The sequence below is a fragment of the Quercus robur genome, chromosome 12 (assembly GCF_932294415.1).
Source record: "Quercus robur chromosome 12, dhQueRobu3.1, whole genome shotgun sequence".
NCBI lineage: Eukaryota > Viridiplantae > Streptophyta > Magnoliopsida > Fagales > Fagaceae > Quercus > Quercus robur.
The window spans coordinates 37,905,843-37,972,977 of record NC_065545.1 but is presented as its reverse complement, the minus strand read 5'-3'; the positions used below and the strand labels follow the sequence as shown (position 1 = coordinate 37,972,977).

The window sequence follows — 67,135 nt, the reverse complement described above, 5'->3', positions numbered from 1 at the left end:
CCAGGGCATCGGGAAATTCCTTCAAGACTCGCCAACTACAACTAATGAAGGATAATGTGCATACTTAAAAATATTCTTGTGTTAAATTGGACTACATCTGTACTGTAAATGTTTAAACCTCTAGTATAAGTACATCTAACAAGTAACACTAGAAACTATTTTTTCAACTTTCCTTCTTTTCCTTATAAGGTTCTTTAGACCAAGTTCTACGGGTCCTAACCCGAAAGCTTGTACATATGCAAGACTTGTTTGTGAATGTATTAATTTACAATTCTTTACTTAATCTATAAATTGTTCACGTTATAGAAGAAATTTTTGTCTTTCAAATCTTGAGTTTTATTTTAAAACCTAGGTCATAGATTAGACTCCCACTCCACCTTAGCTTTCCTTAAAGCTTACAAGAAAACTAATTGATGGTTCTTTAATGTTTAAGGAATAATAAAACACTGATAAAATAAATAAATAAACAAAGTGTACCTTCTGATATTTATTTTTTTCCATAGTAAGAGACAATAAAACCTTATTCATAAGTCATAGTTCATATCTTACTTTCTTGCTCTAATCTATCTTTCTTTATAAACTCTAGTGGACCCAATTACGTGATTCTATTTTGGTAAAATCGTAATAAAAAGGCTAGATGTCCACTTTTCTTTTTATAATTTAGAATTTACCCTACAATAAAAAGAGGTCAAGAGCTTGAAAATTTTTCTTTTAACGTTTTTCCATAATCTAGCTCATAGGTTAGTCACTTACCTCATCCTAACATTCCTTACAAATTCTAGTGGACCTAACATGATGGTTCTTTCTTATAAAAGGTGTATGGAAAACATTAAAAGTTTATTTCTTTGAAATTTTCCCCCTACATTAACATAGGTTAAAAGCTCTATTTAAAACCAGGGCATCAGTAAATTCCCTCTAGACTCATCGACTACAATTAATGAAGAATAATGTCAATAAACATAGTTATTCTTGTGCTAAATAGGACTTATATCTAATAAAACCTAGTATTTTAAAACGTTTAACCTTTCGTTATAAGTACATCTAAAAAAATAACACTACACACGATTCTTTTAACTTTTCTTTCTTTTCTTTATAAGGTGCTCTTGACCTTATCTTCTTTGGGTCCCAACTTGAAGGCCCATATAGATCAAGCGATGTTTGTGAAAGATTATTAATTTACAATTTTTCCCTTAATTTATAAACCATTTGCATTATTGAAATAATTTTTTTAACTTGAGATATTATTTCACAACCTAGTTCATAGATTAGTTTCCCATTCCACCTTAACTTTCCTTAAGTATTATAATGAAGCTAATTGATGGTTTTCTATTATTTGCAAAGTAATAAATCACAAAGTGTAAACTAAATAAAATGCATAAATAGAATAAAATAAAATAGAGTGTACAATCTACCTCGTAGATTAGTCACTTACCGAATCCTAACTTTCTTATTAATTAAAGTGGATCTAAAATGGTGGTTCTTAATTATAAAAAGTGTAATTGTTTAGTAGTTTCTAAGTTTCTTTTATTTGTCAACAACCAAAACCTAAGAACAAATTAAAATAAAGTGCTATCAAATGACATGCGCTGTGGGGTGCTTAGCACATTTTCCACCCGTAAGCGAATTCCTGAATTCATGATTCTTGTTTGAGACATGAATTTTGACTCCTATTTAGATAAGGAACACCTGACTTTCCTTAAATTTAGCTTGGTAATAAATTCAAATAGATATAGATGATCAATCACACTTTAAAATTCCCAATGACCATTGACCGGTGGCAAATTCGAAAGATTAGGCAAATCACTCACAATTTCCACACACAGTGCTTGCATAGGATTCACAACAGCTTGCACACATTTTTCCCGAAAGGGATGCCAGACCATTCCTTTTCTAGAACGTCGTTGTTATGGGTAGTCAATTGACAATAAAAGGCTATTAGTTTCATCTAATATTTTTCTTTTTTTTTTTTCTTTTTTTTCCTCTCTCTTTCATAAACTTCAGCTTTTCTTTTTCTAATGTTTGGGTTGCTTTTTCTAATGTTCCCAAGACCAAACAAGACTCCTCCTCCATCTGCTCATTTTGGTTTCAACAAGGGTTGGAGGTAACCAATGGTCTTATTGAATTTATGGTAAATTTGAAATTCGCTTCGTTGTTGTTGTTATTATTTTGGCTACATTTTGAAACGATTTAATGGATTTGGAAATTTATAACTATATTTTTTTGTGTGGTGGAGACTTTGATTTTTCATTTCGGCAACAGTAGTATTTAGGTTTGTTTATGTTTCACTAGACATTGTTAAAAATATTTCATGCCTATTCTAATATGATTTTTTTTTTTCCCTTTTTTGAAAAAATATTAGAATATTTTAATAAAAGGAATTGTAAAATAGAGAGTGGAATGTAGGGTAGATTGCAAAAGCGGATTTATAAAAATTGGGGATGTGAATGATCTTAAAACATTGCCATTTTATATTGAAAAGGAAAAATTTTTAAAAAAAAAAGAAAAAGAAAAAGAAAGCAAGTAAGGGTATTTATGTCATTAAACAAAACCAATAATGGGCCACAAATCCGAGACAGAAGAAGGAGGTTTGACTTTGACAGGCCCAAACCCAAAAAGCAATCACACATCTCCATCACTACCCCTCACGGATCCTGGTCGGGTATCTTTCACAGCACACGTCACTTCGACATGAACCACAGGATGAGACTTCTACCAAATATTCAACGGTCAGGATCCGAATATGCCAAGCAAGAGGAAGATATTTGTCTCTCTGCCCGACCCTATTCTAATTAGTCAAAGGGCTCGAATTCCTCTCCCCTCTTTGGTTTTGTCCTAATCTTAAAAAAAGAAAAAGACTAATAAAACTTTAATAAAATATTCCAAAATTATAATATTTCTTTTATAATTTAATAATCAAGGATTAGTTTTGGGAAGTCGTAATTTGGAGCCTTTTCCCACTTATAGTCAAAAATAAATTCCCACTTTAATTATTCAATAAAAAAAAGAAAAAAAATTAAAAAGTACTGAATTTGTTTTGCATAGTGGCAATTTAAAAAAAGAAAGAAAGAAAATTTTTATGCATGTGAAGGCGGGAAAAGGAGGTCTCTTTTTGAGCGTCACTGCAAGTCAAAGAGTTTGTTGGTTGCGCGAATTCTTGGAGCTAAACGACAAGCAGCATGTAATGTCACGCGACTCGTGTGAACGCCCACATTCTTCTTCCCTCCGCTGTTACAAAAAAGAAAGAAAGAAAAAGGAGACTTATTAGCATAAACAAATGAATAAAAACAAAACTTCTTTACTTACACCATGGCATTTTGACAGCTTTTAGTTACACTGCTTATTAGTTTAGTCTCTCATGCTTTACATGCAGGTCCTATCCGGTATTTTTTGTCATCAAATTAGATAAATATAAATTCCTTTCAATTTTTAGTTTTGAACCAATTTTGAATGATAATATTCAACTTGGTTTTTAAATTAGTTTTTATTTATATGAATTTTGTTTAGAGTGAATGCATTATAATTAGTAGGCGTGGTTTTGGGTTGAATTTGGATTTTGACTCAATCTTGTTTAGGTTACCAAAAAAAAGAGACTCATAGTAGACCAAAAAGAAACAACGGGTTAGTTGGTTATTGTGGCAATAAGTTTCGGTCAAAATCAAAAGGAATAGTGAGATTTTGGCAAATCAAGTTAGAAATCGTGAGATTTTGGACTAACATGGCTTTTTTGTCAGATTGGGTCGAGTTAAATTTTGGAAAAGAAAACCCGCCTTTGCCAGGTTTTGAAGGTAGAACATTTGTTGTTGACAACCACAACTGTCAAATCGATCGATTCTTAGTTTGGGTATGATCAAATGACTCAGCTGGGTTGGATTTGATAGGTCTATTAACAACTCTAGTAATTAGGAGTGACGATTTGTGTTAACTAGTAGAACCATGGTTTAAGCTTAGGAGGTAAGATTGAAAATAAAAATTAATACAAAAAATATTAATTGGTATTATAACAAAAAAAAAATTATATGCTAATTATTGTCATTCACAAAGTAAATTTTAATTATTTTTCATACCTAGAATAATATTTAGACTCATTATTATGATCATGTTTCGCTATAATCTCAATTAACTACAAGTGTATATTTCATATCATTTAAAACGAAAAAAAAAAAAAAATCAATTTCTCATTAATAACAATCAAATTAAGAGATTAATTAAAAACATCAATTTTAGACATATTATTTAATTACTTAAGATAAATCAAAAAAATAAATCAACATAAAAATGTTTAGAAAATAGCAATATACTTGCAAAAATGTATACGTTGCTCTTAGTTGTTAATAATTGGGTTTCTAGAGAATAAATAAAATTTGAAATTGTGAAGTTTGTAAGGAGATCAAAGAGAAAAATTTTAGTGGAGTAGCTCATTTTAGAGCTATGTAAAGTAGGAATTTAGCAAAAGGTAAGGTTTTATTATTATTATTATGCCAACATTGCTACAAATTTTACAATTAAAACTTACAAACTACGTGACAATGAATGTGATTGTTTGGCTTTAACTACCTAATAAATGAATATTTGATTTTTTTTAATTGGTGAAATATAAATTTGTAATTTTTATATAGTAAAATTTGTAACATTCTTAATATCGCCTTTCTTCTTTTTATTATTATATGGGACCCACAATTTTAATACTTCACTTGTTGTAATAATGAAATGGTAAAAACTAACTTGTAACAAGTAAATTTTTTTTTTTGAAACAGTAAGTTTTAAGTGGGACCTTAGGAAAAACCAAACAATTGTGTAGACCTATACTCGTTTTTCTCCTAGAGTAGGTTATTGGTTTGTTGAATTTTTGTGAGGGGAAAATTACTTTCTAACTATTATTATAAAAGAAATTTTGGAGAGCTAGGAAGGGGAGTGGGGCAATTGCTCTCCTCCTGCCCCCCTTGACTTTGCCATTATTAACTATGTCATGTTCATGTTATGTCGAGGCAAATGTATTTTCTATTTCACATTAGAACATTAAAAGATTATTTAAAAAGACATCATTTTATGAAAGTCAATATATATTTTTTTTTAAGACAATGTTGTTAAAGTTTACTGATTAGAATGAAAATAAATAAATAAATAAATTTAGTGGATTAAAGTGACAATTCACACTCCTATTATTATTATTATTATTATTATATGGACTCACTATTTTAATATTTCACTTACCGTGAAAATGGAATGGTGAAACTACCATGTGAAAAGTAAAGAAATTCTGCAATGGTAAGTTTTAAGTGGGACCCTTAGGAAAATCAAACAATTGTATAACCCTATACTAGTTTTTTTCTCTTAGAATAGGTTATTGATTTGTTGAATATTTGTGAGGGGAAAATTACTTTCTATACTATTATAAATGAAATTTGGGGAGTTAGGAATGGGTAGGGGTAATTGCTCCCTTCTTGCCTACTTTGGCTCTGCCATTATTAGCTAGTCGTGTTCATGTTATGTTGAGACAAATATATTTTTTGTTTTACATTTATAACATTAAGAAATTATATTGTTTTATGAGATTAAATAATTTTTTTTAATAAAAAAGGGGACAAACATAAATACTAAAATGACAATGCTCTCAAATTTTATTTATTTATTTTTTTGTTTTGTTTTGTTGAGAAACGGTGCTCTCAAAGTTAACAAACTAAAATGGAGAAAAAAAAAATCCTTAGTGTATTAAAATGACAATTCACTTATTATTATTATTATTATTATTATTCGCGGGGCTCACTATTTTAATACTTCACTTGCCGTGAAAATGGAATGGTGAACTGACGTGTGACAAGTAAAGAAATTTTGCAATGGTAAGTTTAAGTGGGACCTTTAAGAAAAGTCAAACAGTTGTATAGATTATAGACCTATACTAGTTTTTCTCTTAGAATAGGTTATTGGTTTGTTGAATATTTGTGATGGGAAAATTACTTTCTAGTTACTACTATAAACATGATTATCAAAAAAAGTTACTACTATAAACGAAATTTTGAAAAGAAAATAGGTGTAGGGGGCAATTGCTCCCCTCCCGCCCCTTTGGCTCTGCCATTATTAGCTAGTTGTGTTCATGTTATGTCAAGGCAAAGGCATTTTTTATTTTCCATTTATAACCTAAAAAGATTATCTAAAACGATGTTATTTTATGAGAGTTAATAAATTAAAAAAAAAACAGCAATATGTGAAAATACTAAAATGATAGTGCTATCAAAGTTAATAGACTAAAATGAAAAAAAAAAAAAAAAAAATCTTAGTGAATAAAAATGACAATTTACTCTTATTATTAATATTATTATATAGGACCCACTATTTTAATACTTCACTGGCCGTGAGAATGGAATGGTGAAATTTTGAAGTGGTAAGTTTTAAGTGAGACTCTTAGGAAAAGTTCTAACTACTATATATTATAAACAAAATTTTGGGGAGCTAGGAAGGGGGTCAGGGACAATTGCTCCCCTCTTAACCCCCTTGGCTCTGCTATTCTTAGTTAGTCATGTTCATGTCATATTGAGGTAAAGTTATTTTATATTTCGCGTTTATAACATTAAAAGATTGTTAAAAATGACAGTATTTTATGAGAGTTAATATATATATATATATATATTTATTTATTTATTTTAGTTCGTTAACTTTGATAGCACTATCATTTTATCATTTTCACCCATTGCCGCTTAAATAAATAAATTAATATGGTTTAAAATGACAATTCACTATATTTATCAGGGGAATTTCTCTATTTTTGCCTTATAATTGATATTTTACTCACTTTTATCATTTAAAATTATATATTACACCAAGACACTTAACAGTACAATTTGATGAACATTGAAAAAACAAATGTTAATTGGATAAAATACTACTATTTTTAGTCACTTGTATCATTTAAAATTAACAAAATGAATTTACCATATACACGTTAGAATACGCATTTTTGAGGCAACACTTGGGACTCACACTAACAAATCTTATCTATTTACCTCTTTCATCAACTTGTTTAGTCAAAAAAACAAAAAAAAAAAAAGGGGGCAAGGTTGTGAACTTTAGAAGCCAGATATCAATGTTTTCAAATCGAAACCACTAGTCTTATAAAAGGACAAAAAAATAAATAAATTAATGGCTTGACTTGTCGATTTGCATGAACAATTTCTAGAATTATCCATACAAAGCACTCTACAATCTTTATAATAATATAAAAAATGAGAATGCACACATAGAACACGGCTTTAGTATTAGTGGCTGAGGCACTTATATTAAATGCAACTGTCCCAGCAGTGACCGTTCAAAGGGGCTCAGTTGGCTTGGGGTGGCACCACTATGTTTGGTTCTGCATATACCGTCTTGCCTTTTTTTGGCATGGCATGCATCATCAACATCAAGTGCTGCTCTTTAAAAAGCGTGGCCGATTGAGTAATACAAACTTATAATTTAGCCATGTCAACAGTCTTATCAATTAGTTAGTTGTTTTCTTATTTTTATTTTTGCCTTGTAAAACTAGGCATGCCGGCTGTACATCAAAAAGGCAGATCGAATCTTTTGATTGTTTCAACTGTGTGTCAAGCTAATCCAAGTCTAGTGTTCCTATGTATTGGAATTGTCATGTGTGCCTATTAATAATTAATTGTCATGATTTCTTTGGGCTCAAGTCAAGTTCGGGTTTTTTGTCATTAGATTTTATCGTTCATATATTTATGAATTTCATTGGATCTAGAAATAATACATTAGAAGACTCTTTTGGCTGTTACAATATTAATGATTGATTGTTTCACTCCAATATCTTCCAAAAGGAAGAAAAAGATTCTTAAGAGCCGTTTCTAGAATCTAAAAGAGAGTACTTGGGCTTTTTCAATAACTAAAAAATGTATCATGTGTGAATCTAACTGAGGTTCATGGTGGTGGATGAACTGAATCTGAAAAAAAAAGAAGGATTCCATTTGTAAAATATCTAATAATGAAATCTCAATTTAGATTGATATTGTTTGATTTAACTTAACATACAAGTTTATGTGGGATTTTTATTTTTATTTTTATTATTTATAAGTTACAAGATTATTTTTACCATAGTTTAGGTAGAAAATTTTATAGTTTCAAAATTTTAAAAATATAATTATATTTTCACACTGTTAATTTTTAAAATTGAATAAACCCTCTTCTATTGAATAGACAACTGAACTTATTTTTTTATTCATTTGATCTGGTCCACATAACCATCTTTCATTTTCATGGAAGTATGACAAAAAAAAAAAAAAATTTGTCTTTGGGAGTCTATATAAGACTATTAACACTTAAATTTTTTTAAAAGTGTGGTCACTGTACTACGAAAATATATAATAATATTATTAATAATATCAAATATTGATAACGTAAAATGCAAATTTAATTTTATGAGTAATTAGAGTGAGTAGGTGAACATGGGGTCTAGTGAAAAATAGAAAAAAAGAAAAAAAGAGCATTTGTTGCTGCCACATGGTTGACTTTACTCAAGTTTACGTGCCGTCAAGGATTGGCAGTGCAACTACCACTGATAATCCTCTTTTACTATATATCCACTGAAAAATAAATACTAGATATTATGGAATAATAAATTATAATTCGGATCTTCTTGTTTATTCCAATCACAACTAGGTGAACACTTCACTGATCATAGGGTATAAGAGTTGAATTTCATTTTAGGTTGGTGGCCTAAAGTCCTCTGCCTTAGGATAATGCTTTTAAATCTTATTTCAATGCGAATAAGACATGTCCTCTAAGTCTTGGTCCTCATTGGAGCGTGTGATTATCAGAAACCAGACATCAGATACATGATCTACATCAATCAACAATTACTAATTCCTCCAAGTTGCCAACCTTTTTTTTTTTTTTTTTTTTTTTTTTTTTTTTTTTTTTTTTTTTTTTTTTTTTGTGAACATCCTCAACTAAATTTGAATCTGATGCATGAAAATGCATCTCTCATTAATTCAATAAATTATACATAATGGTGTTAGCTTATTGTGTGTGTTAAAGTAGTTGTGTAATGGTGAGTTATTGAATGATGAATGAACAAAAGCTTGAAATTAAGAGAGAGTTCGCAAAAAGATTTACTTGATTTAATTAGCTTGACAATCTATGTCTATGGTGTGAAAGCCCTTGATAGTTACATATTTTATTAAGCACTTGTGTTACAATGAATCTAATGTAGGGTTTTTATGATAGAGAGAACTTGATTAATTCTAAACTAAATTAAGATTAAGTTGCTTGTTCTACAAGTATATGAGCTTATAATTAGTTTAGGTTACTTGAGTCATAATATATCTAGCTAACAATGTGCACCACATTTTAACATGACCAATGTTACCCCATTTTCTCTTTTGATATCAACTTTGAACCATCGGTAATTTGTTTTGTTATCAATGTAGTAATGAAAAGTAGCGTAGGATTTCAAGTGATAGGCAAACGATAGTGACACTCTTTGTTGTGTCTAAATCTTGATGTCGGTGATTTGAACTCATTTCTACAAGTATATGAGCTTATAATTAGTTTGGGTTACTTGAGTCATAATATATCTAGCTGTCAGTGTGCACCACATTTTAACATGACCAATGTTATACCATTTTATCTTTTGATATCAACTTTGAACCATCGGTAATTTGTTTTGTTATCGATGTAGTAATGAAAAGTAGCGTAGGATTCAAGTGATAGACAAATGATAGTGACACTCTTTGTTGTTTCTAAATCTTGATGTTGGTGATTTGAACTCATTTCTCCCTTCTCTCACCATCCATCTTCTATAGTAATAATAATAATTAAAAAAAAAAAAAAAAAAAGAGAAAAAGAAAAAAAAAAAGTAGAGAGATCCAGCTTCGTAGTCGTTAATAGGGAGTGAGGGACTTTTTGAATGGGTTTACTGGGAAAAGTCCAATTTAAATAGCTTTGAATTATTGGTCCTTTTTGTACAACCTTACCTCACAAGACAAAGTGGTTTTCGTCTGGAAAGTGAGAGTGAGAGCTTAACCACGAAAACGAAATGGAAAAAGGAATTTTTTAAGTTCTTCCTTGCAATACAATTTTGTTTTTGGGGGGGTTCTAATTCAAAATGTTCTCATGTAATATTGTCAAACCACAAGCCTCCCCTGTCCACCTCTTTCTTCTGAAAAGAAAAACAAAAAAACAAAAGGGTTCGTCACCTAACTGACCCTTGCAATCACAATATAGATTTTGTTTGTTGGGTTTGGAGGGACCAGTGAGCAAAGTTTTGTGTTCTACTTTTAAGGTAATTTTGATAGGTCTCTTTGAGATTTAACCTTCAAAAAAAAAACTATATAAGAAAACTGGCCCACTCTCTATTCATTGGGGTTGACTATGGGCCCAAGACCACAAAGTGAGGGTAGGTTCAATAGGCAGCACCCATAAAAGAGTTAAATACAGTACAACACGAGGGAAATCAATCTATGTATGAATAAAATTAAATTCTAATAAGACCTTGATGCCCATGTGACCTGATGGACATATTCTGACTCGTGCAAGTGTTTGATCAATCAGAAAAGCTAGCCTTACTATAGTTGAAAGATACTCGACTTGCCGACTACCATTGCCCTATGTCATATGTTGGATCAATTAGACAGGAGTGAATGACTGAGGACCATTGATTATCACCAATTTCTGCTCTTTTGGTGGGTGAAATTTTCCACTTGTGGAATTTTCGTCCAGTGCTTTTGTGCATAAGGAGAGTCACTAGGTCATTATGTGACCTTTTTCGGACACATGTTATATTTGTCTCTTCCAATGCTTTCGTACAAATTATTTTCTATTGGGATACTAGAACCAAGTTACACTAACCAGAAGATGTGCTCCAAATTGTTTACAATAAAATCTTTTTGCAATTACTGGAATAATATATACAAATTCCCCCTTCTCTCTCTCCCTTTTTTTTTTTTTTTGGGGGTGGGGTGTATTTTTTAAACCACTAAAAGCACAGCAACTTGTAATGGACCAGCTTGGCAAGACTGCAGATAAAGTGAAATATTTGTCTTATAAATTTCCCCTAACCATTGAGAGAAAAAGACAAAATATCCTCATTCGTAAACATGCATTATTGATAGGAAGGCAACTTTGTGAGCTTTGTTTTGGTCTATGGAGAAGAGATGGTGAATATTTGAAGGCTTTCCACTTTAGGAATTTTAGGGCTCGCAAAATGCTGATATTAATTTATTAATGTAATAGCTCTCCTAGAATTCCTCATTCCATCTTTTGCTTTCAATGTTTAGAAGCACACCAAAATTAACAACAAATTTCACACCTATCTAAAGTAGTAAATTGTTAATGGTTGATAATAAAGTAGTGTCAGTAGTGGACCTATATGAGAATCAACATATGAGAATTAATAATAGTATGCTAACTTAGCAAGTGTGAAATATATTATGACTGTAGGCAAGATCCAACACAGTTTCATGGGCTATTCGTCTGCCCACAACATTTACCAACAAGACCAACCCAAAAAAGAGCATAGATTGAAAGGAAATAGATAGTGAAGTGTATAGGCAATTTAGGTTAAATGATTTCTAATGGGAAAAGACCAAAGAGAGCACAAAACAGAGTATAAAGTGGTTTCTTATTCTCTCTAGAAAATTTTAAACCACACAATGAGCACATTTTTAAAAATAATGTCCAGTATGTGTAAGAATCTCTTAAGGCCTCCATCCAAGGGGAAAAATCTTTAGGTAATCACATTGTCTACTAAAGAAAGAAAATTCCCCCAACGATGTACTACAAGTTTCTGTACTACCGTCACACAAACAACCGAACATGGGAGATTATAAATAAGCTCTGAATACTAGTTAACCCATTTTGATGTCTTCAAGCTTTAGAAGACATTATTCTGAGAGGTTTGAACAAGCCAAAACATGTTTGCCATAAAACACAGTTTTAGCTGCAGCAACTGCATTTCAATTACTCTAATTACACACAAGGTCAAATTCGCCTTAAACATTCATCCTTGGATAATACAACACTCAAAATTTCATTACTGCTGATAGTAGGGGTTTAAAGTAAACTGTTGCTAGTGGTTGATGAGGAGATACTTGGGAAAAATTAGAAACTTTCATGATATACTTAAGTTTGCAATTTGTCAGCTTGAATTCAATACTTCTGTGCAGTTCTGTTGATACACATCATTACAATATGTCCTTAATACATTGGGACGATCATATGTGGTGTGAAAGGCTCAAAATTGACCTGCTCGTATGTCTCTATCAAGACGATCTGCATTAAGTGTCCCAGGCAGTTCTCTAAAATCTTCATTAAAAACCGAGTATGCACTGCAAATATTAAACCAGCAAATTATATGATATCCTTGACATATTAACTGAGTATTGGACAAATAAAAAAATAAGATGTCCCTGAAATATTAAATTAGTGATAATGATGTTCAACAAGATGCTCATATTTCTTCTTGGAAAAGTATTAAAAAATTAGAAAAAGTAAAAAGATGATAAAAGAATTTATTTGTATGGACATACACACACATGAGAGAGAGAGAGAGAGAGAGAGAGAGAGAGGACTAGTAACTAACACAACCATCAAAAAACACCATGAGAAATTAGAAATGGACTGGAGAGAGGAGAATCTCAAAGCATTGGACAAAGGTTTAGGACAAACATGGTGGTCAGAATTTATATTTTGAGTGTAATAGGTCAATTGAACAAAGATTTTCACTATTTTTATTTCTTTTTTGAGTACATATCTTAAAAGGAAATAAATAAAGAGGCACACTTTATTTACATTACTCTTTGAAGTTATGGTGAATGTCATTCAAATGAATAATTTATAATTTATATTATTTTTATAGTTTAAATTTCATTATTACCAGAGACTTTAAAATCAAGAGCAGATGATTGCCAGTATCAGTGTATACCTTACGTCACCAGGTTGCCTCTGTCCAAGATTCAGGATAATGATACCAAAACCTGTTCCAAGTATCTGAATGCATAGCAAAAAACAAGGGGTAGAAAAAGATATAAGAATTTTTCATATGAAGTCTTTAAAAGAACATGTCAATGACCTAGTTTAGGTCATCTGTGTTTTTATTATCATCTGGCCTTGATTACTAACATGTGCCTGGCTATTTCTTCCATTATAAAAACAACATTGATGCCAATGTGGAGATCTCTTTATACTCATTTCTAAAGATGTCATATCACATAACATGGATGAGAAAATGATTTCCATAGATGCTCTCCATGTAGTAAGATTGTCACCCCTTTTGTGCTTAACCATAAATTTCTTTAGCTTTTTTTTTTTTTTTTAATTTTTTTATGGTAAAAAAGAAAAAAAGAAAAAAAAAGAAAAACTTTCACAGAAGCTAATGGCTACATCCCCTCAAATGCACTTGAGACAAGCTTTCTCTACACAATTTAAGCTTTCAAAGGTCACATGAAAAAGGTATTTACTAAAAAATTGCAAGATACTATGAATTAAAAAAATCTGGTACCAACTGAAAGGAGGAAACTTACATATAGGGGTCCAAGATCCCATCTATGGGCAACTGGTGCCAAGATAAACCACAAGATAATAATAACCCACATCTTTAGACTGAGAGTGAAAATTGCCATCAAAAGGATATCTATCACAAAAGATCAAACAAAGCTCAATCAGCAAATAAATTATTTTGAAGAGTGGACGTAAGTCAACTAGATGATTACCCGGAAGCTTCAACTTATTGTGTAGAAAAGAGTATAGTCTTCTTTTCCACCGGCTTGATGATTGTGGGAGCTGAAACTTCTATAAAAATGAAAAGTAAGAGAAAAGGCAAACACTGAGAAACACTGTATATAAAAGTGGCCTTAAATTCATTTTTAAGGAAGCACTAGCAATAAAAAAAGAAGAAGTGCATTTTAAAGTTAACACTAATTTAGGGGTACCAGATCTTCTTCTTCATCCTCATCATCAAATCCATCACGAACATGTTTCACTGGTGGCTTAGGTTTGACAGCAACAATCAGGGAATCTAGAAAATGAATGAAAAAAATGCTCATGTATCAAAAGCTATTCACCAAACAAGCCTAAAACTGAAAACTTCAAGAACCTAACAAAAAAATGATTTTCAACTATCATTGATCATATTCATATATGACTCCACTTCTAGTTCCAGCTTACAAGTTATGTCAAGATGATGAATTTCGCTTAAAAGAATTAACAATGAGCCGGACCTAGATTCTGTGAAACCTAAAGTTTTGAATATTTTCATTTTACAAGAAAATTAACATTATTAACTTTTGTCCATCAAAAATGATGATTTTGTTATTAAATGAACAAGGCTAGCGAAATGACTTTTTTCACAATTTTCTGAGGTAACAAGTTGTGATTGGGAACATCACTTTCACATGGGATATCATTGACACCACTTTTATTGTGCATCAATCACAATATCCCACCTCAGCAAATTATCAAAGAAATTGTCTCTTCTATTGTATCAGATAGATAACGGCTCAGCACTTATTTATTTTCTTATGAATGGACATGGTCACATTTCTACTGCTAATGAGAATCCTAGCTAATACTGAACATCTATAATACAAATTTCAAACCATCAATGCCAATTCATATTTAACAGGTTTCATACAAGTGAAAAGATATGACACATTGTAACTTCTTTATATTTGCAGGTATGCTAATCTCAATTACCTTTTCCACCTATATCGGGAAGCTAATCACGTGTTGCCTATAAAAATATAATGTGATGAGATATTGACATTATTATGTCTTGTTTAGTTGACCAACTTTAGATAAATATTAACACAATTTCCATAATTTACTCTACTTTCTCCAAAGCAGTAAAATGATCAACAAAAATACTGTGAAAATTCCAAAAGATTTTTGCACACAAAAGGATCCAAAGAATCTAAGGCAGTTTACATTTTATTTCAAAAAGGAAAAAATTATAGGGTATTAAATTATTAGGAAAGGTAACAATATTAAGACAAAGACCTATACCACCACTATTGAGTTGTAGGTTGACATCATCCCCATTTTGGCGGTCATGCAATACATTCCCTCGCAAAATAAGCCTCAAATTCTCAATTGGTAGATGATCATTCTCAGCAATCAATTTTCTCAAATGACATACCTAATAATGATAAACAATACAACACATTATAAGAATTTCCAATGACTAACATCTTCAAGATCTTTTCAACAGAAATCCAGGCAAACAAAGTTTGTCTTTCTGCAACTGTGTAGATGGAGTTAGATGATATACACAACATTTAACAGAAAAAACTCAGATATCATTTGACTCAATTTTTTTAAAGTAATAAACTTCATTGAAAAAAGATGTAAGAAAATACAGAGGAAATAAGGCACACAGGCAGTGTGCTAAAAGGCAACAAAGAAATAAAAACTGACAATGAAAGTACAAAAATCAAGTATATCTAAAGAAATGAAAGTAAAAACACCCGAAGCATTTGCCCAATCAAGCAAAATTTGAAAAAAGAGAAGCTTCAACTCATGAATCAATCTTCCATTCCCTTCAAAGGTATGTGCATTCCTTTCCCACCAAATGACCCACACAAGACAATGAAGGATCATTCTCCAAAGCACCTTAGTTCTGAGTTTGTTAAACTTGCCTGACCAACTTGCTATAAGTTCCACAACACCCTGCACATGACCCAATGAACCCCAAATAGTGAACACATCATATCCCACAACTCTTGAGCTACTGGGCAGTGTAGGAGCAAGTGATCAATGGTCTCCCCACTCCTCTTGCACATGCAACACCAATCCACCACCACCACTTTTCACCTCCTCAAATTATTAGTGGTTAATATTTTCCCCAATGCCACACTGTCCAAATAAAGAAACTAACCTATGTAGGCACTTTTGGTTTCCACAAAGGTTTCCATGGAAAAGAAACGGAGTTTGGAGGTTGTAAGGCCCTATAATAAGAATGAACATTGAAAACACCCCAAGGAGAGTTTCCAACACATTTTATCCGCCCCATTCCTTCTACAAGATCCAGAATATATATAAGATCCCTAAAGGAGGCAACCGATTCTAACTCCCAATCTTGAACAAGTCGAATAAAATTGATATTCCAATGGTAGTTTGCCTCTGAGGATGATAACAATTCAGCCATTGAGGTGTCCTTGTTACTAGCAATGTTGTATACTTTTGGGAAGTTATTTTCCAAAGGAAGTCCCTCACACCAAGGATCACACCAAAATTTAATACAAGAACTGTCCCCCACCTTAAAGATGATAAAAGGATAAAACTTATCCCACCCCTTCTTGATACATTTCCATAGACCAACCCCATAAGGCCCCTGCACACTAGAAGAACACCAACCCCCTACATGCTGCCATATTTAGCATCTATTCGCCTTCTCCACAAGGCTCTTTTCCATAGCATATCTCCACAACCATTTCTCCAACAAAGAATTATTAAATAGAACCAGATTACGCACACCCAAAGCCCCCATATTGAACTGGTATACAGACAGTCTTCCACTTGACCAAGTGATACTTAAACTCATCTCTTAATCCACCCCATAGAAAATCCCTTTGTAATTTTTCAACATGTGTAGCAACACTCACCAGGACAGGAAATAGATATAAGTAGAAAGTAGGCACACTGGATAAGGTGCTCTTTAGTAAAGTGATTTGGCCCCCCTTTGAAAGATACAATCTTTCCACCCAGCCAACCACTGCTCCATTTTCTGCAGCACACTAGCCATATAGCTTTTGCCTTGAAAGTAGCACCTAAGGGAAGACCTAGATAAGTCATGGGTAAAATTGCCACTCTACATCTTTAAATACCAGCCAAAGCTTTCAACATTGGGTACATCTTCAAACAGAACTAGTTCAGATTTCCCCAAATTTATTTTTGAACCAGATATAATCTGAAACTAGACAAAAACTGCTTTCAAATGCCAAATTTGCTCTAGATCCTCTCCACAAAAAAAAACAAAGTATCATCTGTGAAGAGGAGACGAGAGATCTCTTACTGACCCACAGAATTTCCACCCACCGAAAACCTGAAACAAAGTTGCCAGTTTTAGCTCTCTCAAGCATCTAGCTAAAGGCCTCCATAACAATAATGAACAAGGGAGGGGATAAAGATTCTCTGTCTCATACCCTGTGAACTATTAAAGAAACCACTCACACTACCATTCACACTCAAATGTGGTCTTCAACAGTCTGGATGTATTAATTCCATAGCAACAAAGTAAAAGTATTTCTTTGCATAATCTTATGTCCACTACAAATTTTGCAGAAGATGTTAAATCACTTATTCCAAACACCCTATGTCAACTATAAAGATATATGTGGAAGTTTAATAAAATTATACAAGCACAGTAAAGGTTTTAAGAGAAGAACCTATCTAAATGAAGCTCTAAGATGATCATATAACTTATATGCCACATCCATCCCTACACTACAACCCACTTTTTATTAATCCAAGGCACAGTGAAACATAGAAAAACTATGGGTGCTACCTATAATCATACCACAGTCAAATAAACTAATAAAGATGAATTATCATGGAAAATGCGAATGCATGTTAGAAACAACCCCCCCCCCCCCCCCCCCACCCCAAACAAACCCCCTCAAAGAAAAAAAGAAAAAATACAGAAGCAGCTCTTTAACTTTTGCGACAAATTAAGTTCTTATAATTTGGAAAGACCTGCTGATTGTTAAAAAAAAAAAAAAAATCTCATTGAGATACAAGTTGAAATGAGTTACAAATAACTCATACAACTGCGACTCTATGCATCATTTTCTAATCTTTCAGGCTGCAGCCCCATGTACTCATCATATTCAATGGAGATTGGTATATGCAATAGAATTTAGTTCACCAAAGAGTGTATTGAACCAACACTACTCATAGAAAAACAATGACACTAAGTATGGAGGTAGGCATTGGAAAGGTATCCCTCAAGGATAAGGGTGGTAGACATTAAGTATGGCAGTATGTGGGGGAGATGGTACTCTAACAGTGTGCAGGGGTCATATAGGGTGTGCCTTTGGAAGAGTATCAGGAAGGGATGCGACACTTTTTATCAATTTGTTAGCTTTAAGGTGGGGGATGGCTCTTCTGTTATGCTCTGGCATGATCCGTGGTGTGGAGGACTTCCTCTGAAAGATAATTTCCTAGAACTTATGGTTTTACTCGTAATCAGGGTGCTTCAATAGTGGAGCTGCTATCATTTTAAGGGGAAAGTTACCAATGGAATGTCAGTTTTAATAGATTGGTGCAAGATTGGGAATTAGAGTCGGTTCCCTCCTTTATGAACCTGATTTATTTGACTTTATTGAATCTAGGTGGAGTGGACTAGCTATATTGGAAACCTCCCTCATGGGGGATTTTTGAAGTTAACTCCTATTATAAGGTGTGCATTCTACAACTCAGCTGTCTTTTGCTTGGAAGTCTTTGTGGAAACCCAAAGTTCCAACAAAGGTCAGCTTTTTCCTTTGGACCACAGCATTGAGGAAAATTTTAACTGAAAATTTGTGAAAGCACTGAGTTGTTGTGATTGATTAGCACTGCATGTGTAAGAGGGATGGGGAGACTATTTATCATTTAATTTTACATTGCCCCGTTGCTAGAGAGTTGTGGCACATGGTGCTCTCACTTTTTGAGGTTCATTGGGTTATGCCCAGCAGTGTTAAGGAGCTTGTTGCTACTTCGTAGCTGGATGGGCAAATTCAGCAGGCATTAGTTTTTAGTGATTTGGAGTATGATCCCTTATTGCATTATGTGGAGTCTGGCAGGAGAGGAATGCTCAGACCTTTGAAGGGAGTAAGAGATTATTTCAGGACTTGAAATTTTCTTTACTCCAGGCTCTTTTTTAGTGGAAAAATGCTTTGGAAGTATTTTCCTTTTCTTCTTTGTCTGAATTGCTAGATAGTTGTACTTTCCATGCATCTTAGTTTGTCTTTTTGATGGATCCTTAGCACACATAGCACACTGCCTGTGTGCTTTGTTTCATTGTATTGCTTTTTCTGTCTTTTGAATGAAGCATTATTACTTATCAAAAAGAAAAGCAATGACACTTACAATCATGTAAGGAAAAATTAAAAATGATTCTACAAGATGAGAACTAAGTTGCTATCACAGGAAGGCTACAAAGTTTGTCATAACCAAGGGAATTTATCTCTAGCTATAGCTTATCATACCATACCACCTTCAAAGCCCTAGAGGTTTGTCATTAGGAAGAAGAGAAAGGTGGTGTCAATGGCAATGAATCTAGGCTTGAACAAAGCCAACAGCAAATTCATTGGATCTTAACTGAAGTTGTGAAAGGCTCTCACCGCAGCTTGTTCAAGCCTATCATGTCTTTTCTATCTAGCTTCTTCAAGCCATCTTCAGGTCTTTAACAAGGAGATCCACTCTTTCCTACCTGTTCAATGTTTCAATGGTGGTTCTTAAAAGTCCACGGATAAGGTTGTAACTTGTGAGAGCAAGGTTGTGCTTCTACCTGTTCAATGTTTATTGAGTCTCTATTGTTTTGTACATAATCTTTTTTATTCTTTGTAATTATTTAGGCCACTTCATGCCTTTCTTTGCACGAAGTAGTCTTTGTTCAATAAAAGCTTTATTACTTATAAAAAAAAAAAGTTGGGGGGGGGGGGGGGGGTGGTTGTGAGAGCTAATTACAGACCCCTTCAAGGTCTCTTGACATGGCCAAACAATCATCCCATACTTGCCAGCATTCATCAAAGAAAGAGTCCACTAAGAGAGAACTCATTCATCAAGAGATTCAAAACCTCTAAATAAGTTTGTAACCCTGCCCCAATCTCACACGAGTAACTTCATTCCTAGAACATATGTACAAAATAAACTGAATAGACACCAATGATGTCAGACCAGGGGAACTAAGACAGATGCTCAGGGCAAAAAAACTTGGAGGATTGGCTCTAGCACATTGATCACAAAACATATTCATAATAGATCCAGTGTACATGGGTGGCACTCCTTTTGTGTTTAATTAATGCAATATTTATTTATCAAAAAAAAAATAATGCGTGTAAGTCCACAAAATGGACACCAAACTTGCAAGAGCTTTTGTTACATGCCAGTCCTAATTCAGGGTGAATGTCATTCATTCTTAAGCATATCCTTTTTTAGCTTAAATAAATTGACAATACGAAGCTGATTCCTAGAATGTTGGCAAGGATGCTTCCATCATCATAGGGTTGCTAAAGTTTGGCAAACTGTTTGATTATGTGTTATGTGGAATCTTTGGCGTGAAAGAAATAGGACATTAATTTTGTTCTAAAAGGGTATCACCGCAGCTTGTGCAAGCCGCCATCTCCAGGTCTCTGACATGGCACACAATCATCAATCAAAAACTATAAACAAGTTGATAACCCCACGAATTTCGCACAACTAACTTCATCAATTCCTAGAAGATTTGTACAAATGAAATAGAATAGACACCAATGACAAATACAAATTGGATTATCAAGGAAAACCTAATTGGGGGATTGGGTCTCTAGCAAAATCATGATAGAACAAACTTATAGTAATACACATAAATAATTCAACAAAATGGGCACCCAAAAAAAGAAAAAAAAAGAAAAACTTGCAACAACTATTTGTTATATAATACAATACAAGTCCTAATATGTATAAAAAGTTTGAAAATTTGAGATTGAAAAACTTGAAACTGTGAAAGTTAATAAATAGAGATGGGAAATAAAAAGTGGGGGATGAAGCGTACTTTGATGGGAGAAGGGACGCGGAGGCGAGAGGGGCGAGCGGGGCCAATGGTTCGGAGAATGATTTCGACTGTATTGTTATTGTTGTTAATGTTAATGCTATTGTGCAGTTCCACTACTCCTCCTTTGCTGACATTGACCTCTTCTTCTTCTACGATCTCTTCCATGCTACCAAGCTATGATTATATATATATATATATTACACTTTCTTTCTTGATAATTTTTATATCACATCATATGAATCAACTACCCAATTCAATTCCTACTACTCTCACAAATACAATTCCACAGATTGATTTCCAGACTCTCTCTCTCTGCTTATTTATAGGTTTTTTTTTTTTTTTTTTTCCAAGAAGAAAAAAATTCTTGAGTCTCGACTCTTGACGCTTTGCAGCGTGTAATGGATGAATAGTAGACAAAATGGATTATATTTTTAGACGTGTCAAACAGGTCGGGTCGGGTCACGAGTCAGGTGGGTCAGGTCAGATTGACCCGTACAAAAAGGGTCGGATTTTGGGTCAACTTTTTTTTCTTTTTTTCTAAAAAAAAAAAAAAATTTAATTTCAGGTGAAAATTTTCAGGTTTAGTCAGGTTCCTTTGGGTTATTGAGTCGGGTCTAACCATGTCTAATTTTTACGATTTGATATTTTTTATATTTTTATTTGGACTAGATTGTAATTTAAATGCACTTAAAAGTTTAGGATAATTTTGCTTTTATTTCTTAAGGTTTCAAAATTTGGTACCTTACATTTTAATTGAGATCCCACCCATCCATGCTCATTCTTTCTAATGTGTTCATTAAGAAATACCTAAGCTTAAAATGATGTCGTTTGATATTCAAAACTATGTCATTTTGAGTTTCATTGAGCAACGCCAATATACTTTTTATTCAAAAAAGAAAATCAATATACATTTTATTAATCAATATAAGTATTTTAAAAAAAAAATTCTCCTTTTATTTTATTTTTGTAATTTTTCATTAGTCTCTCACTCTCATTTTTAAATACTTTTCCCCTATAATATCACGATCTCTAACTTCTCATAATTTTTGTAGATTTAATTTGAGTGTTTGGTAATTCATAGCTAAATTTTCAAGCTCCAATTATATTACGTGATTGTTCTCATTTTGGAATCTTGATCTACGTTTGGTTCCCTTGCAGACGTAAAAAACACACTAAATGAAAGATCAGGATTATATCAAAATGTCTCGAAGTCACATAGGAAGCACATTACTAGCACTAGCACTAAAGTTTACCTAAGTTAAGACTCTTAAACCCCATCTTTATCAATATATTATATGTGCAACCTGTTCTTCTTTTATATATATATATATACACTACTCTTTTTTTTTTTTTTTTTTTTTTTGTGTGTACTATTATTACTTTCCTTTCTATTTCAACCACTTCAATCTTCTAAATCTATTTCCAACATTTTGCTATAAGTCTTTTATGTTACTTTCCTTACATTGCTTAAGTTTGCTATTACAAATCATATTTTCTCTAAGGAATAAAATTGTAACCTTCTCGAAACACTTGACAACTAAAGAATTCCAAATTAAACTTCCTCTCAAAACTTGATGCATGGTAAGACGATAGAAAAGGACTCAACACGGAGATAGACTATTTCATGGTAGAGATTTACTACTTTATGAATCTAATGATGTACATACTAATACATAGTTTAAAATCTCATCCAATCCAATAAGTGATGATAGCTTATTTTAAATGATATAACAGTATATTAAGTCATTTGTGAACTACTTATCCTTATTTAAATTCATGCAATAAATAACTTATTAACAAAATCTAACTTATAACGAGTAGATCTGGGATCCGTTGAACTAATAGTTTATGCATAAGTATGTAGCCACAAAATCACCGACTTTCCTCTGCATGTGTTATGGTGGAGTGACTTGGTTTGGTTAGGGATAGGAAAGTGGAGGGAGAGAAAAGTGGGGGAATAGAAAAAAATTGGTTTTTTCCTTATATGTGTTTGATTGGGAGGATGGAAAAGTAGCTAGAGGGATGAAGAATTCATTTGTTTAATTGAGAAGAAAAATGAAATGATGAAAAATATAGTTTGTATAAATTTATTCTCATACCCCTATGACGTAATTTTTTTTTTTTAATAATAGTTTATAAGAAGTAATTTTTTTCTAATTATTATAAACTTGTAAACTAACACAACTATATATATATATATATATATATGATGGTGAATTGAAAATTCAACTCCCATTCGTCCATGAGGGTTGTCCGAGCCAAGAAGGCAAGAATGGTTGTACCTAGCAAAACGGTCGTCCAAGGGCATATGGGTCGTCCATAAGGCAAGTGCTTGGACGACCCCCAACACTTGGAAAATTTCATGGAGATTTATCTACAAGAACCAATAAAATTGAATCACATGTTATTATTTCAAGGCATGAGTAAAATCTTGATTTATCGCTATAACTTTCTACTTAGTACTTAACTTCCAATGACAGTTATAGAAAAAATATTCTAACTCCTATAGGGGATGTGTAAGTTAACCTTAAACCCCCTGGCCTCCTTAAATATAGGGGAAGTTACAAGACAAGTAACCACTTTAAGAGCACACTATATAAACACTCATTCACAATAAATGAAGGTAAGTTTGAGATAATTCCCAAAACATTGGAACTCCAGAATTTAAGAGAAAAACTAACTTAAGCATCGAAAGGTTCTTGGTCAGTTAGTCCCGGTCTCCTTTGATCGTTGGTTTATCTTTTCAGGTCTTTCAAGCAATTACTAGATTATTGAAGTTTGGGACATTCAGCCTATTGATTTTCTGTGCATCATCAATTGGTGCCATCTGTGGGGAAGATTATTTTTGTATTTTGCAGTTTATCTTTCTCCGATAAAAGGCTGCATGGTTCGAACAAGATCAAGAGCCACCAGGAGAGTAGGGATGCCTCTAGTAATCCCCACCGTGATCGACAGTCAGCGCTTGTCACGCAACCGCCTTCCATCCAGCATGTACAGTCCATGGCAGCCGCCATGGCAAAATTAACTCGTCAGAATCAAGAGTTGACTAAGGAGATTAATCTAAGGAGGTAGCGCCATGAAAGATATGCGGAAAGACAAGCCCAGAGTTAAGAAGATAGAGGAGGAAATGCTGAGCTCGAAAACTAGTCAAGGGGTACTATGTCGCGAAGGGTGCCACACTTGGAGAGGGAGATGGATCAGATGAGGAAGGTCATCGACGAAATGAAGGAGAACATAAGAAGGGTGAATCCCGTAGATGATTTAGTTCATTGAACAGACTCCCTTTTCACGGCTTCCATCAACAGTTATCCCTTGCCTCCTAAGTTCAAGATGCCTTCCTTGGACTTATATGATGGAATGCGTAACCCTTTTAATCATATTGCTACTTTTAAGACTACAATGTACCTTCAAGGGATTTCAGATGAGATTATGTGTAGGGTCTTCCCTACTACCCTCAAAGGGCCAACACGAGTATGGTTCAGTAAGATACCTTCAAATATTGTGAATTCTTTCGAAGAATTGAGTAAGCTGTTTGTCCACAATTTTATCGGAGGACAAAGGCATAAACGTTCCTCGTCTAGCCTGTTAACCATAGAGCAAGGGGAAAATGAAAGCTTGCGGTCTTTCATTACTCGTTTTAACAGGGAAGCCCTAACAGTGGATGAGATGGACGACAAGTTGTTATTGGCGGCCTTCCATAATGAAGTTAACTCTGATTTATTCATCTATAAGCTTTATGAGTAAGAATCTCAAACCATGGCTGAACTAGTCCATTCGGCCCTAAACTTCATGAATGCAGAAGAGGCAATTATAGCTAAGAAAAGGAAAAGAGCTGAGCGAATGGAAGCAGATCTCTTGCGCTATCCTGAGAAGGGTCCTCGTCCAAAGAAGGCACGGACAGGAGAGAAGAAAGATCAAGACAATAAAAAGGCAAGCTCTTCAGCACGAAGTTAGCAATACACACCCTTGAACATGCTGCTTGTACAAATGCTTATGCAAATCAAGGATGATCCTTTCATGAAGTGGCCAGAAAAAATGAAGGGAGATCCCAACAAGCGCAATAGGAACAAGTATTGCCACTTCCACAGAAACCATGGGCATGACATGGACGAGTGTTTTGATTTGAAGCAGCAAATAGAAAATCTCATCAGGCAAGGAAAATTGAGAAATTTCTTTGGACGAGATCACAAAGACGAGAAGTTAAAGGGAAAGCTAGAAGAGCTGTCACAGCCCCCACTTGGAGAAATAAGAGTCCTCATAGGAGGGACCTTGACACGACAATCTTCCAAGTCAAGGAAGACGTACCTGAAGGTAGTGCAAAATGTCTAACTTTCAGGACGATCCCCAAGGACGAGGGTAACGGACAAGTAAGCCATTACGTTCGCAAATAAGGATGTTGAAAGGGTTCACCACCCACATGATGATGCGATCGTCATTACTTTGCTTATTGTTGATTATATGACCAAAAGGGTGTTGGTGGACAATGAGAGTTTGGCAAACATCTTATATTACTCCGTTTTCTAGCAAATGAGGCTTGGACGAAATCAACTTCGTCCAATGAATTCACCCTTGGTAGGATTTAGAGGGATGAAAGTGCAGGCCGTGGGTACCATTACGTTACTTGTGGTGGTAGGAGCATATCCACAATAGATAACCAAAGAAGTAAACTTTCTTGTTGTGGACTATTCGTTGTCATACAACGCTATCATTGGAAGACCAACTTTAAACAGTTGGAAGGTGGTAACATCCGCTTATCACCTATCAGTCAAATTCCCTATAGGGTATGGGATAGGGCAAGTGTAAGGAGATTAGTTAGTAGTAAGAGAGTGTTATTTGGCCATATTGGCTATGGACGAGCACGTTCACACAATGAGCATTGAGGAGAGGAGAGTTGTTGTAGAGCCCACTGAAGTGCTGGAAGACATTCATTTGGACGAGAATAACCCTGAGACGTATACAAGGGTTGGAGCAAGTATGGAAAGGAAGATGAAGCAAGACCTTGTCCAGTTCTTAAAGAAGAGCGTTGATGTATTTGCATGGAGTCATGAAAACATGTCAGGTATCGACCCTAGTGTTATCACTCATCGTCTAAACATATATCCTTCCTTCAAGCCCGTGCATCAAAAGAAAAGAGCGTTTGCCCCTGAATGAGATAATGCCATTAAAGAAGAAGTTCAAAAGCTAACTATAGTAAAATTTATCTAGGAAGTTTATTACACGAACTGGTTGGCTAATGTGTTGATGGTCAAGAAGGCTAATGGAAAATGGAGGATGTACGTGGACTTCACCGATTTGAATAAGGCTTGCCCTAAGGATAGCTATTCATTGCCGCATATTGATTAGTTGGTGGACTTAACAGCGGGTCATAAGTTGCTAAGTTTCATGGATGCCTTCTCAGGTTATAACCAGATAAGGATGGACGAGGCGAATTAAGAGAAGACATCATTCATCACTAGTCAAGGCCTGTTTTGTTACAAGGTGATGCCATTCAGGTTAAAAAATGCGGGGGCAACTTATCAAAGGTTGGTGAATCATATGTTTTGTCCATAGATTGGGTGGAATGTGGAAGTTTATGTAGATGATATGTTGGTAAAGAGTTTGGATGAAGAAAATCATTTGGACAACCTTCAAGAGACTTTTGATACGCTTAGATGATATAACATGAAGTTGAATCCAAGCAAGTGTGCTTTCGGAGTCTCGTTTAGTAAGTTTCTCGGGTTCATGGTTTCTCATAGGGGAATTGAGGTGAACCCCATTAAATCTAGGCAATACTAAATATGGAACCACTAAGGAACATCAAGGAAGTTAAATCCCTCACCGGACAAGTTGCTGCCTTTAACGGGTTTGTCTCTAAAGCTACTGATAAGTGCTTGCCATTTTTTAAGATTTTTAAGAAGGCATTTGAATGGACGGGCGAGTGTTAAAAAGCCTTTCAAGACCTCAAGGCCTACCACATAGCAACTCCTCTATTGAGCTCGTCTATACCAGGTGAAGAATTATATTTGTATTTAGCAGTGTCCCCGCATGCAGTGAGCTCAATGTTAATTAAAGAAGAAGGGAAGATACAAAAGCTGGTTTATTACATAAGCCAAGCGCTAAGAGGGGCAGAAGGATGATACCTAATGATGGAAAAACTAGCATTTGCTTTGGTCAGGGCTTTTAAAAAGTTAAGGCATTACTTTCAAGCTCATGTCATAAATATCTTGATAGACCATCCACTAAAGAAGACAATGAACAAATTGGAAGCCGCATGACGACTAATCCAATCGCCCATAGAACTCAGCGAGTTTGATGTCAGGTATCAACCAAGGAATGTGATAAAATCTCAAGTATTGGCGGATTTCATTGCAAAGTTCACTCCCAACCAAGGTGAGCAAAACGGGGTGGATGAAGCTTAGAGGTGGATTGTTAATGTGGATTGCTCGTCCACGTTATAAGTTGAAATATGCAGCCCATCTACAATATCAAATCACCAATAATGAAGCAGAATATGAAGCTCTCCTTAAAGGATTGGAATTGGCTAAGTCTTTAGGGGCGGAATCAGTAGTCGTCCAAGAGGATTCATAGTTGATTATCAATCAAGTGGGTGGAATGTGTGAAGCTAAGGAAGATTAGATGAAGAAGTACCTAAGCAGGGTGAGGCAGCTTGTCAAAAAATTTAAAGAAACCAGTTTTGTTTAGCTCCCAAGGGAGGAAAACATGGAAGCGGATGTTTTGGCGAAAGCAGTTTCGACAGGAGGGGCCATGGACGAGTATGACAAAGTCCAATACATGCAGAGCATAGATCTTCCAGAGATACAACAGGTTGAAAGTGAAGAAAATTAGATGACTCCAATATTAATTTATCTCAAAGATGGTAGGCTCTCGAGGCTAGAAGATTGAGGATAAAAACTACCAAGTGTGTCCTTATAGACGAAGTACTATATAAAGGGGCTTCTCTCAGCCTTACTTAAGGTGCTTAGCTCCGGACGAATCAAACTATATGTTGAGGGAAGTTCATGAAGGAGCATGTGAAAACCACTCAGGAGCAAGAGCACTAGTCCATAAAGTCGTCCGTGCAGGTTACTACTGGCCAACTATTCAAGCAGATGCAAAGGCTTATGTCAAGGTGTGTGACCAATGTTAACGCTTCAGCAACGTCCCCAGGTAGCCATCGAAATATCTTACTCCGATGATGACCCCATGGCCCTTTGCGCAATGGGGATTGGATATCTTGGGCCCTTTTCCACTTGGAACTAGGCAGATGAAGTTTTTAGTAGTAGGGATTGATTACTTCACTAAGTGGGTGGAAGCAGAACCCCTAGCAAAGTTCACACAGTAAAATGTTAAGAACTTCGTCTGGAAGAACATTATATGTAGGTTTAGTGTGCTTAAGGTATTGATATCAGACAATGGACTGCAATTTGATAACACATTTTTCAGGGACTTCTGCAAGAACTTTGGAATCAAGAATCATTATTCCTCACCCTCCCACCTGCAAGCAAATGTTCAAGCAGAAGTGGCAAATCGATCCTTATTGAAAATCATTAAGACTCGGCTTAAAAGGGCAAAAGGAATATGGCCAGACGAGCTACCAGGAGTTTTATGGGCTTATAGGACGACTATGAGGACATCCACAGGGGAAACTCCCTTCAAATTAGCTTATGGAAGTGAAGCAGTGATACCTGCAAAAATACACATGGCAAACCATAGAGTGATGAAGTATTAGGATGAGGATAACGAGGAGCAACTTCTCCTCAACCTTGATTTGATAGATGAAGTAAGGATGAAAACAGAGCAAAGGACTGCGAGGTATAAAAACCTCATGACTCGACAATATGATGCAATGGTCAAACCTAAGCTCTTCAACATTAGAGACCTCGTTCTAAAAAAGGTTTCCTTGACAACCAGAAATCCAGCCCATGGGAAGCTAAGACCTAATTGGGAAGGACCCTATAGGGTTATTAATTGCAAAAGGTAAGGGTCGTATTACTTGGAAGTCCTAGATAGGAGAAAGCTAGAGCACTCCTGAAATGTTGAGCATTTAAGAAGATATTATCAGTAAAGAGTTAGCCTGGACGAGCATCATGGACGAAATCATCCTAGACGTTGTCACTTTGGACGAAATAAAGTTTGTTGCTTTTTGTTACATGTGTTTGCTTTTTGTTACATGTGTTCTTTATTAGCACTATGTGTTGTATTTTAATCTCCTAAAGGTGTACTAGTTTTTAAACTATGTGCTATGGACAAAGTCCTAGACGATCTATATGTATTCTTAATTCCCTAAGGTATTGGCTTCTAAAGCATGTGCCATGCTTGTGGACGATGTTTATGTTACATATATACAATTTGATTTCCAATATATGTGATGTATGAATTTCTACCTTAAATTGGGATAAAGCAAAGAATAAAGGCACATTCGTTTAAACAATGGATGAGGTAAAACCTGAATCATATTTGTCCAACTAATGGACGTGGAAATGTCTGCACGTAAGAATATTTAGAGTCTAGGGATAAGTATAACTAGCCAAAACAATCCAATCTTTGGAGGCATAAAAAGCTGGAGATGTCTTGCCTAAAAGGTGAGTCTTATGGACAAAAATAGAACCAGCTATTAAGTCTTTGGATGATTAAAGCTGGCAGAACCAATGCCATTCGTAGGCGAGTTATACTTGCAAAAATTTAAAGAATGGTGAAGATGTTAAACGTGAGGAAATTTTTGTCATGGACGAGACAAATGCCTTCATAAGTAGACAGACCACACTTGAAACCAATATAATGAATGATATGAAGAATAATAATAAAAAAAAAGTTCGGCCATACAATAATATGTTCAATAGTAAATAAAAGAGTGATGGAAATAAACATTCATTCATCAAAGTTTAAAAAAGGGTAGACGACCACTGTCCAGAAACCCTTATAAAATAAAAGCCTGAAAGGCAATTGTTTGGAAGCTCGTCCTATGTATTATGAACAAGTGAAATGTACTTGAATGATTTCAAATGGTCCTAAACAAAGGACCTCATAAAAAAAGAAAAAGAAAAGACAAGACAAAGGGAAACTAAGACTAAAATTTTATATCTTCACTGTGGGGGGTCATCTCCAACGTCCTGGGTAGGCTGAGTGGTGGCATCATCTTGAATGATAATATCTTCAAAGCTCGTCTAGAAGAAAGAACTTATAGCAGCACCAAGGTTGAGCTTAATGGAGCTAAAGTCAACTTCAAGGAAGTTTTCCATAGCGTCCATGCGAAAATCTTCAAAGCCTGCAGCATAGTTGGTGTTTAGCAAATCAGTGAATTGTTTAGATGCTCTGAACTCCACTACTGCGTCTTCTTTTGCCTTATTAAGAAGGGTACTCAACTCGTCATTCCTCTTTTGAAGGTGGTCAAAATGAGTATCTTTCTCAACAATATCAACTCTTAGCTCTTCAACCAAGTTCTGCAGCTCCTTGGCCTTGTCTTTAGTCTTAGCTACCACCTCAGCCTAGCCTTTGCAGTCATCCTTGACCTCCTAGATCCTCGTCTCAAGTAGGATCCTCGTCTTGTCCATCTCCGTGGCCTGCTTGGACATAGTTATGAACTTTGACATGGCCTACACAAGTGATTAAAAAATTCTATTAAAAAATATATATACATATACATATTACTATGACAAGATGAGGTAAAAGTGATTACCTTGAAAAGATCATGAACATCAGAATGCTTAAATTCTTTCAAGGACATGTCATAGCATGCTGCATGTCCTCACTAGTTACAACCTTCTCAAACCTCTCCCAAGCCAAGTCCTCATTTTCCAGAAGGTTCATAGGAACCCTCTAGGAAGGTTGAGACGAGGTGGGAGCAGTGGTCTTGGCCGGAGTGACTTCAATGGGAATGGACGAGTCAACATCAAAAATTGGGACAAACAGTTGAGAGGTGGGAAGACTAGGCCTGACAACCCTAGCCTTGGACGACCCATACTTCACCTTCTTCCCTCAACGACTGGGAAGGTTTCCCAAGTCCAGCGTCTTGGGTAAAGTTTTTCTTTTGTCACCAACAGAAGGATGAGGCTGGGATTGAGCCTCAAGCCTAGTTGCATTATCCACCACCTCCTTTCCCTTATTCTCCTTCATGGTTGCCATCCCTAAAAGAAAAGCATAAAGTATTAGCTAAATAGTATAACTCAAATAGTACTCAGGTAGTTTCTAAATAAAAAGAAAACTCACATCTACGGACAGTGAGCTCATGAGCAAAAGCTTCAACAGATGGCTCAGGACCAAGTTCCCACGTAGCAAGATGTTGAAAGGTCACCAACGAATGGAAACTCCTATCAGTGTGTAGACGAGCTCTATGGACGCGGTCACAGTGGAATTTGCTTAAAGAGGGTTGTTCAACAGTTATAAAAAGAAAGAGAGAGAAAGGTTAGACGATTATAAGCAAAAGATAAAAACACTTAAAAAAAAAAACAAAAACAAAAACAAAGCAAAACAAAACAAAACATATCTTCAGGACGAAGGTTCCCTAATTCTCCAGTATAAGGGGCAAATGGATCCCTGCGACCTCAATAAGGTGCCCAAACTAGAAACCAGAGACGAAGAAAAACTTTGTCTTCCAGTTTCCATCAAACGTTACCAAGGACTTGATTAATCTACAATCTTTACTCTTAGCTGTGAATTGATAAAAGCCAAGAGATTGGTTAATTTTTGAGGGTTTGTAGCAGAAGAGGAACTCGTCTACAGTGAGAGGACGATCCCCTTCAAACACCTCCCTTCACAAAACTTGCATAGAGACGATTAATCTCCATACGTTGGGGTTAAGTTGACACACTCCTAAATCTAGTCTAGTGAGTAATTCTCTAGCAAAAGCATTAAAGGGTAACTTAAGTCCCTTCAAAAGATAAGCTTCATAGACGCCTATCCCAAAATGAGGGTTGCAACACTACTTTCCACGGATGGCTAACCTGGGGTTAAGATCGTCTGAGATTTGGTACTAACTCCTAAATGCTGCAAGCCTTTTTTCATCTGTTTTGGAAGGGATGCCTACAGCATAACCATACATAGCCTCTACTTCATCTAAAGGGGGAGACGAAGGAATACTCGACGAGGTGCCAGCTCGAGACCTAGAAGCTGCCCTTGTCCTAAAATGTTCCTGGAAAACCTCTAGAGGAACCCTAAGAACACCAGAGATGTATTCCTCGTCCGTGGTATTTCCACTACTACTACTACTACTTCTACTGGAACCACTATAACCGGTTGAGTCATGGTACTCGTCTATAGCTTTATCTACACTATTACTAGACAAAGAGACGACAACTTCATACATGTTGAAATTTGAAGGAAAACCTAAGAATGAGGATGAGGAGAGTACCTGGCTCTAGACGAAGGAAGACTAAGGACGCAGGAATACTTCTAGATGAGGCATTGGACGAGGAATGTCAAGGGAGAGAATTTGAGAAATGTTAAGGGTAGGAGAGGAATTCTGCTATTTATAGGCAGTAAATTTTGGCATCTGAAATGACACATCAACTAGAAAATGACATGTGGCATATTCCTTGAAAAGGTAAATCGATGCGACCAATCACCAATGAGGTTATGACACGTGGCACGATGTTTAACTACCAATGTAAAGGAATGTCCAAAGAACAGTTGTAAATTTTACAGTGCTTTGGACGACCCTTGGATAAGGGGGCAACTGACGGTGAATTGAAAATTCAACTCCCATTTGTCCATGAGGGTCGTCCGAGCTGAGAAGGCAAGAATGGTTGTACCTAGCAAAATGGTCGTCCAAAGGCATATGGGTTGTCCATGAGGCAAGCACCTGGACAACCCCCAACACTTGGAAAATTCCATGGAGATTTATCTACAAGAGCCAGTAAAATTGAACCACATGTTATTATTTTAAGGCATGAGTAAAATTATGGTTCATTGCTATAACTTCCTACTTAATACTTAATTTCCAACGATAGTTATAGAAAAAAATATTCTAACTCCTATGGCGGCTGTGGAAGTTAACCTTGAACCTTCAAACCTCCTTAAATATAGGGGAAGTTACAAGATAAGAAACCACTTCAAGAGCACACTATATAAACACTAATTCATAATAAATGAAGGTAAGTTTAAGACAATTCCCAAAAATTTGGAACTCCAAAATTTAAGAGAGAAACTAACTTAAGCACCAAAGGGTTCTTGGCCGATTAGCCCCCGTCTCCTTTGGTAGTTTGTTTTTCTTTTCAGGTATTTCAAGCAATTACTAGATCATTGAAGCCTAGAGCATTCAGCCTACTGATTTTCTATGAATCATCAATATATATATATATATATATATATATATATATATATATAAAATATGCTTACGCTGTAAAGATGGAAAGTATGTAAATGGGTCAATTTCCATCTACCATTCTTTACTCCCATTTTTTTTTTCTCCAAATTTGAGAAATTGATTTTTGGTGGGTCCAGAGAGAAAATAGTCTAAACCCATCAAAACCTCTTCCATTTTTCCCTCTCAACCAAATAGTTATTTTCCTCTCCCCTTTTCCATATCCCTAAATCACACCAACCAAACATACATTACGTGAGATGAAATACATGAATGGGTGTAAAAAGTTCTATGAATTTTTCAATAACATCCTCTTTTATGAGGGAAGGGATAGTAACACTATAGGAGTGGACCAAAAAAATAAAAATAAAGTTTGCCTATAGACATACCCAAACTCACACTTAATTTCACACACCAAATTTTATAATATGCTTGAGTGTCACTTACACACAAGACCACAATATGTACTTGCTAGAGAAAAATTTTGGTGCTCAAAATACAAGCTTATACTTAAGTATGTTATTAATTTAGGTGTGCAATTGGGTGTGTCCTTGTATTATAGCAAAAAATCATACAAATGAAATGTAATTTTGTTTCATCTATGGGTACAAAGTTTAGGGCCTGTTTGGTTTTTTATTTTTTTTTATTTTTTATTTATCACTCATCACTCTTCACTCAATTTTTGTCACTCTTCACTCATCACTTAAAATACCCCAACTCCCTACACCCTACACCCTACCTGTTTGGCACACGTTTTCAACTTTTCATCACTCAATTTTTCTACTTTTTTTGGGACCCATATCTAAGCACCATGTCAGGCATTCCTGTTAGCCTACCCGCCTCACACCATTTCCTCCCAAAACCACAAACCCACAACAACCAATTTGTTGCCCTAATAGTTGATTTATTTATTTATTATTTATTATTATTATTTTTTATGGGTCTGAGATGAGAAAGGCAAAAAGGAAGAAAAAAAGAAAGAAAGAAAGATGGGACCTACGACGATCTCCACCGTCACCAGCGGCGACACTATTTATGGGTTCTGTGATGAAGAACAAAAAAAAGAAAAAAAAAAAAAAGAAAGAAAGATTTGTAGCGAAGAGTTCATGGGTTCTGTGATGAAGAACAAAAAAAAGAAAAAAAAAAAAAGAAAGAAAGAAGAAAGAAAGATTTGTAGCGAAGAGTTCATGGGTTCTGTGATGAAAAAAAAAAAAAAAAAAACCTAGAAACCCAAACTCACTTAACCCAGTGAAAGAAGAAGAAAAAAAAAAAAAGGAAAGAAAGAATTGCAGCGAAGAGTTCATGGGTTTTGTGATGAAGAACCAAAAAAAAAAAAAAAAAAAAAGCCTAGAAACCCAAACTCATCGAACCCAGTGAAAGAAGAAAAAAAAAAGAAGAAGAAAGAAAGAACTGAATGGAGTGCAGCGTAGACCAGAGAAAGAAGAGAGAAAAAAGAAAATGTTTGCGGAGAAGAAAGATGTTGAAAGACCATCAAAAGCAGCGCCTCATGTGTGTGGCACTGACAGTGGGTCCATGCATGTGGGTTTAATTACGAAAATGCCATTGAAAACTGAGTTTTGGACAATGAGAACACCTAAAATATGTTTTCAGTTTCATAACTTATCACTCAAAAATTAAAGAATTGAATGATGAAAACAAAAATAGAAAACAAATCCAAACAGACCTTTTTTTTCATGGGACCCACATATTTTGAGTTACGAGTGATAGAAACAGAGTTATGAGTTATGAAAACAATAAATCCAAGCACCCTCTTATTTTTTCTGGTGGGCGTGAGAAAGGTAATCCAAGCACCCCCTTAATTTCCTTGACCATAATCACAAAAAAAATTAAGAAAGGGAAAAAAAATAAAAAAATAAAAAAGAAAAAGAAAGAAAGAAAAGCACTGGCTCTCTGTATTCAGGTCTTAGGTTAGGATGAGGCTTTCGTTGCCCACCATTCATCCAAGATAACAAAACCAGGAAATATATGAACTTAACTCCTTCATTCTTTGTTATCTACCTCTGCGCTTGAGATAACCACAAACACAGATAATATAGAAGATAACATGGCTCTGAGAATGTGGGCTTCTTCCACAGCCAATGCACTCAGAATTTCTTGTGCCTCCAAAGCCCATCTCTCTCCTGCATTTTCGCTCTCCCGCTGCTTCTCTTCTGGTATTCTTTTCCTTCAACTTTAATGGGTTCTCTCTCTCTCTCTCTGGGATTGTAAGGAAAGTTTGGTTGTTCTGCTTTAAGCTTTCTTCAACCAACATATATAAGAAATGCTTCATTCTTTAGCTTGAATAGTTGTTGTTTGTATATAATTGTAAAGCTGATTTCTGGAGGTTATATTGTGCAGTTTTGGATGGGTTGAAGTATGCTTCTTCACATGAGTGGGTGAAGCATGAAGGCCCGGTGGCTACAATTGGTATCACCGATCATGCTCAGGTATGAAACCCAAAAAAAAAAAGAGTCATGTTGTTCAGGTTATTTATACCAATCTCATATTGATTTTGTGATTTGTCCTTTGTCTTCAGATTTATTGAGCCACAATAACTTTATGCTTGCTCTTATTAGGGTACTAGTAGAAGATTTGTTTTTTGATAGGAACTAGTAGAAGATTTATATATTAAGTACGAGCTTAAGTACAAACTTTTAGCTTGTTAAAGTTACTCATTTGCCTAAATTATGTTGGATTTTTCTTCTTGTTTCTTTATCACTTAAATTTTAGACATTGAACTCTTCAAAAAAAAAAAAAAAAAATTTAGACATTGAAATTGTAATAAGGAATTATAAGGGGCGATTTTTTTTTTTTGTTTGTTTGTTAAAGAAACAGAGATTACAATGAAAGAGATTTTGTGCCTTCTTCTAATATTATTGCTGTTCTTTTTTCTTTCTCTCCGTAAATTTAAAAAAGCGAGCAAAGAAAAAGACATAAAAAATTAAAAAAAGATAAACGATAAAAATTTATTCTGTCTTTTTTTGTAAGTTGGAGACTTTTTTATTTTAAAAGGTTAAGAACAGATCTTTTACTTATAGTTTCTTAATTAAATTCAAACAAATAATTGTATAAAATTTAACTATTTTTACAAAATATCATATTGTTTGTGTTGCATTGTACAATGTAACCATGAGTTTGAATTTAATTGAAAAAATTAACATACAACACCAAAGAAGTTTAGTATTTAATTTTCTTACTTTTTTATTTTTTAGGCTTTTATTTTTTTTTTGAAAGTTTTTAGACTTTTATTTTGTGGCATAGACGAATTCAATCTCAAATATATTAATTATATACTGTATATGGTAAGGTGCTTCGCATTTATGACTGTTGCACACATATTCACGTCCTTCTCTTAGCCCATATTTCTCTAACTTTGAGTCTAATTTGAAGAAAAATGCCGGCCCCCATTCTTTAGGTCTAATTCCGGTTGATCATCTTCTTCTGCTAGGGAACCATGTTTCTCTAACCTTCTAATTTGATTGAAGTCTATTTATGGTTATGGTTTATTTTGTTCTTATAGTGGGAGACATTTTTCATTACTTTAAACCCTTTTTTTTTTTTAAAGAAACATACAAATTGGGCTTATCAGAGCTCTCTAGTAGAGTTCCAAAGAATCTGGTATATTTGCAGCAGATTAACAAGCCCCATATGTAAGAATCCTTAAGTTTTTTGTGCCTTAACTAACATGCCAGGATTGGTTGGGGTCAAACTGTAGCGGGCCTATGTCAGCCTTGAAGTTGGACTTGGCCTTAATCAAGAACAGAACATTCACAATAAAGCCCAACACATATAACACCCCACCCAAAGCCCTTTCCTCCTAATGCTATGTTTGGTTTGGGATGAAAAAGTGAGAGGCTAAAAATATGGGAGGATAAAAAACTCTTTTGTGTAGTTGATAAAAAAGAAGAAGAAGAGAGTAAAGAATAAATTTGTATAAATTTATTCTTATTCCTATTATATAAAAATACAAGATTTTTTTAGTTAGAAGAAGTATTTTTTATTCTTTTTAATTATTATAAACTTACAAACTAACAAAACTAATAAAACATATAGCAGAAAAAGGACCTCACCAAAATCTCCCCCATTTTCACCTCCCAACCAAACAACCTAAAAAACCATTACCTCCCCTATTTTCTCCTCCCCTTTTCCATCCTCCCTTAAAAAAAAACCCAAAAAGCCATTTATCTTTCCCCTCCTAAAAAAAATCATACTTTGACAGCATGAAAAGTTCATTTTTTCCCGCCTCCCCCTAAGCAAATTAAATTATATGAAATATTTATTTTGGAAGTAATTCTATCCACACAATAACTTTCATAATAATTCAGTTGACAAATATTTATAAGTTCTCGTTTGAAAATGAGTGCCATAAGGCCCATAATGCACCCTAGGGGGAAAACAAATGCCACTCTAGAAGATAACTCATCTAGAGAATTTCATGTTGGACTTGTAAGGGATAGCATTGTATCCCTCTAGGCTCTAGTGAACACTTGTGTGCTTGCATTGTTTTTCCCTCCATGTTATCACCTTGTTGCATTTTTAATGATACAAATAACGACACTTATAGACATAATAAATTATACAATTTTTTTTCAGAACTTGTTAATAATATAGATTATATAATTAGTGCAACATCATTTTTACATGAAATTACAAGTAACATCACTTTTATATATACTAATCACAACATGTGACCTTGACAATCATAAAAAATGGAAAAATTGTATTGTCATTAGGCTTATTGATCATCTAGTTGATAAACCTCTCCAGACTAATCTATAATCGGTGGTAGTTAGTTCTAATCATACTTAGGTTAATTACTATATTTCAAAAACTCCTGGCCACATGCTAAGTCAATGGGGACATGAGCAGAATATATATATATATATATATATATATATATATATATAAATAAAGTAGTCTGATCATGAGCAAAATCAATGGGGATGTCATCAGGATATGTATTTTAATTGAGTGTGATTAGATGATAATCAGTTAATCACTACTATGAAGTTTTTTTTTTTTTTTTTTTTTTTTTGAGAAAGCACTGTGAATAAAGAGAAAGAAAGTAAAAGAAATATATAAGAACAAAAAGGTTTATTTGGATGAAAGGATTAATTTAAGAAATGTACATTCTGACAAAAAACACCAGGTGGTGTTAATTTTATTAATGAAATATATCTACATTTTCTAACAGTTTAATTCTTGTGCACTGCATTAATTTTTGTTTTTTTTAATCATCTATTTCTTGGGCAGTTGGGCCTGATGATACGTAATTGATACATATAGAAAAAGATTATATAGAAAATATAGACTATTCAATGGATTTTTTAAAATTGAAATATGGAGCCTCAAATTCAATCATTTACAGGACCATCTTGGAGAGGTAGTGTTTGTGGAACTGCCAGAGCCTGGTGGCTCGGTTTCACAAGGTAGCAGCTTTGGAGCCGTGGAAAGTGTCAAAGCAACCAGTGATATCAATTCTCCAATCTCGGGTGAGGTTGTTGAGGTTAATTCAAAGCTGACTGAATCACCTGGCTTGGTAATTCTTTCCCTTTATTTCACTTACTTCATCCTTCATGATTTATTTATTTTTGATTGCTAACAAGACAATAAATTTTTGCAATCATTGCAATATATTATATGGGTTTGGCTTGCGTCCAACGTTCCAATACATTATATGGGACGCAATATAGACACGTGTTCAATAACTACTTGACTTTCTTTTCTTTTCCGCTGCAATCATGATTCCGTGGTTTGTTTATTCCCTACTTTCTTTGGTACCAAATAATGTTGAATTCCATTTGCCTGATTGTGTTTTTTTTTTTGTTTGACACATTTTATTATGAAGATTAATAAAAGTCCATATGAAGACGGATGGATGATCAAGCTGAAGCCAAGCAATCCATCAGAATTAGAATCCTTGATGGGTTCAAAGGAATACACAAAATTCTGTGAGGAGGAAGATGCTGCACATTAGAATTTGTTGCCGCAACCATCTTAGATTAACTGATCCTCAGCTGTTTAAGATCACTGTTATTTTTTATCCTTTGTCAATAATCCCTGCTTTCCATTGGACCTTTTAGGTATCATATATTAAAAAAAAAAAAAAAGTTACTTGTCATCGATTTTGAAGTTGCTGGCTCCAAGTCAATGTAATATGCCTACTATTCCCTCTCCCTCCCACTTTTGTAATTCGGTATCTTCCTGTGGATTCCTTCCTATTTTAATTTATTTCATTTGCGTTTGTTGAAATTTTCTCATCAGCGACGAGTTGTATGATGTATCTAAGTATCTAATAAGTGTAACTTCTCATTCACAATATGCAAGTCTTATAGGTTATCAAAAAAATATGTAAGTCTTATAAGTGGGACCCACACATTATGGGTGAGATGTTACATATATAAAAAAACATGGTACACTTTTTTTCTCTAAGTCCCTGGCCCACTGTTACCAATCTAGTAGCCAAAAAAAAAAAAAAAAAAAAAAAAAAAAAAAAAAGAAAAGAAAAGAAAAGAAAAAAGAATATAGTAATGCCTGAGGGCATGTAAAAATAGAAGTAAAAAAGAGGTTAAATTGGAGGTAAAAGATAAGCAATTTCAGACACTTTATATATTCTTTGGAATGACACCTCATTCTAATAACTTTACCAAATAAAAAATTTCTTTTGTAAGCTTCTTGATTTTTAGAGAAAAAATTTTCATTCAATAAATTAAAGGGTAAAACTTAAGTATAGTATTAGGTTTTTCAAATAAATTCAAACATATAATTGCATTGAAGTTATTTGTCTTTAAAAAAGATAATACTATTTGTATCTTATTAGTTAATGCAATCATATGTTTGAATTTAATTGTTGAATGTAATGTAAAACATGTAAAGGACTGCACCTAAGTTTTACTCTAAATTAAAAGATTTTTTTTTTTTTTCCTTTTGATTTTGAAGTCTTGTCTTTCCATTAGTAAACATTGATTTGTGAATTATGATCAAAATCAAAAATATATATATATTTTTTTAATTGGGTGGATACAAGTTACATAAAGCTATCACTTAGGTATTTTTTAAATTGTGCTTTTTAAAAATTAAATTTAAATTGTACATAAATATTAAAAAGCACAAAAAATACACTTATCCACACAATTAATTGTAGTAAATTTTTTTTATTTATTTATAAATTTCACTGAAATTTGTGAGAACCGGGGGGTGACTTTGGAAAATCGACTTAGGAGATTATACTTCTTGACTAGAAAGATTGTAAAATGGAGTCATCACTTTACTTTCTATAAGGGAAGTGTGGGGGTAACAAACCCAGGAGCCCATACCAATATATCCATTGGGCCAAAGGGCCAAGGGCCCAGTCCAAGGAAGAACCCCTCCTCGGCCACACCTGGCCGAGGACAAAAGGAACGGTCTATTACTGAGATTGACATTCCGGGTCATTTCATGGAATAGGATAAGTACTAAAATGGAAAAGGACAACGGAAAGAATAGAAATATCTAAGGGAAAACTGCCACTATTGCATTAAGTGCTTTATACCTAATAGAGCCATGCTTTTCAACCTTTACAACCACTCTCAATGACTTTAGGGAGAGGTTGATGCGACAATTATCAGCACGATGAATCTAAATCTACATGTGGACGTTGGGTGGAGGAAGGAAGCTAGTATAAAATGAGGGGTAGGAGGCAATCTGGGGGGGACTCCGGGAACCACTACCGCTCAACATGTACGAGAAAAAGCTCGAATTGTGCCGAGGATCAGTCTTCTTTGATAAATTCAGTTCATTTCTACTTGATTGTCATGAACACCATATTAACTGTTATCCATGTACTAAAACCTAGCTCTTTGACTCACTCTTTACAAATTTATTGTACTAGGTTCACTGGTCCAAGATCCCATACATCTTGGACTTGGGCTACAAAACATGTCCCTACAATTGGAGCCGTCTGTGGGAAGAGCTTGTGTGTTAGTGAGTGCAACGGTTAATCATGGTAGGATCAAGCTCCTATCAATAAGAGTCCTTTGAGAAGACCATTTTGGCGGTGATGCATGCTGCACGAAAACTTCTCCATTATTTCCAAGAACACACAGTTGTTGTCATAACTCAGCTTCCGCTCAGGTCTACGCTTCGAAGTACTGATTACACGGGGAGGATTGCTAAATGGGGCGCAGTTCTAGGGGCTTCTGACATTAAGTATATGCCCCGTACACTTGTCAAGGGGCTAGTTCTCGCGGGTCTAGTAACTCGGTTCGCTGAATTCCCATTGGAGAAAGAAGCCGAGAATCAAAGCATGGATGGAAAATCGGTTGGCACAATTTCCCTACAAAAACTTCTATTTTGGAAGGAATATACTAGCATCTTTTGAAGCGGTTAAACAGAACCTTAGCTATGTCGGGTCCTCGGACCTCCTGCTTTGGGGAAATTAGCACGCACTGGAATCTTTTGAAGCGGTTAAACAGAACCTTAGCTATGTCGGGTCCTCGGACCTCCTGCTTTAGGGAAATTAACACGCACTGGCATCTTTTGAAGCGGTTAAACAGAACCTCAGCTATGTCGGGTCCTCGGACCTCCTGCTTTGGGGAAATTAACACGCACTGACATCTTTTGATGCGGTTAAACAGAATCTTAGCTATGTCGGGTCCTCAGACCTCCTGCTTTGGGGAAATTAACACGCATTAGAATCTTTTGAAGTGGTTAAATAGAACCTTAGCTATGTCGGGTCCTCGGACCTCCTGCTTTAGGGAAATTAACACGTATTGGAATCTTTTGAAGCGGTTAAACAGAACCTTAGCTATGTCGGGTCCTCGGACCTCCTGTTTTGGGGAAATTAACACGCACTGGCATCTTTTGAAGCGATTAAACAGAACCTTAGCTATGTCGGGTCCTCGGACCTCCTGCTTTGGGGAAATTAATACGCACTGGCATCTTTTGAAGCGGTTAAACAGAACCTTAGCTATGTCGGGTCCTTGGACCTCCTGCTTTGGAGAAATTAACACGCACTGACATCTTTTGAAGCGGTTAAACAGAACCTTAACTATGTCGGGTCCTCGGACCTCCTACCTTGTGGAAATTAACATGCACTGGCCACTTTCTAAGTGTTTAAGCTGAACTCAATCATGCCTCGATTCTCGGACCAGATGATGTGGGAAGGTTAACACTTCGTGCCAACTTTTAAAGTTCTTAAACAGAACCTGATGCATACCTGAGTCCTCGGACCAGATGCTTGGGAGAAATCAACACCAGGGCACCTCTATAAAGTGCTTAAACAGTATAAAGTGCTTAAACAGAACCTAGTGCATGCCTGAGTCCTCGGACCAAACGCTTAAGGAAAGTTAACGCTATAACATCATCGTAAATGTTGAAAAGAACCTTAGTACCTGGTGGTCCCCTCGGACCGCTTACTTTAAATTACCTGTTCTTTGATGGTTGCATTGTTCGCAGTATAGAGCACACAATTATTTTCCTGATTAGTCCTACATAGTTAACTTATTTAAAGTTAGCGGTTGGGTGCCCGTCAGTTTTGATAAACTCAGGGTGAAAACTTTTCATTACCATCAACAGCATCAATTCTAAGTACCATTTGAAAGAAAAATACCAACACACCCATTCATGAAACAATTATTGCAAAAAAAGAAAGGTTCGTAGAGTAAAATGCGTCTATCTTTTTATTAAATAAAGGGAAAGTACATCGTATACAAAAGGGCTTAGGTAAGCCTGTTTCAAAAGCTAACTCTAAAAAGCAGTCCATAGGAGCGGTAAATCCACAACCTTGTTCTAACAGCAATCGAGCCAATATAGATGGTATCGGCGATGAGAAAGAAGAAGAAGCGGAGACGCCAAATCCAAAATCTTGTTTTAGCAGCAATCGAGCCAGTATAGATGGTAACGGCGACGAGAAAGAAGAAGAAGCAGAGGCGCCAGATCCATAACCTTGTTCTAGCAGCAATCGAGCCAGTATGGACGGTACTGGTGATGAGAAAGAGGAAGAGGTAGGAGCATTTGATGGGCCCCTCTTCTCCTAACTACGAGATGTTCTGCTATCAAGGCTGGGAGACAGAACACTTGCCTACCCACGTTCTTGTTGGTTTGCTTGATCAACCTTAATCCGTCTCCACATCTACGCACACGTGACACACGACGCTTAGTGAAACCCAAATTTTGTCGCACCAAAAATCTGATTCGATCTACACCTGCTTCGGGTTTTGGCTGAAGGAAGAAAGACTTCTTTCTTGCTTGGTTGAAAGGAAGAAATTTCTTTGGTCTTTGCTTCCCTTACCTTAACTGTGTCATCCTGAATCTTGGCGACGTCCAAGGCTTCTGAAGAAGGCTTGGTTCCCTCACCCTCACCTTTATCCTTGGCCACTTCATTCCCTAAACCTCAATCACCATCTTGGTAGGGCCCTTGGGAACGTCTGAAGTGTTAAGACCTTAAAACTCCCGCAGAACTCAGGGATCTGTAAACGAGGAAGAACAACTCCCCCATGTGTCTTATATAGGAGGCAAACCGAGTGGTAATTAATTCGCTCGAATCTCAAAGAAGGAATTACAAGCGAGATAAATCTCGCTCAATTTCCAAAGCAGTCTTCAACCATTGGATATGCGTCACCTCGTAAAAGACCTTAATGAAAGCGCGCCTCGTGTACCGAAATGATAGAAACGCGACTTGGATAAACTAAAATAATATCTTACAATCAGACGTAGTGTAAAATGGGCACAAAATAACTATCATCACATCGAGATCCTCATAGAAAAGAAGAATCTCGAGGGGCTATTATGGGGGTAACAAACCGGGGAGCCCATACCAGTATATTCGTTGGGCCAAGAGCCCAGTTCAAGGAAGAACCCCTCCTCGGCCAGATGTGGCCTAGGACAAAAGGAACGGCCTATTACTAAGATTGATATTTCGGGTCATTCCATGGAATAGGATAAGTACTAAAACAGAAAATGACAACGGAAAGAATGGAAATATCTAAGGGAAAGCTGCCATTATTGCATTAAGTACTCTATACCTAACAAAGCCATGCTTTTCAGCCTTTACAACCACTCCCAACGACTCTGGGGAGAGGCTGATGGGACAAGTATCAGTATGATGAATCTAAATCTACACGTGGATGTTGGGTGGAGGAAGGAAGCCAGTATAAAATGGGGGGTAGGAGGCAATCTGGAGGGGACTTCGGGAACCACTGCCGCTCAACATGTACTAGAAAAAGCTCCTCGGATCGTGCCGAGGACCAGTCTTCTTTGATAAATTCAGTTCATTTCTGCTTGATTGTCATGAACACCATATTAATTGTTATCCATGCACTAAAGCCTAGCTCTTTGACCCACTATCTACAAATTTATTGTACTGGGTTCACTGGTCCAAGATCCCATACATCTTGAGTTTGGGCTGCAAAACGTGTCCCTACAGGAAGTTAAAGAGAATATAAAATTTAGAACATAAATATTATGAGGATTTCCTATTATATACAATGAAAACGACTAATTTATATTCCTTTATTCAAATTCAAAGATTACGTTATGAGATAAGAAGGTGTCAGACATTTGCTACAGTCAATTATAAGATTAGTTTCTTGACATCTAATGACCAATAAATTTTACATTATTTCCATCATGCCACACATTAATAAATAAAATGAAAATTCATCATCTAATAAAGTGAACATGTCATACTTTTTTTAAGAAAATAATTGGCAATGCTTATATGTGGAAAATAAGAAGTTAAATGAAGAGACCATGCAAGGGAGCTTGAGGGTCTAGGGGGCAACGACAACAGGTGAAGCCAAGTTGGCCCCTGATATTCTTGATCACAGGCTGCCCTATCAGAATTAGAATTCCATTGGATCGTTCACTTATAATAATAATAATAATAATAATAAAAAGGTTCTTGTCTAGCTACTTACAATTACAATATTGTAGACTTCAAGTTAATTAGTCAAATATTCCTATTGTTCTATCTCCCAATCCTGTAATTCTGCATCTGATGCAATTAAGAATTTAAGATCTCTTCCCCTTATTAATTTATATACTATTAATAACAGGATTTTTTGTTTGGGTCTTAACATTTTACGTACTAAAATACCCTCACACAAATTCTTAAACTCTCTAAAATACCCATATTTTTTAGTTAAATATTTCTTTTTGAGAAAATAGTTAAATAATTTTAATTTAAATTAAAAAAAAATACAAGCTAGCTAAAAGAATAATTTACTATTCCTAAGCTTTAGGCTTTTTCTTTTAACTTCTCCATTCACCCTAATACTTAGGACACTATCTCTATCTCATTTTTAAATATTATTCCATGTTACTTTTCTTTTTCTTCTTAAAAAAAAATACAATGGTTATTTATATTACTTCTAAACATTATAACACTAAAAAAGAAAAGAAAAAAGAGAGCATTATTGCATGTGTAAAGCGCGTGTGATGTATCTAGTAGTAAAGTTCTATTGTTGAAAAGATTTGTTTCCTTTACTTTTGTTGAATTTTCAAAGATTTTGTTCATATAAAGCTCTAGTGTTGAAAAGATCAAGAATATCGACAGCAAGCTTTTCGTAAAATGTATATTGTATTCCTTTATAAGCTTTCTCGGTTTCTTGTCTCAAAATATCGAGAACAAGAGTGACAATCAGGCCAAGCACAAACACAAAGAGAATCGAGTCAACAGCAAGATAAAGAAGAAGACTGACAAAAGCTACAGTCGTTTATGTAAACAGCTCTTAAGCTGTATGTAGTTTTTCTGTAACCTGTTATTATTCTTATAATGAGCATGTGGTGTGCACTTTGCTTGCTAATACAGGTGTCTTAGTGTGATTAGTTGTTAATTAATAGATGGTCATTTATTTCTGTTAGTTTGTAAAGCTCCCTCTGTTGCTCTGTTTTAATACGACGCCGTTTTGGACTGATTTTAAATTTTATTTAATTATTCATTTCTTAATTTTAAAAACGCTAATTCCAAACACAAATGATGTTGTCCCTCCAGCGATGTTCCAGTTTGCTTAGGAACGAAAGCACAAGAATCTTGAAATGGTGTGGGTATTGCTTAGGAACGAAAGCACAAGAATCTTGAAATTAGAATGAAGTAGAGGAAACCAAATAAGAATATGGAAATGAAATGGTAATTGATGAAGACAAAGAATTTGGATGACCCATGATTCCTTTTCTTGTACTTCTTGTTGTTAACAGTGTTTGTGTTTGTGTTGGCGGGCGGAGGCCTTCTTGTGGTCAAGTAGGGATAGCAATGGGGCTGGGCAGGGCCGAAGGATGGGGTCTTTGTTCCTGCCCCGCATGGTTTTGTCTTACCCCATCCCCACCCCGCCCCGTATGATGGAGAAAATTTTCTCACCCCATCCCCACCCCTTAGGGCCTTGCGAAGCCCCATCCCACCCCGTAAAACTCCACTTTTTGTTAATTTGCCCTACAAATAGAACAATTTTTTTAATGAAACCTATTTCATTAATAAAAATATACTTGAAATTACAACTAAATTTATCTCATCAAATCAAATCAATTTTTAGAAAAAATTGAATAATATATCTAAGTGTTTAACAAGACAACGATAAAAAATAAAAAACCTCATAGTATAACACATAACAAAATAAAGGTAGAGAACCACATCGGATAAAATAAAATAAGTTAATATTGATATGTTTGTTTAAATAGTAGAGTATTAGATTATGAAAAAATTACAATTATAATCCTTATCAACACGGGGCGGGGCGGGGCAGGGTGGGTCAAAAAAGTTTAAACCCATCCCCGCCCCTCCCCGTGGTGCGGGGCTAAAATCTTGCCCTATCCCCATCCCAACACCTTTGCGGGGCGGGAAAAACCCGTGCGGGGCGAAGCGGGGAGGGGCGGGTTAAGCAGGGCGGGGAAAAATTGCCATCCCTATGATCAAGTTCATCCAGCTATTCCAATTTCGTGAAATTTTAATTACTTGAAATAGGTTGGAACTTTCTCGGTTGGATTTAATTCGTTGCAGAAGAGCACTTCACATTCAACCTTTCCTCTTGACACATTGGTGGGCATGCGGAAGGCATGAGTTTGTGCTTGTGGAGCCATGGTCTTCCCAATCATGCCCAATCATGCGTGGTATTGGTAAGGAACTGTTGAGTATTAGATTTGGAACCTCTTTCTTTCTTTATTTATTTATTTTTAATTTCTAGTTTTTTTAATTAACATTTTTTAAAATTAAGAAATAAATAATTAAAAATAAAATAAAATAAGTAAAAAAAGGGTGTTGTTTTGGAGTGTTAACACTTAACAGTAGAATTGAATGACTATTTAATAGAGGTTTAAATTGAGGACTTTTGAAATTTAAAGAACTAAATGACTTAATATAAATTTAGAGGGCTGAAATGAAAAAGTAGTAAAATTTAGAAAGTATTTTTTGCATTTTGGCCCAAATTTAAATAGTTACAAGCGAAATCAAACATCAATGCTGGGGTTCACTGAAGCAAATTCTAGAAGCTCCTCATGTTGTTCAAACATGGACATCTCTTCCTCATCCAAGGTTATTAGAACTTCAACTGCACCGTCAGTCGTATCCTGCAAAGAAATGGTATTACTCACAAGCTTGTTTATACTTGTGTTCCATACCGGCTTGCCCCACCCGAAATCGGTTTCATACAATGGAAATTTGCACCAACTTGAGCATTTGTATACCACCAATTCCTTCCTATTCCTGAAGATCTCTGCCCTCTCCTTGAGAGCATCCATTAGAGCCTCGAAACCTCCCTCCCCTCTGAACTTGTTTGCCTTGTTGTTGAGGAAGTCATTCTTTGTCTCCCTCATGCTTTGCACTAGCTTGTGTAGTTCCAGGTCGCTCTCTTCTTCAACAATCACCGCAAAAGGCCACACGAAGTTTCCAAACAGCGTGTCAGGCAAAGGCGGGTCCATTCTACCGCGGAGGTTCGCTCCTTGAAACAACACGGTGGGCTTGAAAGACCCGGTTTTTGATTTGACAACCGCTGCTGCACAATTCCAGAGTTTTGCTAGTACTAGTTCCCCACGTGAAGGATAGTATTGCTCTCGTCCAATCAAGCTTATAACTTTTTCTTTAAGCTCCGCAATTTTAGAGGCAATGATCACGAACCTCCCTGTTTTGAACTTATTGCCGGAAATTTTCACAGACGCTGACATTCCCGGAATCTCCTTTAGGCCGCAAGAGAGAATATCCGGTTAAATTGGGGAGAATAGGTTCACTCAAACCTCGACATGTCTTGGTCCAGCTCTTTAACAGCGTTAGTAGCGAAGCGGTATCGATAATCTTGTGTGAAAGGGAAACACTAACAGTGGTGCCACCGCAGCTGAACTTGGTGAACTTGATGAGCCACAGGGAACCCTAGGACAATTCCAGGGTTTCAGGGTCAGTGGTGGGAAGGAATTGATCAAGTGTCTCAAAGTTTGGTTTGCTAAGGAAGTCGGAAAGCGTACTATCACATCGGGCTTCGACGAAGAACCCACCATCGTCATTGCAGCCGATTGTGGAGGCATCAAGGAGGCGGCCAGCAAGGGGGTAGAAGCGGGTGAGGGTATCGAATATAGATTGCTGGAGGAGTTGGGATTTACGTGAGAATTCCACATTGGGGTCGGAGGTGGCTGCATCGGCGGGGAAGAAGAAGGTGGTGTTGCCATGGATGGGCGGAGAGAGCTGGTCAAGAAGAGAGAGTTTAAAAGTTTTGAGGTTGTGAGGAGTAGGTGAAGAAGGTTTGATGCAAGTTCTGGAAACGATCTGAGTCATGTTTGCTTGCTTTTGATTTTGTTGTTCTAACAGCTAATTGAATTTGGAACGAGTATGACTGATGCAGTTCTTTCTTCCTTTATAGATAGAGGAAGCAATGCTTTTGGATTTTAGTATATGGGAAGATAGTTAGAATGGGAATATTTTGCTTGTTCAATTCCTCATTTTCTTCAAATGCCCTAGTCTTGACTCTTGTTTCAGTTTCAGACGGGCATAAGGTACAAGAACTACATGTTATAATATTACGTACAAAAACTAGTCAACAAAAACAAAACCATATTTCTAAGTTTGATTTTTCTCCCAAGTTATAGGGCATAACATTAAGTATTTTGTATCGCCACCAACAGAACAATATATAGTTGTTGGAATATGCATAGGAACATATATAAAACATATATATCTATATATATATATATATATATATATATATATATATATATATTTAGGCAAATTAGATTGCATTAAAAACTAAAGACTTCGGAACAAGCCGGTACAAGCTAGACACTGCCGAATTATCCATTACATCAGCATATTACCAATCAATTTATCACCTAAAATAACTACGGATGTTACTTTTACTATTTTTTATATTAATGAAAATATGAGAAAACTATGCTAGGTTAGCACTTCATCAAAGATACCACCACACACCCTTAGTGAGATGATCACTTTATAAATATAAATGTTTGTGAGGTGTGAGGAATAAGGGTTGGGGTTCAAATTTTCAAGAGGGAGTTTCATACACATATACACTTAGATTAGGATAAAGTAGAATTTTAATCTTTAATAATTAAAAAAAAAAAAAAAAAAAACTCATCAAAGATGGGTAAGACATCCGATCAAAAAAAAAAAAGGTAAGACATTTCCAAGAGCCTTCTCAATAATTAATTCACATTATATTATTCATTTCATAGGGAGAATTGGGGTCTGAATACTCCTATCTCATCCCTCTTATATTGTAGTAACGTTATATATTTGTTTTATTAAGAAAATAGTGAGAAATATTCTCTATTTTTTTAGGCCAAAATGTAAAACCTACTATTTAAATTTCACAAATTTTCATTTCAATTCTCCTCAATTTAGTCATCTATTAGCATTCCATCCATTCTTGTTGTTAACTTGCCCTTAATTTAATATTTAATATTTATTTTATTATTTATTTCTTAATATTAAAAAAATTAATTAAAAAAACCAAAAATTAAAATAACTAACGACTCGTCCCTCTCCATCTGAAGAACAAGAATAGAAACCCCACCCGCCCATTGCCTAACCCATTGAAAACTGAGAATAAAGAGGGAGAAAGAGAGAAAGAGAGATCTGGGTTAAGGAAAAAAGAAAAAAGAAAAAAGAAAAAGGTATATATATATATATATTTGTATTGTAAAATTAATTATATATTTGTTTTATTAAGAAAATAGTGAGAAACCTTTTTTTTTTTTTTTTAAATTATAATAATTTGAATTCATCAAAAGATATTAATCCCAAATTCATAAAATTCCCAATTAAATTTTAGACCCCCTATCCTAAATTCATCCCACTTATCTTAAAAAAAAAAAAAAAAAAAAATCAAAAACAATATTTTTAATAAAAGGGTCAACTTTTTTTTTTTTTTTTGGTGAGAGAAAAATAATATTTCTCGTATTGTGCATCTGACTTCAGCAGGTTCGACTCATTTTTAAATCTAAAGTCTTCATCTGAGTCATGTTTCTTGCTTTTGTTGCTGTTGTTCTTACAGCTAGAATGAGTATGAATTATGCAGGCCTTTCTTCTTTCATAGATGCAGAAAGCAATGCTTTTGGATTCTAGTACATGGGAAGATAGGTAGAGGGGGAGTATTTGTATTTTACTTGTTCCTTATTTTCTTCAAATTCCAGTATTGTTCCATACTTCCATTTGGTAGAAGAGCTACATATTATAAACTTATAATATTACCTACAAACTAGTCAATAAAAAAAAAATGATATTTCTAAATATGCTCTCACATTATAAGGCATAAAATTAATTATTTTAATTCGCCAAAATAACAATAGTTGTTGGAATACATTGGCATATTGCCAATCAATTTATCCTATTACAAAAAAATCAACCTTTTTGTGGTGTATTAAAATGCCGCAAAAAGAGAAAAAAAAAAAAAAGCGTTGTTATCTCTCTTCTCTCTATACTCTCTTTCTCTCTCCACTCTCATAAAATCTAACATTAATATTGTGTTTTGAGAGAGAAATCGCAGGGATTTGCCCGATGTCTCTTTCTCTCTCTGTGGTCGGCTAAGTCTTTGTTGTTTTATTTTATTTTATTTTCCTTCTTTCAAAATTTCCATCCATCTTGATCCTGCATATCTGAATATGATACACAGACATTTGAGCATAACACCGTTTTGATCTTCAATGGGCAAGCTTAACCTGCCAAGTTTAAGGGTAGACTCAATGGCGGCTCTAGAATTTTTTTTGGGGTGTTAGCAGTGGTGGAGTTAGGAATTTGTCATTGGAGGTAAGTAAAAAAATGAAATAATTATTTTTTTTATATGTACAACTTCCATATTATATACATTATACAATAATCTAAAATAGGATTCTAAATATAATTTAATATAAATATTGGTAAGACAACAACTAGTTTTTTTTTAGAGAGTTTCAACCTATGGCGTTCGCTCCAAATGATAGCTCTTTATTATTAGATCAAGATATCAATCAGTTTTTGGTATAGGCGAGGATTGAACTCCAGATCTCTCATCAACCATCAGAGACTTAAGTGTACTTTTTATTTTCAGACAATTTTATAATGAAGATGAATTCAACTCCATGTAAAAAGAGATGATTGATCACGGGCAAGAAGTCAATCAAAATTAGAATTCTTAGTAGGGTCCAAAGAAATATATATATATATATATATATATACACGTCTTATCTTCGTGAGAACAACTATTCAAGAGTGTCCGCCATTTACGGTTTCTTAAGAATACTTTTTCCTTTCAGACACAATTTTATAATGAAGATGAATTCAACTCCATATGAAAAGAGATGATTGATCACATGCAACAAGTATATTAGAATTAGAATTCTTTATATATATATATATATATAGGGATTTTGCTAATGTGTATCCTAAGGGCACACAATAATTAATCATTTTTGGAAAAAACTTTCTCAAAAATTGAAAAAGTATTGACAACTTTTTTAATTCTCGAGAAAATGTTTCCAAAATTAGATGGCTTAATGTGTGCCCTAAGGACATACATTAACCGGATCCATATATATATATAGACACACACGTCTTATCTTCGTGAGAACAACTATTTAAGAGTGTCTATTTACTGTTTCTTAAGGGCACCTTTCGTTTTCAGACACATTTTATAAAATGAAGATCAATTCACTCCATATAAAAAGTGATGATTGATCACAGGCAAGAGCCAAGAAGTTTCTTAGAATAAGAATGCAATGGAATACACAAAATTCGGCACGAAGGATTAAAAATTTCTGCCGCCATTAAATGATTTATATATCAGTTTTTTGAGTAATGGTCTTTCCAAGTAAGTCTGCTTTTCGTAGAATCTTTCACTTATTATAATTAAAAAATAATTTGCGAGGTCAGAAAATGTTCATCGCTACCTACGATTATAATATTGAAGACTCCAACTCAGTCAAATATTCCTATTGTTCCGTCTTCGGAAAGATCAACTAAACAAATATATATAGTGACTACTATCGGAGATAATGCTGCACCTTTGTACATTGTATACAATACTCACTTTATAAGCTTCACCGTTTCTTGCGGACTACATGTCATTTAATAAGAATGAAGTAAAAATTAATTCAAAAGTAGGAATTAAGAATTAGATCCAGGTGGTGGTTGTGGTTCTAAAGAATCTAAGCCCTGTCAATTTTGATGTAATCATTCAAACAGCTACAGTTCACCTAAAACCATCACAACTTTTATTTTACTGAATAAATTCAACCATTACAAATATTATATTCAACATAAAAATACATATACAAGGCTTTATGCGTTACACGAAATATATATATTAAATTTGTCCCACGTAGCTTAGGGTGGTTTCCAACTTAAACTAGAGAGTACTTATATATGCCGGTGAAGTTTATGACCAGTATTCAGTTGCACTGAACTCGTTGAGATTATAACACATGTCTATTTTTGAACATATGTAACCATTTTAACGGATCTAGTACATCTGGACTTAAATCTCACCCTATACATGCACTTTATTGGTAATAATGTAAATAATTATGTGACTTTGATGATTTTTGCAAGGCACATGTCAGTAGGCCTTGCTACTGGTAAATACTTCACTGGGCAACCTGGATTAAGTCGCTCCACACTGTACCAATTAAAAAAAAAAAAAAACTTTGTAAACATATACAGAGAGAAAAAAGTTAATTTTATTTGACATGAACTAGTTGACGTTTAAAGGTTGCAAAAAGAAAGCATGTAATCTCACTTGTAGTTAAGGATATAATGATGAAGGAAAATGGCGATCTCAAGCTTGGCCAGCTCACTTCCAGGGCATATCCTACTTCCTGCTCCAAATGGAAGGAAACTTCCAGCTCTGGGTTTATGATTCTAGACAAAAGTTGAGCAAACATGATTATCAATTTTTTAGACTCGTTATTAAATAGGAATAATATAACTTCTTTAAAAAACCTTTTTTTTTGGACAAAGACTTCTTTAAAAGTCTTATCGAAAGAAACTTCTCAACCAAATTAACTTTTTTCAGAAATGTAAGATACCAACAGAAGGGAATAAGAAAAGAATTGTAAGATACTAAAACTTTGTTCAACTTACATCCCATCTTGAAGGATCAAATTCCTTTGGGTTTGCATAGGTTTCAGGATCCATATGAACACCCCTATTCCAGACTAAAACTTTCCATCCTTTTGGAACTAGATAACCTACAAGTAAATAAATTTCTTTAAGAAGACATAATATAAAAGAGGGATGATAGAGTTTGAAAATATATAGGTGATTGAAGAACTAACCATTGATATTAACATCCTCTTTCGCCTCTCTGAAAACTGAAAATGAGATGCTAGTTCTGCGCAGCATCTCATCAATTACCTAGTTCATAAAAATTTGCAGCTTGTTAATTTTTGTTTAGCTCGTTCATCATTTTCCCTAAGGGAATTTGACATAAACTTGTTTCACATGTGTCTAATCATTTTCTACTCCTTAGATTGTCCCATCATTAGTACTAGTTTTCTCATAAGAACAGTAATGCCTCACATGCTTTTTAAAACAATCTTGAATAATTTCTGTTCCCTAGATAGAAATTGCATGCTTCTTCAATGTGTACATACCTTAGAAAGATATTCCATTTGTCTAATCTCTTTAAGGTTAAGCCCTTTTTGTGTAGATGGTCTTCTCTTCATGATCTCCTCTTGCTCTTCCTGAGAAGTGGAATCCAAGTTTAGTGAAAAAATCTTTTTTATTTTTATTTTTTATGTTATCTAATTGGCCACAAGCCAAGGTTAAGTGAGAAGTAATTCTAATTCAACAGTGCCTTTAAACTATGTTATCTCGTAAGATAAGATTTATTCCAATCTAGGCATCTAGTTCTGCTGGGTATCACGTTACACAATCTAGTATACTATTTCAATACATACTACAAACCAACCTTTGCTATTTTGAAGACCTCTGGATTTTCTGATAGATAAATGACTGACCATAATGCACCATGAGCTGAGCTTTCATGACCAGCTAACATGAACACGATTAATAAATCTATAATATCCAAATCCTCCAATTGTTTACCATCTTCGTCTTTGACTCCCATAAGTAAATCCATCATATCTTTTTTCGCATCTGTTTCATTGGTGTTGTCTTTCATCGTGACCCTCTTTTTGTCTAGTACAGATTGGAATATCTTCACCAACTTCTTTCGTGCCTGAATAAAGAAAACCACCTTGAAGTCTCATTTGTTTTACAAATACAACAAAGTTGGAAACCAACAATTTCCATCTATTGCTAGACGACTACTGCATAAAATAGAGATAGTAAGATATTATTATTATAATTGTTATTATTATTATTATTTGTTCCAAATGAGGTTACATAACAAAATAGTTTCATTTGAGGCCATATAACAAAATTATTTGTGAAAACAGTATAATGGGCAAAAAGGAGCCCTAAGTAAGTTAAAAAAAGAAAGTAGCAATCCATACATTAGGTCTTTCTTTTTTATTGTTTTCTTTGCTGATGAGACTTTACCTTGAGTGCTCTGCGGAATACAAATCCCGGAAGATTAATGGCCTGAGACTTTATTCCTGCATTTAAGTCTGTGTACAAGTTCTCTACTGATGATATAACTGATTCACTATATGTACTGATGAAAATGTTTGTAATCACTTTAAAGGCAACCCCTCTCAACTCTGCCAAGAGCTTGACTGGCTGATTCATGCTAGCCCACTCATCCAAAGAATTAACCACTATGCCCTCTATAAGATCTATATATCCAGACAGTGCCTCATGGCCATTGATGGGAGCTGTGGTTAGCCGGCGCAATCGTTTGTGCTCAGCATTTGTAATGCCATGGAATGATTTACCTGTAAGGATTGTTGTTGCTTTAGGATAACCTAGTTTGAATTGGTCATCATTTGTCAAAACTTTCCTGCATGTTTCTGGGGTACAAACAATCACACTTGGCTTCCCAAACATGTAGGTTTTGTAGATACCTGTCCGGCCATATCTGTAATTCCATAAGAAGAAGAAAAAAACGTGTAAGTATGTGCTTAAAAAATATTTGGTTGACAATAAAATTCCATTTGCTTGGCATCTTGAAAGTTAAGAAGTATTTTGTTATTTATGAAATCATAAATATCGTAACAAATTTCACATTTTTTATAATTATTGAGGTTGTAGGTTGTTATTAATGTACAATAAAAATGATCTAGTAGTGATCCAACAAGAAAGTAATGTTGTACTAATCAGAACAAATCCTCTAACCTGCTTTTTGTGCTTCATATTATGCTACACTAATCATGCTACCAAATGCTAATCATAATTTAGAGGCCAATAAACAAAGAATGCCTTTAAAGTTTACATGCATGTAAAATACTGTGTCTGTGATGCGTGTTTGAGAGAGAGAGAGAGAGAGATTTGGAAACAAGAGTGTGGATGTAGGAATGAGGATCATCAGATTTGAAAGCTTTGAGGAAGGTCCAATAGCACCTTTACATGCACGTGAAATAGTGAGAGAGAGAGAGAGAGAGAGAGAGAAAAGAGAGAGAGAAAGAGACTTGGAAACAAGGTTGTATATGTAGGAATCAGGGTCATCAGATTTGAAAGCTTTGAGGAAAGTTGGAAGACCCCCAAGGTAAGGCCATCCCATATCCCCAGGAGGGAGAGGATATCGTGTTTTCCCCAGCCTTCTAACATAATACCACTCATTGAATCTCCTGAGAAACCCAAACACAAAGACATAGCCACCCAACAGAACTGAAAGTATCAACCACAACAGCTCCAACTCCATTTTAACTATAGTTCCTCTCTTTCTTGGGGCTTGAGGAAACACTTACAATAAGTTCAAGTTCCCACAGGGGGAGTTTTTATAACCGTGACTGCTCAATGCCCATTACTTAGTCCATGATTCTTTTTTATTTTTTATTTTTTTTAAGAAGACTTAGTCCATGTTTCTTATTATATTTGTATTGTTGTTCTTGTTTTTATTATTAACATAAATTATTAGTTTCACTTATTCCACGGAAGTAGAACTTGCCGGCATGATTTTGAAACCCGGAACCGGGTACGCGTTCAACACCAAAAAAAAAACAAAAAATAAAACCCAGTGTACAAGGATTAAAAACCATGAAATATGATGACGTGAACATGGATTGAAAATAGAAGTGTACTGTCGTTTTGCTGCGGAGTAGACCCCTTGCTGGCTGTTTAATGGCTACCATGTGACTGGCAAAAACTAATAATGTTTGATGGCTACCGTGCCCCTGGCAAAAACTGAAAAATTTGATTTGTACTGGCCTGACTATGGTGTTTCCAGAGAAGAGGACGTCTGACGAGAGAAGAGATTAAAGTGAGATTGGAAGCTCTTCACGTGGTACCAGACAGAGGCTATAGAATACTCGTAAAGTACTATTCGGTTAATGTATACATTAATCATCAAATTTTTAAAATATTTTATAAAAAATTTAAAAAATTGTAAAAAATGTTAACATTTTTTTTTTCTTAATTTTTTAAAAATTGTTCATTAATGCATGCTTTAATAGCACACGTTAGTAAAACTCATAAATGTATATTTATTTTTCTCACATAATTATGAATTTTACTAATTAAATTCATGATAAAATCTATAATTCATGTGAGAAAATAAAATACACATTTATGTTACTCTTGAAATTTTCAATAATTTTCCAATAGAGACAGTAGACTCTTCACAGTGAATTTTTGGAATTTTGTTTGTTATTTTATTTACCATGTTTTTTGAAAGTGTTTTAACTTATGGCGTTCGCTTTTAATGATAGCTCTTTATTATCAAATTAAGACACTAATTAATTTTTAGTGTAAACAGGGATTGAATTTCAGATCTCTTATATAACCATCAGAAATTTTATCAGTTAAGCTAACTGAAACCCATTTTACTTTATTTACTTAAAAACTTGCACGCCACACGGGATTGAGATTGAAAAAGAGTTTTGGACCTCCTGCGTGTTGTTGACTTGTTTCTTGGTTAATTTATTTATTTATTTTTTATTTTGGGTAGGTGTTTCTTGGTTAATTTATTTAGTGATTAATCTAATTCTTAATTCTACAAAGTACAAACCCACCAATTCGTTCATTAATTTATTGCTTTACATTGCCCTATTAGTATAAGATTTACACTATAGATTAAACAAATATGCATAATATTATATACATTTACAACAAAAATCTTAAACCTCTTTCTTTTATGGTTCATTGAACGGTTTGGGTCTGAAAATCATGCTTGTTGGAGCATGTGATCTAGTTCATTGGTTAAATTAATATTGATCAAACAATAGTATCCCAAAATAATCAATAAAAAAATAAAATAAAATAAAGAGAAGTGTAAGAAAAATATCATAATACTGTTGAATCAAACCAAAATGTCGCCCTTAAATATTGATTTGTGCCCCTTCGAGTAAAATTCAACGCTTATGGTTCTTTTGGCTAAAAAACACTTCAAGATTAAATATGAGATTATTCAAGAAGATAATTTGGAATTTCTAGATTATTAAAAATAATTATTTATTTTTTCAAGAATGATAATAGTTTATATAGATAATTTAATGAAACCAATTATGATTAGGGTTAATCCAATAAAGAAAAGATTCTATCTTAATCATAAAATCTAAATCGTAAACCATTATTTATCTTTTTTATATATATATAGTAGCAGATAAAAACAAAGAAGCTATATAAAAACCATGCTCAAAAGTATCAATTGACACTCTGACCATATGGTAGAGTGTTGATTTAGACATTATGAGTTTTGATCATCACTCTACCATTAGGTTGACATATTTTCTCTGATTTTTCTCATAGAATTTTTTAGGCCCTTTTTGCGATTAAAGATAAATTCTTATCATCTAAAATTCACGTATTTAAGCCTTTTGAACTCAGAATTTTTGTCTATAAATAAGCGAACTCATTTAGAATAAAGGAGACCCTTTTGCATACTATTTCTCTTTTGAATTGGGGAAGAGCCTAAAGACAATGTTTTTGAACTCAAAGTTTTTGTCTATAAATAAGGGGACTCATTTAGAATAAAGGGAGACTCTTTTGCATATTATGAACTCGTTTGATAATGTTGTTCTAATAATATTATTTATATTTTTTAAAAATAAGTAAAATATTATTTAAATTAAAAAATATTACTTAATACCAGTATCATACCAAACGCGCCTGTTACTCTTTTGAATTTGGGAAAGAGCCTAAAGACAATGTTGAGAAATTTACCAAAGCTTAGAAATATAGGACCTAGTGGAAGAAGACCACTGGTTCGTGCACATCAGGGTTCATTTCATTGATGAGACGTGCACAATGCCTATTGATGGGCATTCTAGCATCTAGACTTGGACTAGGTTTGCTAGGATCATTAGGAACATGAGTGTCGTTGTACTTTTTCAATCCTTTTCAATAAAATGGACTTTGATTTGACTTACTGTAATGTGCTCAATGACAATGTACTTCTGTATATGGATTATGGTCCAGTAAACGTTTGCTTTAAGCAAGGACACACGTTAACAAATATGTTTTAAAAAAAGTTTTATTGGAAACTAAAAAAGTTTAATGTAATACTATTGTGTGCTTAGTAAAATTCATGGATTATTATCTTGAACTTAAAAATGAAATTAATAAGGGGTGTTTGATAGAGTGGTTTGAGAATTGTTGTTTGGAGTTTTTTGAAATAGTGTGGATGAAAAAATGTGTAATATTGTTTAAAATGTAAAAATGTGAATTTAAACTCACTTACCAAACAGGCTGTGAATAATTCGGAAGAAAAATAGAACCTGTAAAACAAAAAAAAAATGTCATTATTAATTTGAGAGATGATGAGAAACCATGCTTGATTTAAATCGGATTTATCCTGTCCCTAAAAGAAAGGGATGATCTCGAGGCCTTCTTATGGAGATTCCAAGAGGCGTGCATCTAGTCCCACGAGGATATACCTAATATTATCCCTATTCCAAAGATGTATGGAATAGTCCGATGCATATTTAATTTAGGGATTTTAATAAAGCATATTCCAAAGATGACTTTTTAGTTTTCATTACCCACATAAATGTACATGTTGACATCACTGTAGAGAGTGCACTAATATATATATATATATATATATATGTGCGTGCGTGCCTAAAGTTAAGAAAAAATCTAATTAAATTTTAAAGTAAAATCTAATACGTGTTTGAATTAATTTTTAAATTTGTGTATCAAGTTATTTTTAGAGATTTTAATAAAGTATATTCAAAAGATGACTATTTAGTTTTTACTACCCCACATAAATTTACATGTTGACATCATTGTTTAGAGTATATATATATATATATATATATATACAAAACTAAAAGAAAATCTAATTAAATTTTAAATTTGAGTATAATTTTGTGTCATGTGTCTCATCTAATTTTTAAATTTGTGTAACAAATGAATTATTGGATGCAAAAATCAAAGAGTCTAAATTCAATTAGATTCTAAATTAAAGTTAAATTTTGCACCCAAAAAAAAAAAAAATCAATTAGATTCTAAATTGAAGTTCAATTTTGCACCAAGTGTCCCATTTAATTTTTTAATTTTTGTGGCTAGTAAATTATTGGGCGCAAAAGCTGAAGAGTCTAGGTCCGGTTAGATCATATATATATACTAGTTAAAAGTCCCGTGCATTGCATGGTTTTATGATAAAATTTATAGAATATATGTAAAAATAATTATTATATTTTAATCATTATTATAACAAAATAAATAATTCTTATTAGTTGTGTTATAATATTATTTTTAGTTACATGTATCAAACTATTTGCATATGAGTTTTGCATTTAATGAATCTACATATGATTACAAACCTTTCTTAGGATATGGTTGAAATCCTTTATAACAAACTTGAAAAAAAATCAAGAAGAAAATTAAATTGAATTAAAAAAAAAATTAGAACCATATAGATTGTAAAGTTGCATATGAGTCTATGACCGCTTTAAAATAAATTTTTTTTAAAATAGCTATCATTTCAACTTTGATTTTACTATTTCAGTCAAATAAGTTTAGTCAAATAAATTTGATAATTGCAAAGGAAAAAACCCCTATTTTATAGTGATGGCTCAAGAGTAAAAATGATCAATGCACAAAAAAATTGATATTGGAAGAATGATGACTTTTTAAAGATTATTAAAATTCAGGAATTAAAGTTCCAAAATTTTGCAATTAAAAACCAGAAAAAAAAAGGATTAATGAAAATTTGTTGGGAATAAAAAATTATACTAATAATTAGCAAAAAATATTAATTAATGTTGCAAACCAATACATAATACTATGCATACTTTACGTAAATAAGTATTAAATGATAATATTCAAAATATAAATATAAAAAGAAAAGAAAAGAAAAAGGTAATATGAATAAATCCAATTTGAAAAAATAAATTTCATTTAAAAAAAATTTATATAAAAAATCCTATTAACTTAATAGTGGTGTATTTAAATGATCCAAAAAAATAATAAAGCATATACTTTTGTGCCTAATCACATCTAGCAAATAATAAAGCATTCAAAATATTGAAAGGCAATTTAAATTCATGTATGCTTGCCTGAGATACATACTTGTCCACCATTGCTGGAAAAAAACACAAAAACAAAGAAGATAAATACATACCTGTAATACTTTGGATGGTAGGTTTGATAAAAACTTTTACTATGGATTTCACAGACATAAAATTGCCTAAGTAATAAGAAGAAGAAAAAACAAAAAAAAAAAAACAAAAAAAAAAAAAAACAAAGGAGAGTTAGATATCTAAACAACATAGAAATTATAAAAGAATGAGAATTATTAATAATAATGGGGGGGAGAAAAGAAGAAGAAATTGTTATGCCTAAGAATATAAAAGAATACACGGAAAAATAGAATATATATATATATATATATATATATATATATATATATATATATATATAAATTCAATTGTAAGGAAGTTAGATTTCTAATCACTCTAGGAATTATAAGAGAAGAATTATTAATTTAGGATATATGTTTTATCCACAAAATAAAAATGTCATATAGATTGAATGAAAAAAAAAAAATATATATATATATATATATTGACAACAATGACATGAACGTAAGTAATGATAAAAAATAAAAAAGAAGAAGAAGAAGTAGTAATAATAAAAAATGAAAAAATATTTTGATAATATAATTAAATTTAATAACAAATAAAATGAAAAAAGAATTAATTCAAAGAAATTTAATTTTTACTTCTTATTTTGATATTTAAATAATTTGTTTTAATATTGATTTCATTCAAATGGTTATAAGTTATATCAACCCTAAACGAGCATATGTATCCATATGTAACATTCTAAATTAATAATAAATAAAAACATAATACTCTAACTTAATGTAACTGTAGGGACACGAATCGCGTTGGACCACAGTAGGGTTGGGTTCGCACGTAAATGGACCCGTACAATATCATTTGTAGAGAGTGGGGTCGAAAGGCTCAGTCATGTTTACTCAGCCGTGGTTTTGTTAAGTAGTTCATGCATGATCTAGAGGTGTTCACCCCTTTAGGTCCTTTTCTTTCCGGAAGAACCCCCCTTCCTTTAGGTTGCAAATTTTCCTTTTATATTAGCATGCATTCAATTTCCTTCGTCCACGTGTAGGGTTGAACTTTCCTAGCCTGACACTTGTCCCATCAGTTTAAGACCTGAGCTGTTGGGAGTGGTTGAGTAGGCTAAAGAGACACGACTCTGTGAGAGGCAAAGCTCCGTCTAGGGCAGGTAGTTTGGGCAGCCTGTCCTAGATATTTTATATTTCTTACAAGATTATCCCTTTGCCGCTTTTACCCCTTTCCTTAGTGTAGCTCTGGGCTAACCGAGGGCTTTACCTTCCTCGGCGGCTTCTATGGCCCATTAGTGCTCTGTGTTTATTGGGCTGGGACTACTATCCTCCCCGGCCTGGGCCTTAAGTATCCCTGTGAATAGGTGGATCTGGCCCATCTGTTGTCGGGCCCCACAATAGCCCCTCAAAACCCTGCTATCCAACTCCTCGGTTGGAAATGTGGGTTTTGATAATACCGAGACTTTATTGCGGCTCATTAAGTTCGGCCCTTGACCAACGTCAGCGACTTTTCACCTCCCCAAGTAATGCGCCGGTCTACGTGATAATTCCCTTGACTTACGCGTGAGGCGTTTATTCCGTTTGGTTAGCCGTAGTGCGCTTTTAATGTCTTCTTTTTACGAGGCCTCTTAACTCTATCGGTTAAGGATAGCTTGGAGAAACGAAACGGTTTTGCATTTACTAGCAGATTTCTTAGAGGATCGGAACGTGTCACGTACCCTCGTCTTTTTCCCCTATATAAAGAGAGAAGATAAGAAGGTGATTCTCTCATATGCGAATCCCTTAGACTTTTCTTAGAATCCGCCTCTTCCCTCTGGTTATTCCTCATTTGACAACACGTCCCCCATAGTGATCAACCATGAATGAATCTTTCCTTTCCCAGAAATACCCTACCTTAATGAAACTTGAGATGGCTCGGTCGGGGCAAGGGTGGTGGAGACTCAAGGTTTGTCTCCCCATTCTTTTAGCCAAAATCCGAAGCAGGGGCTCGTCACATCCTATTTCCGGTGTGACTGAGTCAAAAACCTCCCTTGTCATCTCCATCTGCTCTCTCATGAGCATACCTAATAAGGCTCCCCTTCTCCCTCTTTTGCTCCTTTTATTTTCTTTTCATTGCTTCTCTCTTCTTCTCCTCCTTCCCGCTCATGTCCTCCATCTTCTTTTTCCCTTACTTTCTTCAGCAACAAGAGCTTGTTGAAGTGCTTCCATGTCTTCTAATTCTTCTTCCTTCTCCTTCATTATTTTTGTATAAGGATCTTCTCCTGACATGAACAGCACTGAGGTATAGATTTCAGAGAGACTTTGAAGGCGAGTTCAGAAGGCACCTAATGGTTTATCTATTTGTATTACGAATGTTGTTACTGTTTTAGCAGTTCATTTTTTGTATAGGCTTGTGTAAGCCCTTCCTTGTACGTTGTAATAATAATTTTTCATATCAATAAAAGTTACTGTTACTCTATTTCGTATGTCTTATTTATATATTCTAGCAAATGCGAAAGCGCTGCTCGGCATAATAGTATAGCATTTGAATCAATAATAACTAAGAACGAAGTAATCGTTGACAATAAGATGCCACGATAATTTTAACAAAATTATTATTCAATATAACAGTCCGACCAGTAAGGAATGAGACTTATCTTAAAATTAGCAGTGATGGGTGTCAAATGTCCGATTAGGTGTGAGAAGTATTTATCCGAGGACATGTTACCCCTCGGATGAATGGCCTCCTTAGGTTGACGATCATTAGGTTGCTCTGCCATCTCCAAGAGGCGTGAGCATTAACCTTTTCCATTATTTAAGCCGAAAAAAATCCCTTCATTAGGGCAGCTGACTTCCAAAGAAGCTTGAGTCCGAGGACTTTGCAAAACCTGGGCTTTGTTCAGGACTTATACGTTTTATCTTATGCACTTGATTTTTCCCCGGAGGCTTGAGTCCGAGACTTGGGTTTTGTCGGTATTGGGTTTTACCTTTTAGCATGGGTCCGAGGACCATGCGAGCCTTAGGTTCTGTCCGAGACCAATGTCTGCACTAGTACTTGGTTCCCCTTTTAGCCTGAGTCCGAGGACCATGCAAGCCTTAGGTTCTGTCCAAGACCAATGTCTGCATCAGTACTTGGTTTCCCCTATCTTTGAGCATTTCCCGAGGTGCCCAAAAGTGACTGTCCTCGGCCATGGCCGCTGCTCAGCGTCGGCCAAGGTACCTGGGTCCTTACACCAAGCGGCCCCAGGTCCACGAATCCACCTAGCCTATGAATTAAGAGATATTTCTGCAACTTCTGGCCACGTGGTACTCTCTGATGTCACGATGACCGAAGTGCGCCTTTACGAGGCTCTTTAATCTTGTGGTTGCAGTTGATGTTGGAAGTTGAGCCAAGACCACTTTGTCTGTAGTGCTCCTTGGGACGCTGCATGAGTTGACTACCATCATCTTGTCTTTTCAAATAAATAGGAGGGAGAGATGGTTGCTTTATATATAACACCCCTTCTTTCAGTTTTCTCTCACATCACGCTTCCCACATCCGGAGCTCTCCTTTCTTGGCATAACATGTTGAAAACGAAGGTTGGGAATAAAGAACTTCCTCCGCCGCAGAAGCGCCGTGTCTTCATGAGGCTTATAACAATAAGGCATGGGCACAGGAAGCACAAATTCAGGAGAGTACTCCCTCTCCGCCGAGAGGGAAAGGAATCTTCCCCTCTTTTAGTCAAAATCCGAAGCAGGTTCTGTTCATGCCAGAGTTTTGGTACTGCAGAAGAAGGGTTTTCCTCCATCAGCGCCTCCGCTTTGCGGTAGGCGTATATTTAGAGAAAGCCCCATCACCTTCAACTCCCTACACCTTTTCTTCAATGGTGTCAGGTTCAAGTTGGATCTCTTTCGCTGTTTGAGTTGTGGGCAAGTGAGAGCTTTGAAGAAGAGCAAGGTCTTGGAGCTGTAGCCAACTTCTCCTCTGACCTACTTCCTCGGCTTTTACTTATTCTCTTGTATCTTCCTTTCTTTTGGTCATGTAGTGAACTTTGACACAGACCGGTTCTAGCTTTTCATTGTACATTGTACTGTCTTTTTGCTTTAGTAAGAAATGACGATTTCTTTATTTATTCTGAATGTTGTTCCTTTGATAAAACTACTTTGTGAGTTGGTGTACTCCATGTGTGTGTTTCTCCTTGGCAGTATTCAGAGCAAGGACTCTTGAAACCCGATTCAACTAATTCTAATCTATGGACACTAACAGACATGATAATAACTCGTAGTAAGTTAAACTTAGGAAACTAACCGAGATGTCGATTGAATGCTCCGTAATAAGCGTGGGAATATCGTCTGAGGGTGACGAACTTTGAATAATTCATCCGAGGGCACGACCAAGCGTTGCGTGACTTTGGTGGTGCTTTTGAAAACTCGTTAATCCATTCCATACTGGTCCCTTTAGTGTTAAGGGTTCAAAAGCAGACTAGAGAGTCCATGTAACACAGCTTTTCCATTTAAGTAGTTGGTTTCCCCAGAGGCTTGGATCCGAAAACCATGCAAGGCCTTGGTTCTGTCCAAAACTTGTCTTTGGTTTCCCCAGAGGCTTGGGTCCGAGGACCATGCAAGGCCTTGGTTCTGTCCAAAACTTGTGTGATGCTTTTTAAGTAGTTGGTTTCCCCAGAGGCTTGGGTCCGAGGACCATGCAAGGCCTTGGTTCTGTCCAAAACTTGTCTTTGGTTTCCCCAGAGGCTTGGGTCCGAGGACCATGCAAGGCCTTGGTTCTGTCCAAAACTTGTCTTTGGTTTCCCCAGAGGCTTGGGTCCGAGGACCATGCAAGGCCTTGGTTCTGTCCAAAACTTGTGTGATGCTTTTTAAGTAGTTGGTTTCCCCAGAGGCTTGGGTCCGAGGACCATGCAAGGCCTTGGTTCTGTCCAAAACTTGTCTTTGGTTTCCCCAGAGGCTTGGGTCCGAGGACCATGCAAGGCCTTGGTTCTGTCCAAAACTTGTGTGATGCTTTTTAAGTAGTTGGTTTCCCCAGAGGCTTGGGTCCGAGGACCATGCAAGGCCTTGGTTCTGTCCAAAACTTGTCTTTGGTTTCCCCAGAGGCTTGGGTCCGAGGACCATGCAAGGCCTTGGTTCTGTCCAAAACTTGTCTTTGGTTTCCCCAGAGGCTTGAGTCCGAGGACCATGCAAGGCCTTGGTTCTGTCCAAAACTTGTGTGATGCTTTTTATTTGCTTGTTTTCTGAAGGCTTGGCTCCTCGAACAAGGTGGGGGGAGCTGGCCTGGTGTTTGAAGCCCCTAGGCTTGTCTATGTCGTCAACAACGTGGAACGTAGCCCCTGGTAAGAGCTTATGTTGGAACATCAGCAATATGTCGCCGGTGATATAGGCACCTTCATAGCCCCTTGTTCGACAGAAGCTCAACTTCACCATCGCTCGAGCTAACATGCAAGCCTTCCCACAGACGGCGCCAATTGTAGGGACACGAATCGCGTTGGACCACAGTAGGGTTGGGTTCGCACGTAAATGGACCCGTACAATATCATTTGTAGAGAGTGGGGTCAAAAGGCTCAGTCATGTTTACTCAGCCGTGGTTTTGTTAAGTAGTTCATGCATGATCTAGAGGTGTTCACCCCTTTAGGTCCTTTTCTTTCCGGAAGAACCCCCCTTCCTTTAGGTTGCAAATTTTCCTTTTATATTAGCATGCATTCAATTTCCTTCGTCCACGTGTAGGGTTGAACTTTCCTAGCCTGACACTTGTCCCATCAGTTTAAGACCTGAGCTGTTGGGAGTGGTTGAGTAGGCTAAAGAGACACGACTCTGTGAGAGGCAAAGCTCCGTCTAGGGCAGGTAGTTTGGGCAGCCTGTCCTAGATATTTTATATTTCTTACAAGATTATCCCTTTGCCGCTTTTACCCATTTCCTTAGTGTAGCTCTGGGCTAACCGAGGGCTTTACCTTCCTCGGCGGCTTCTATGGCCCATTAGTGCTCTGTGTTTATTGGGCTGGGACTACTATCCTCCCCGGCCTGGGCCTTAAGTATCCCTGTGAATAGGTGGATCTGGCCCATCTGTTGTCGGGCCCCACAGTAACATTCTAACTTACTAATAAATAAGAACACATATATTATTGTGTAAGTATTGTGTTT

At 35.0% G+C, this 67,135-nt stretch overlaps 3 protein-coding genes and 1 pseudogene across 5 annotated transcripts; 1 reads left to right on the top strand and 3 right to left on the bottom strand.

The window, feature by feature from the left end:
• Positions 1–12,074: 12,074 nt before the first annotated feature.
• LOC126709327 (uncharacterized) lies at positions 12,075–21,039 on the bottom strand. 3 transcript variants are annotated; one of them, XM_050409527.1, is made up of 8 exons: positions 20,962–21,039; positions 20,714–20,887; positions 14,980–15,118; positions 13,914–13,999; positions 13,695–13,773; positions 13,506–13,615; positions 12,908–12,972; positions 12,075–12,311 (listed from the first exon to the last, which is right to left on the bottom strand). In XM_050409527.1, the coding sequence occupies exons 2-8, from the start codon at positions 20,876–20,878 to the stop codon at positions 12,218–12,220; spliced, it is 738 nt and encodes a 245-aa protein (XP_050265484.1). In that variant the 5' UTR covers positions 20,879–20,887; positions 20,962–21,039; the 3' UTR covers positions 12,075–12,217. The 3 variants fall into 3 exon arrangements, with proteins under 3 accessions (XP_050265484.1, XP_050265483.1, XP_050265485.1); XM_050409526.1 differs by lacking the exon at positions 20,962–21,039 and having other exon boundaries at positions 20,714–20,955; XM_050409528.1 differs by lacking the exon at positions 20,962–21,039 and having other exon boundaries at positions 14,986–15,118; positions 20,714–20,955.
• Positions 21,040–34,928: 13,889 nt separating this feature from the next.
• On the top strand, positions 34,929–39,242 carry LOC126709026 (glycine cleavage system H protein, mitochondrial). The gene is made up of 4 exons (XM_050409088.1): positions 34,929–35,164; positions 35,349–35,437; positions 38,359–38,529; positions 38,839–39,242. The coding sequence occupies exons 1-4, from the start codon at positions 35,056–35,058 to the stop codon at positions 38,965–38,967; spliced, it is 498 nt and encodes a 165-aa protein (XP_050265045.1). The 5' UTR covers positions 34,929–35,055; the 3' UTR covers positions 38,968–39,242.
• An 8,132-nt stretch (positions 39,243–47,374) lies between these two features.
• LOC126710216 (vinorine synthase-like) lies at positions 47,375–48,900 on the bottom strand (annotated as a pseudogene).
• Positions 48,901–52,629: 3,729 nt separating this feature from the next.
• Positions 52,630–56,262, bottom strand: LOC126709340 (beta-amyrin 11-oxidase-like). The gene is made up of 8 exons (XM_050409549.1): positions 55,971–56,262; positions 54,943–55,420; positions 54,350–54,619; positions 54,033–54,122; positions 53,715–53,793; positions 53,521–53,627; positions 53,177–53,298; positions 52,630–53,056 (listed from the first exon to the last, which is right to left on the bottom strand). The coding sequence occupies exons 1-8, from the start codon at positions 56,201–56,203 to the stop codon at positions 52,963–52,965; spliced, it is 1,473 nt and encodes a 490-aa protein (XP_050265506.1). The 5' UTR covers positions 56,204–56,262; the 3' UTR covers positions 52,630–52,962.
• Positions 56,263–67,135: the final 10,873 nt, after the last annotated feature.

Coding starts and splice junctions, on each gene's coding strand:
- LOC126709327 (XM_050409527.1), bottom strand. CDS start 20,878: ATGGAAGAGATCGTAGAAGAAGAAGAGGTCAATGTCAGCAAAGGAGGA. Junction 13,774..13,913: donor AGGATGAAGAAGAAGATCTG/GTACCCCTAAAT, acceptor TCATTTTTATAG/AAGTTTCAGCTCCCACAATC. Junction 12,312..12,907: donor AGGCAACCTGGTGACGTAAG/GTATACACTGAT, acceptor TAATATTTGCAG/TGCATACTCGGTTTTTAATG.
- LOC126709026 (XM_050409088.1), top strand. CDS start 35,056: ATGGCTCTGAGAATGTGGGCTTCTTCCACAGCCAATGCACTCAGAATT. Junction 35,165..35,348: donor CTCCCGCTGCTTCTCTTCTG/GTATTCTTTTCC, acceptor TATATTGTGCAG/TTTTGGATGGGTTGAAGTAT. Junction 35,438..38,358: donor GTATCACCGATCATGCTCAG/GTATGAAACCCA, acceptor AATCATTTACAG/GACCATCTTGGAGAGGTAGT.
- LOC126709340 (XM_050409549.1), bottom strand. CDS start 56,203: ATGGAGTTGGAGCTGTTGTGGTTGATACTTTCAGTTCTGTTGGGTGGC. Junction 54,620..54,942: donor TATTCCGCAGAGCACTCAAG/GTAAAGTCTCAT, acceptor TTCTTTATTCAG/GCACGAAAGAAGTTGGTGAA. Junction 53,057..53,176: donor CATTATATCCTTAACTACAA/GTGAGATTACAT, acceptor TAATTGGTACAG/TGTGGAGCGACTTAATCCAG.